The sequence below is a fragment of the Monodelphis domestica genome, chromosome 2 (assembly GCF_027887165.1).
Source record: "Monodelphis domestica isolate mMonDom1 chromosome 2, mMonDom1.pri, whole genome shotgun sequence".
Lineage (NCBI taxonomy): Eukaryota > Metazoa > Chordata > Mammalia > Didelphimorphia > Didelphidae > Monodelphis > Monodelphis domestica.
In genome coordinates this window covers 512,717,810-512,776,837 of record NC_077228.1, presented here as the reverse complement: position 1 = coordinate 512,776,837, position 59,028 = coordinate 512,717,810, and the positions used below count along the sequence as shown (strand labels likewise).

Below are 59,028 nucleotides of genomic sequence, written 5' to 3'. Positions count from 1 at the left end.
CCCTGTTAAATTTCATCTTATTAAATTCAAACAAATTCTCCAGTAGCGAGGAATTGGCAAATACAGCTAGTTGACCAACTGATTCGGGGGTAGGGGAGCAGAGCTAGGGAAACAGTTTTTATTTTTTATTTTTTAAAAGAATGTTTTATGGCATTATAAAATGTAAAAACCAGTCTTGGCTCACCAGTGGTACAAGAACAAGTTATGGACCAGACTTGACCCTTACACCATAGTTTGTCAACCCCTGCTATAGCCTGATCAGATCTTTTTGTATCTAGACAGTCATGATGTGTAGAAATTATCCCTTCCAACTTTGCATTATCTGCAAATTTGGTGAGCATATTTTCTATGTCTTTTTCCAAGTTATTGATAAGAATATCAAACAATACAAAGTCAAGCACAGACCCCCCAGAGGCTTCTTGCCAAGTTGACATTGAATCACTAATAATAATAACACTTAGACACTTTCCCTCTTGAATTCTGACTTCATCTAAGTATATTTTCATCTTGAAATATGTTATCCATCTCCAGATAGAGAAGAGATGACCTCAGATGGCAAAATGAAACCTATTTTCTTTTCTTTCTTTTCTTTTGGACATGTCTATTGAGGGAGAATTTGTTTTGCATGAAAATACACATTTGTAACAGACTGTTTTTCTTGCCTTCTCAATGGATGAGGAGGAGAGGGAAGGAGAGAATTTAGATTGAACCGCAACCAAGAAGTCTAAAAGAGAGGAGGAAGAATACTTGTACTTCTATCGCATTCAACATTCAAAAAATATTTATTAAACTCCCACTACATGCCAAACAAAAGTTGTATCTTTGGTGACTTTTAGATGTCGAGACAACATACACAGATAAGCACAATGTCAATATGAAGTGATTGGTTTTTGAGAGGGGGAATAATAGGAATAATAATAAAAGGGGGAATGTGAGAGAGGACACTGACATCTGGAGGAATTTTTACTCCTCTCATAGAGGAGTAAAACCTTGAGTTCAACCTGGAAGAAGCCAGGGATTCAAAGAGTAGGAAGTGAGGATGGATTTCCCAGGCAGAGAGGAGGGAGGATGAAGTGTCCTGTATAGGAATACAGATAGAAGGACTTGACTGGAACACAGAGTACTTGAGGAGGAGTAGAAATCCTCATCACTTTGGGTGTTTTGAGAAATTCCTCTGATAGAATGTAAGCTTGCTGAGGGCAGCGACTCTTTGGTTTTTGTCTTTGGGCCCCAGTGCCCAGCACAGCACTTGTAGGAGTTTAAGAAATATTTTTTAAATTTTTCCTAACTTCTATCTTAGAACCAATACTGTGTATTGGTTTCAAGACAGAAGAGTAGTAAGGGTTAGGCAATGCGGGCCAAGTGCCTTGCCAGGGTCCTGGTTCTAGGATCCATTGGCTTCATCATCAGGTTTAGGGGCAGAGGAAGTCTTACCTTGCCTTCATGCCAAGTAGCCAGCAGAGGGAGCTCCTGCCAAACCAAACACAGCCACTGGCATCCTCTGATACAGCTAACATGTCCTCTGATGTCGTCCAATCTATTTCAACAATTGAGGTTCCTGAGGTTGCACCTAAAGATGCCTGAAGTCAAAGAATGGATGCAGATAGTTCCAGGGCATAGGATGGCAAGGCAGACTCCTGAATGGAAGTGCCAGGCATAAGGACAATTCCAGTGTCCTACAGAGGGCAGAGAATTCTCCCCTCCTCCAGAGAAGAGAGGTCACCAGCCAAGATCTCATGTTCTAAGGAGTCTCCATTCTTATCATTGGCTGAGAAATTGAAGGCCTCTAGGCAGGGCCTGAAAAGAACCAATAACAAATGTACAGTTCAGAGAAAATGGAACTAATGAGTGTAGCCCTCATGTCACAGAGAACTCTTGATTCAAACTGCCTGTTCCCACTCCCTATACAATCCCTCCACTAAACAGCAACTCCTCTATTTGGAAACACACTAGCCAAGGTGTATCAAAAGGAGCTTTATTAACAACATCTGGACTATTAGACATTCATTATGTAAACAGGAAAATATATCTCACTGTTACCACAATCAGAGAAACTCAGCAATTTGGACTGTGGGGGCAGGAAAGCAACAATTCAGTCAATAGGACTATTGAGGAAGGGGCACCAGCACCCCTCTCATCCTGAGAGTGACGAGGGACAGCATAAAAAATCCAGGAGCGCTAGAAGAACATCTGGGATACTCCATAGTCTGGCCAATCATGAGTGGCATCTTTAGAGTTGGTTATTCTCCAGAGAATAAGGGATTAAGGAAAAGAATGGGAAGAGGAGAAGAATTGAGAGAGAATGGAAAGAAGAGAAAGAAGAGGGAGAGAGAGGGAGCTGGGTCATAGTTTATAGACATAAGAGTTGGAAGGGCTCTAGTTTAACTTCTTCATTTTAGAGACAAGGAACCTGAATCCTGAAAGATTGAGTGACTTGCCCAAGGTCACAGGGTAGTAGTAAATGGTAAAGCTGAAATTGGAGCCTAAATTCATTGACAATGAATCCAGAATCCTCTCCTGAAGTATGGTCTGCATCCCAAAGATCCAGGGGAGGGATGGAGAGAGGGGGAGAAGAGGAGGAGAAGGAGAAGGAGAAAGAGGAGAAAAAGAAAGAGGAGAAGGAGAAGAAGGAGGAGACTGCTCTGGATCTTGGGCATAAAGAACATGGAGGGCTTAGGAATGATCACTCCATGACATGGTGATAGTTGTATTTTTTTTAAGATAACTGACAAACATTTTAATTAGCCACACTTATCTAAGAAGAAAAATACAACTTTTATTTCTTTTTCCCCAAGGTTACATGATTCTTATTTCCCTCCTTCTTCCCTCCCCCAACCTGGAGTTGACAAGCAATTCCACTGTGTTATACATATATTGTCCTCAAAATCCATTTCCACAAAAATACAATTTTTAAACAGCAACAATGTTCTTATGGTCATTTTCCCCTACACTATGCGGCATCACAGGGTACATTTGCAATTTTTCGCTTCTATGGCATTTTAATTGGAACACGGAATTTACCGTTCCCAACTGGCAAAGAGTTCAGGAAAAAGAAAAAAGAAATCAAGGGCAAAAATGTTATGTAGAGACAAAAACAACAACCAGATCATGTAACTCTACAGACTTATTATATTATCTAGTTTTAATTTTATTTTTGCAAATAGCAAATGCTCACTCTTTTTATATCACGAGATAGCTGTATTTTTGAGAACACCTCCTGAGTTTCCCCCATTTCCTGTCATTATTAAGTCAGTGGTCTTGGGAGCCTGGAACCCAACATGCTCATTGGTCTTTGCCCCAGGGTCTGGAGGAGAATCTGTTTGCCCAGGTGTCTTTAATGCGCATGCCCAGTCTAATAGTGTTGTTGTACCTCTGCCCTCTGCTGACAAAAGCTCTGTCCTGGGTCCTGAGTCCAGTGGAGAGTGGTACAATGAACAACTGTCTATTCCTTGACTGCTTTTGCTTAAGTTGGAACCCAGCTCTTCCATCATAGACCCTGAATTCTTCCACTAAGACTTCCAGGTCTGGAGAGCTCCTTAATTTAAACTGTTCTACAAAGAAATGAGTTTATATCCTCAGGGATCATTGATCCTACCCAGAGGGCATCCTACTAGATACACTGAGGATAACAGATTCACTCTTCCCATTGACCCCAACCTATTTTTTTTAGTTTTATTAAATATTGTTCTCCTTCACTGTCCAATCTAACTGACCTTCTAACTCATTCTTCATACATGATGCTCCATTTCCCATCTCCATGCCTTTGCCCAGGTCATCCCCCAAGCTTGGAATGCTTCCCACCTCCACTGCTTAGATTCCCTACTCCCCTTCAGTTCAAGCATGAGCTTCCATAGGATGCCTTTTTTGATCCCCCTAAATATTAGGGCTCCTCAGAAATGTCCTACTGTTTATTTCATATATACCCATAGGTGTACCTGTTTTCTCCTCCAACAGAGTATAAGCTCCCCAATGGCAGGGACTGTTTCATTTTTGCCTTTGGGTCGCCCCAGAGGCTCACCCAGTCAGTACCAGATACAATTGTAGGCAGTGCTTGTTGACTAAAAATCAGAGAGATGTTTGTCCTTTCAATGTGTATTCCAAATCTTGGAATATTAGAGCTGGAAGGGACAGTATAGACCATCTGGTTTGACTCCTTCATTTTGAAGCAGAGGAAACTCAGTCTCCAAGAGGGGAAGTGATTGCCCTGAGGTCACATAATGAATAATTTGTGAAGCTCAGGCTCGAACCCAGGTTCCAAGTCTTCCTAACTCCTCACTGAGTCACCTAGTTGCTTCCAAGGCAGAGATTAAGTAACTTGCCTGAGCTAGTAAACTGAATTTGAGCTCAAGTCTTCCTGGCTCCAAACCCAACCCTTTCTCCTCTATACTATCTAGCTACTTCTGTCTTTTGCCCTACTCTGTGTCCTCCCTCCCCAGAGGCGATATCAGATCCTTGAGAGAAGGCACTGTCATTTTCTATCTCTGTATGCCTGTCACCTAGACAATGCTGTGTACATAGGAGATACTTAATAAACAATGAATAATTCATTGAAATCAAATCACAAACTTGTCTACACTCCAAATGAAAGAATGTAATAGACTTCTCTTGAGGTCTCAGGTCTTTATTGTGATTATCAGTGGCAAGGGCTGTTGAGGCAGGTGGGGAAGGGCTGAGGATGCCTGGGAAGTCAGAGTAGAGTCTAAACTAAGAATGAATGAGCTCTGAATGAGAAGCTCAAGTACCCATCCAAGAAGAAGTGCTCAATAGCCTCATCTGGCTTCTTCCTAGTTTGGGGCTCTCTTCTAGATGATAGGAGCTGGGTTCACTGTTATCCCATTCCCTCTTTGGATGGCCAGACCTTACTCTCCTTAATCATTTATCTTTCTGTGTGTAGGTGGGGGAGGTCATGGGTGATGAGGAAGGAGACCTATCAGTGTGTGGTTTGGGAAGGCTCAGCTTTGAGGAAATCTGGCATTTGACTACTGTGGGTAAAGACCTGAATGTTTTCCTACTTCTTCCTGGTTTTCAGTGGGTTCTCCTAATTGGCATATTACAACTGAGCCCTCCTCACCCATCTGGATCAAAGGAGAACCCAGGGGCCAACCAGTCCACCCCTGTCGTTTTACAGATAAGGAAACTGAGACCTAGGGAAGTGAGGTTATTTATCCATGGCATCACAGAAAGTAAGCTTTGAGGCCTCATGGGATCACAGCTCCAGAGATGGAAGGGACTTCAGAGGCCATCCATGTCAATCCCTTCAGATTTCAGATGAGAAAACAGGCTGAGACAAGTTAGGGAAATTGTTCAGCACCAGACAGCACCTTTTTATAGGAAAATGATGTTTTTTGGCATCAAACCTATCCGGACTATATTTTTAAGGTTGTCTCAAAACCAAATAGGGTGTGCATATTCATCATTTTAGAAGAAGGTTAATTATCTAGAATATCAGACTTTGTACTGAATTTTTGGCTTGCATTTCAGAAATCATTTCTATTTCTGAATGACACTATATTCAGGGTGAAATTTTCATCTTAAATTGTAAGCAAGCAAATAAAATTATATGCCCTACAAAAAAAATTCTGACTCCAAAGTAGTATCTGCTGAATTCAGCTGTCTCCAATCAGACCCTTACTTGGAAGGAGATCGAAGAGATGCTGTTGCTGTGCCTAGTCTCCCTGTTTGACCTAATTGGTGAAACTCTTCCAAAAGGTGGTGTGCTTTCCCTCTAAACCAAGCAGGTACCGCTTCCTTTAAATCAATCACAGAGAGGGGGTTGGAGACAGGGGTGAAGGGCTTCCCTGGGACTTGGACTAGATACTTTCTGAGATCTCCTCCTGCTCTATGGATCTATAAAACTCTGCTTACTGGCTGTGTGGTTTTGGGTAAGTCATGTCACTTCCTTGATCTTAGTTTTACCCCCTGTAAAATGAAGTGCATGTCTCTCTAAGGTCTTAAATAATCTCTAAGGTCCCTTTCAGCTCCAGTCCAAATCCCAGGGGTTCCCATATCATTATCTAGGTGGCCATGAAGAAGTCATAGCCTATTCCTGGGCCTCAGTTTCCCCTTTTATAAAATTAAAGGCTTGGACTAGATGGTTTCTGAGATCTCTTCTAGTTTTAACCTTCCTAAAACTTGATGCAACCAATGCTTCTTTCTCATCTCTGTTCCTCTCCCCCAGAGGAAGGTCTCAACTGACCAAAGAGCCAGTGGGGTCCCAGTGATGAGGAGTCCTTAGAAGGGGGACATCCAATAGATAATTCTAAGCAGTAACAGTAAAGATGAATGTGTTCTGGCTACCAGCCCACCCCAGGCTGTTGACCCTTACAGGGGTGCCTATTGGGTGCAGCAGGGCCCAACAAGACCAGGATTGTTCAGTATAGTTTATTTTAGAGCAGGGAAGGCAGGCTGGGGTGGGGGTGGAGCAGGGGAGGAGGGGAGCCAGAGAATTGCACAATCCCCCTAGCCTGGATAAATAAAACCAGACATTTTCCACTGTCTCCTACCCCAGAGTCCAGGGCCAGGAGCTAGCCAGGGAGGGAGCATGCAGATGGGCAGATTGCTGGAGGGGCCGGGCTGTTTACTGGGCTGCCTTACAAAGCAGCTTGTTGCAGACCTTGAAGCCCTTTATGATCCAGCTGGTTTCCTGCTTCTTCCCAGAACTCTGGGCAGGGTCCAGTCACTCTGGAACTCAGCAGCTGGAGGAGGCTGCAGAGAAGACCATTCAGGACCCCCAGCCCTGGATTTCTCCCTCACTGCTTGGCCCACAGAACAGTGGTCTAGTCATAACAACAATCTGAAAGGATTCAGAAAGGCCTCTAAGCTTTACAAAAAAGCTCTGCTGACAAATAGGTAGTAGAGAGTCTATTGACCTAGGGCAAGTCACTTAACTTTCTGTGCCCTAGTTTTCTCATCTGTAAAATGGGGATAATAAACAGTAAATAATAGCAAATAAAAGAATTTATGTAAAGTGCTCTGCAAACCTTGGAGTGCTATATAAATGCTAACTATCATCATCATCATTATTATTAATTGTTCATCTACATAACAGATGAGAAAACTGAGGTGGGGTTCAGAGAATAAGAACTATTCATTTAAAGTTTATACATCACTCAAAAAGCATTTATTATGGGGGCAGCAGGGTGGTTCAGTGGATTGAGAGCCAGGTCTAGAGACTGGGAGGTCCTGGGTTCAGATTTGATCTCAGACACTTGCTAGCTGTGAGATCCTGGGCAAGTCATTTAACCCCCATTGCCTAGGTCATTGGAACCAATATACAATATTGATTTTAAGATGGTTCAAATCTATTCTCATTTACTTCCTACCTGTGAAAGTCACTTAACCCCCATTGCCTAGCCCTTAGCACTCTTCTGTCTTGAAACCAATACACAGTATTGATTCTAAGATAGGAGTTAAGAATTTTTTTAAAAAATATTTCTTAAACTCCTACAAGGTACCAGGTGCTGTGCTGGGCACTATGGCCCAAAGACAAAAACCAAAGAGTCGCTGCCCTCAGCGAGCTTACATTCTATCAGAGGAATTTCTCAAAACACCCAAAGTGATGAGGATTTCTACTCCTCCTCAAGTATTCTGTGTTCCAGTCAAATCCTCCTATCTGTTTTCCTATACAGGATATTTCATCCTGTGGTGGAGGCATGGAGAGAGAGAGGACTTGCAAGCCAAGCATGCAAGAAACAAGCTGGGGACCTGATCTGCAAAAATCAAGGAGAAGGTTCCAAATGGAATGTTCCCAGGAGGAGAAGGCAGTTGATGCTGGCTGAAGGACCCTTGGGGGGCTGGCTTGGCTTTGGGGCTCTGACCAAAGGAGGAATTGATTCTGTCGCTCTCCCTGGGGGTTGGACTGACCAAGAAAGAAGGCAAGCCTAGCTGTAAAGAGAAGAAGCTGAACTGATCTTGTTAGCTTTTGTCTCGGGCTGAAGGACCCTTGGGGGGGGGGGGGCTTCTGAAATTAGGCTGAGAGACTGGTGGCTTTGTAAAAAAGAAAGAAGATTTTAAACAGTTGTCCCCCCTCCATCTCTCTAACTGTCCCTCTGTCACAGTTTTGACTGGAATACTTTCCCAAACCCTCAAATTCTCCCTCATTATAGATTAGGGAAACCCTCATCCCTCTTACCTCAGTTTCCCATCCTGTTTCCCAATAAACCCCCTGACTTGAAAAAGGGAAAGAAGAGAGTGTCTTTATAATCCACTCAAGGGGGGATGGAAGAAGCCAAAGGTTTCAAGAAGAAACTGGGAGGGAGAAACTGGAAGAAGGGAGAGGGGGTGAGGGAGTGTGTAGGATCTGGGAGTGAAGGGAGGAAGGGAGGACAGTTAGGAATATATATTGATCTACTAATCATCAGTAGGGATCAGTAGGCAAACCCCAGAGCATTCCCCCTGTGGCAGCATCCCTCTACCTGTAGCAGTATCTCTCAGTATCTATCAAAGTACTTCTATCTCTATTGCAAATAGGCAGCCCTCAGGTGTGTCCTCATACCACCAGTAGCTCTCTCTAGTCTCAAGCCAGAGTACATCAGTCAGCTGCAATAAGAAATAGTGTCACACAGATTAACATTCTATTTCATTTGGCACCTCAAGTCTGACTGTACCCACTTTCCTTCAGGCAGGATAGTAAAGGAAGAAAAACAAAAATGTTCAGACAAATTGTTTTTGGATTGGTGGTCATTGCAGCCATTACCTGCTTTGGGGTTTACCACTTACTATATAGCAAACTAACCCATATGGTAGTAGATACTATAGATTACGTTGGCAATGTTACAATGTCTGTTTTGCAGTTGCCATTTCAATATGAACTGGTACTCTGGCAAGTCCTGGCACAAGTATATGTACTCTTTATGGCTGTGTTGCAGACTCTAACCCAAGTGAAGAAAATATTTAGATTTGTAGTACCCCTTACGGCAGAGAAGATTATGGCTGTTGATAACAACTTAGAGGGCATGATTAAGGCTGTGTTTGAACAACTGATTCAGGAAAAAGGACTAGATCTAGTTATGGGCAAGGACAATGGGCAACTGAGAATGTACCTCAGGAAACTGAAGGTGGCAGTGGAAATGAGAACCAGGCTGCTAGTGATCCTGAGAAAATATCTCCTTTGAAAGAGGCCACTAAGCTAACTACTAATGCTGGTGTGATACACTCAAAAGCCCATAGACAATTCTCCACCCAGGAACTTGAATCCATAAAGCGCCATTTCCCAAAATTTGTGGACAATCCTTTTAAATCCCAAAGGAGCTGAAACGGGCATTCAGGATCTTTGATCCAGATTTCGAAGATGTCAAGTTCCTATTGTCAGAACTGTTCAGCCCCCATGAACAGAGACAATTTTTGGAGAAAACTAGATCTGACAGCAATTTGACTAGCTGGCCAACTGTAGAGCAAAGGGTGGATGTGGACTTTGCAAATCCCACCTGCATGTCATACCTGAAAAGGTGCAGGGAGGGTTTGCTACAGACAATTAAGCAATGCTGTTCTAAACCAAATGCATGGGCTAAGTTTGACAAGATCAGGGAGGATAAAGGGGAACATCCTGCCACATACATAGACTGTCAGAGATGGCAGAGTCAATATTAGGTCTCGAAGCTGATACTGAAGAGACAGCGAGTCACATCCGTAGGCAATTTCTAAGGGGATGCACACCCAATTTGAAAGTATTTTTCAAAAACTACTTCCCTAAGTATGACTCAGTTTCCCTGATTGAATTGAGAGACACAGCAAGTTACCTGTTTGAAAATAATTCAGATCAAAGTAAGCAAGTACAAGATCTGGAAAATAAGTTAGAGAGGACAGAAAAATGATTTGAAATGAAAGGAAATTGAAGAAATTAAAAATCTGAACACAGGACTTCTAAAACTTCTACTTATCAGAAACCTAGTTACAAGGGAACACCAGTGCAAAGGGAAACTAAGGTCTGTTTCTTTTGCCACAGGAAAGGTCACTTGATTAGAAACTGCTTTTTAAAGAAGAAACATGAAAGTAATAACAAAGATAAGCAAAATGCACAAACTAGGTATAAGAAATCCACTTGTTCACATTGCAAGTTAAAGTCCTCACAGCAAGCTCCGGACTTGAATGAAATGCAACTGGCTATAAAAACTGGAGCAAAGTCAAAGTATTCCGATATGGTTAGAAAAGAGTTATGAAGCCAGGCCCAAAATTTATATAGTGTGACACTTGGAGATAAAAGAAATTGTGAAAATGAGGCTGCAGTTGAAAATAATAGAAAAAAAACTTGGGAAATAGTGTAAAATTGGTGCAAGACAATGAATCTGTGAATGATAGCCATTGCAATAAAGCAAGTATAAGTTTGTGACTAATAGAGAGACACATCATTTCAGTTCCCTAAAGGTTACTGTTGATAAAGATGACAATGCTTTAAAAATGTTCGCAGATGATGTCTCACCAAACTTAGTTAGTTCTGTAAATAGCTTTATGGCAGAGGTACCCTTATAAATGACATCTAGTTTGAATCTAGAAGCTGACACCTTCCATCCAGCAAGGAGTGATTTAGATAGGGAAAAACTAACTGAAAATGGAGCTGACATTACTTTTGAACACAATAATCATATTCAAAGTAGTGGAGGTGACATTTCAATTAAATTTGAATCTGGGGATGGAATGGCAGGCTTAGTAACAACCGAGGATTCAGATAGTGCCAATGTTCTGTTCTCTCTCCTACAGTTCTCACATCTACCAATCACTGTCCCTGTCTTCTCTGTGCCAATGGTGGCTCTAGCTTAACCCAGGACTGCCCAGAGGTCTCTGGCTTTGCACATGTCTGTTGAAGGTTATATTCTCAATAATTAAATCTTGATCCTTTGCTACAGCCCTTCCTAAATCCTGTTACCCTGAGTAGGGTAGAGATTGGAATAATTAAATTTTGATCTATGCTGCAGCCCTTCCTAAATCCTGTTAGGACTGAGTAGGGTGGAGATTGTAATTTCCAAGACCTGGTTCTGTCATTCCAAGTATCTCTATTGTATCAATTCTAAAATCAATCATGACTCAAAGAGATTCCTGTTCTATGCTTAAGCATAGGTCAAAGCCCTTTCCATTGTTCAGCAAAAGGTTTCTGTCCTAAAGTAATCTTAAGAAGGGAGGAGGAACCTCCCATGCCAATGGGGTTCACATTCCAATAGAGTTCCCACTATCAATAGGAAATTTTTCAAGTATGAAATTTCCCAATGGTGAAATTTCCAACATTTATAAGTCTAAGAAATTTTAAGGTTTACAGTTCTAAGGGGCACAGGGGTTTCTAGGCAAAGCAACTGCTGTGCTTTAGGTTCATGTTCCATTGTAGTTGAGAATACAACCTATAATGTAGACTTCATTGGGAATGGATCAAATCAAGAAGAATTAACTGAGACACATTTGCACCTGGACATAGACACTGAGTCTGTAGTTATGAACACCTTAGCTACTAAGCCAGACACAGATATATGTTGTAGTGGGAGACAACATGTTTGTGTTGTGGGACAACATGAAGACACAGTTCTATTACTGACACAGGGGGGAAATGTAGAGGTGCCAAAATTATTCCCAGAAGAAAATAACAACTTAGAGGGAAAGATTCCTATCTCTATACGGTCAAAAGACGAGGGAAATGAACATAAACCTCAGACTAGTGTTAGAGGAGGATCTGTGATTATTAACAGTGGAGAAGATCTGCATAACCCCATACCATCAAGTTTACCAATTCTAAATGAAAATCTAAAGCTTAGTAGTGAAAAACAACCTGACACTGATTTGAGTAACACAGAAGCTGGCCACATAGACTTAGATCAAAATGCAAAGCCAGAGTTACCAACATCTGACAAGAGTTTACGTGGCATTGAGCAAAATCCAAAGAACATGGTGATTGGATTTAGTGGTTCAGATTCAGATGCTGAAGCTGAAGGAATACCAGAAGGTGTGATTATAATGACTGACGATGATGTAGAACAAACGCCTTGTCAGTTTTATAAGCTTTATGAAGAGGTAGACGAAGAAGGGGATGTTTGGGACACGAGTGAGAAGACAGAATACCCGGAACCAGTGCAAGCAAACTCTTACCAAGGCAATGATGAGGAACTATTCTTTGGGCACAGAACAAGTTGCATACCATTGGAAGAAATTTATGCAGGCTTAGGGGTTGATAATGAAGATGATTTTATAGAGAAGTTGAATTACATGGCTTGTGCAGATACAGATTCTGAATGGGAAGGAGAATATCAAGAAACATATTGAGAAATGGAGGAGGAGAGATAGATACACAATTTCATTTCTATTCTCTAACTTCCAAAACATGACTAGCACCATTCAAGCTGTAACGGTGAAGCCAAGATTGCTTGGCGTTCCATAGGGTAACATTCTACACTAAACCTTATGTGAATGAAGACTAGTCTTGGGGAGCATAGAAAATAAGTTATTCCAGCAAGAGAAGAACAAGTAATTCAACAACAAGAACACTCCTAAACTTGTAGCAAAATTCCAAATTCAGAACTAGGACAGACACAAACATCTAGAATGCTTATGGTAGCATGGATTCACATTGGTTGAATCTGTGATAACAAAGACTTTAACATCAAGTTGTAGTTGAGAACTGAAAAAGGTTATCCATATCTCTCAACCTTCATCCTATAAGAGTCTCTACCAGGGGAAGAGAGAGAGAGAAGGTATGCCATGAGGATATTATCTCATAGGTTCAGATACCTCACATGTCATCAGTGACAATACATACACAGATGACTTCTGGGAAAAAAAAGTCATGAACTGTAACATGAATGGCCCAAGCAGAAGAGATCAAAACAAAAGCCTTGTGAATGAAAGCCTACTGAAAACACATAAGAATACTTGCCACCAGAATACAGTAAAGAGAGCTCTGCACGAGTTAAAATAATGAAAGGATAGCACCCCTGAAGATATGCAGCCAGTTACTGCCAAAAGGGAAACATAAAAGCCTCAATATAAATATACAATAATCTCTGCCTGTCACAGTAACAAAACCGAAAGAATGTTCTTATATATGAATATACAATTCTCCAGATTCTATCTCCAAGATAAAGATCTAAAGCAAACATTCAATAAATCTTTTAGTGAAAGGTGATACAAGATTTAGCACACTTGAAATCATTATTCTTACCAACGTCTTGAAAACCTATGCATAATGCTCACACCCATCCATATAAAACACTTGGACACCTTACTTGCAAGCACGAAGATGAACAAATGCAAAAGCTTACCCCCATACATGAAGAAATCACATTATCCTAACTTGCAGACATGAAGAAAAATTGATAAAGTCTGACATGCATGCACAAAGATTTCAACTCACTTCCAAGCAAATGTACTTTTCACTCTTACTTGCACACATGCGTAAAAACTCATTTGCACACAATTGTGCGTGGTTTGTTCATGTGTTCCAGGTTCCTGATTATTGCAGTGGATCCTGATTTGAAGAACACAAGTCTTCAATCAAGTGACAGAAGACAGAAGAGTGATATGCTGACCAGAAAGGATGGAAGAGTTTCTACAAGCAACATGACTGGACATGGAAGGACTTTGGAACTTTGAAATCTTGGAACTTTTGATCATGGAGATACGTAAGGATGCGTCATACATGTGAACATCACATATATATGCATGCACATCCTACATAGCAAAGTAAGATATCTCATGGATTGGGTAAGTATACAATGTGCATAGTTGCATAACAAAGACACTGATGAAATTTTCTGTGGGAAATTCAAACAGTTAAAGATATTTCTTTACTGCATGAGTTTGCACAGAAATCTAGATGGATGTGCATATGTAAATTTGTACAGATCCTATGCACAAATGTACTTACTAATTAACTAACATGATAACTATATTAGAGTGATTTATTAATATATTCTAATGACTAACAATAGTGACAGTCTAGTGTATTTGTTTAAGGCTTAAGAAAGTAGACACATAGGGGGCAGCTGGGTGGCTCAGTGGATTGAGAGTCAGAACTAGAGATGGGAGGTCCTAGGTTCAAATCTGGCCTTAGATACTTCCCAGGTGTGTGACCCTGGGCAAGTCACTTGACCCCCATTGCCTAGCCTTTACCACTGTTCTGCCTTGGAGCCAATACACAGTATTGACTCCAAGATGGAAGGTGAGGGCTTTTAAAATAAATAATAAAGAAAAAAGAAAAAGAAAGTAGACACATAGAAGTTCTGAAGTATAGAAGTTATATTGCAGTATGATTGTAGGTTAGCATTTGTTAGTGATAGGAAATTTTTCTTACTTAGTGAATTTATAGACTTTAGGAAATAGGACAATTGCATAGTCTTAATGTTAGTTGAATTGTTGAGATGATTTGAAGGTTGTTAATTGATGTTGTCATGTGAAACTATGTTCATGTAAATTCCTTACCTAAATCATTTTCCTATCACACTCTTAGCTTAGCATTTAGGCAGTTAGAATAGCTAAGATGAGTTAGGATTTTGTTATTTGGGGGGGTAAGGGTATATTTATAACAGAGCAGAGTTAAGATAGATAAAATTATTATTAAGGTAAGTATCATTGAAAAATGCAAGTTGCATTTTTTTTTAATAAAAGGGGGGATTGTGGTCGAGACATGAAGAGAGAGAGGTTTTGCAGGACAAGCCAAGATGCAAGAACCAAGGCTGGGGACCTGGCTGTCAGTCAAGGAGAAGGTTCCAAATGGAATGTTCCCAGGAGGAGAGGCAATTGAAGCTGGCTGAAGGACCCTTGGGGGGCTGGCTTGGCTTTGGAGCTCTGACCAAAGGAGGAACTGATTCTGTCTCTCTCTGGGAGTTGAAGCTGACCAGGGGAGAAACTGGGACTTTGGGTCTGTCTCTCTCTCTGAGATTTGACTGATCAAGACTTGCTTACTAGCAGCTCTCTAGTCTATCAGAGTACCATTGCAACAACAAGAAATAACTCACAACAGATTTACAATTTTATTTCATCCTCCCTCCTCTCTGCCTGGGAAATGCATCCTCACTTCCTACTCTTTGAATCCTTGGCTTCTTCCAGGTTGAACTCAAGGTTTTACTCCTCTATGAGAGGAGTAAAAATTCCTCCAGATGTCAGTGTCCTCTCTCATATTCCCCCTTTTATTATTATCAGTCCCATTATTCCCCCTCTTAAAAACCAATCACTTCATATTGACATTGTGCTTATCTGTGTATGTTGTCTCCACATCTAAAAGTCAACAAAGATACAACTGTTGTTTGGCATGGAGTGGGAATTTAATAAGTATTTGCTGAATGTTGAATGCTGTAAAAAGTACAAGTATTCCTCCTCTCTTTTAGATTTTATGGGGAAATAGTCACTATAATTATCACGATTTCTTGGTTGTGGTTCAGTCCTAAGTTCTCTCCTTCCGTATCCTCCTCATCCATTGAGAAGACAAGAAAAACAGTCTGTTACAAATGTGTATTTTCATGCAAAACAAATTCTCCCTCAATAGCCATGTCCAAAAGGAAAGAAAGAAAAGAAAATGTGTTTCATTTTGCCATCTGAGGTCATCTCTTCTCTATCTGGAGATGGATAGCATGTTTCAAGATGATAATATACTTAGATGAAGTCAGAATTCAAGAGGGAAAGTGTCAAAGTGTTATTATTATTAGTGATTCAATGTCAACTTGGCAAGAAGCCTCTGGGGGAGTCTGTGCTTGACTTTGTATTGTTTGATATTCTTATCAGTAACTTGTAAAAGACATAGAAAATGTGCTCACCAAATTTGCAGATAATGCAAAGTTGGAAGGGATAATTTCTACACATCATGACTGTCTAGATACAAAAAGATCTGATCAGGCTATAGCAGAGGTTGACAAACTACAGTGTAAGGGTCAAGTCTGGTCCATAACTTGTTCTTGTACCACTGGTGAGCCAAGACTGGCTTTTACATTTTATAATGCCATAAAACATTCTTTTAAAAAATAAAAACCATTTCCCTAGCTCTGCCCCCCTACCCCCCAATCAGTTGGTCAACTAGCTGTATTTGCCAATTCCTCGCTACTGGAGAATTTGTTTGAATTTAATAAGATGAAATTTAACAAGGATAAATGTCAAGTCTCACACTTGGGTAAAAACAATCAATTTTCCAAGTATATTTTGGGAAAGGTTTGGTTAGAGAACAAATTTTCTGAAAAAGATGTAGGAATAGGTTCCAAGACTAATATGAGTCAAGAATGGGCTGTAGCCTTTATAAAATAAACAAAATTATTGTGGACATTGGTTGAATTTAGAGAGAGACAAGGCTTCCAGAAATAAAGAGTTGACTATCCCTCATATTCTGGCCTCTTCACCTTCATCTGAAGTAATGTTTCCATCTCTAGATTTCATAATTTATAAAGGACGCTAATTAAATAGAAGAGAGTCTAGAGGAGGACAGCTGAAATGGTGAAGAATCTTAAATCTGTCTCATATAAAGATCACTGGAAGGATCAAAGAATATTTAGCTTAAAGAAGAAACCATGCAGGGTAAAAATGAAAGCTGACTTCAAGTATTTGAAGAGCTGTCCAAAGGAGGAAGGAATTACTTTTGTTCTGCATGGCCCTGGAATCTGAAACAGAGAGCAAAAGGGGTAACGAGGTAGACCTTTATGTACAAAAACACCTCTAGCAGTCTTTTTATGGTGGCAAAAACTGAAAATTGAGGGGATGCCCACCATTTGGGAAGCAGCTGAACAAGTTGTTGTGTGATTTTGATAGAATGCTATTGTGCTCTAAGAAATGATGAGCAGGCAGAAGTTAGGTGGCTTAATAGATAGAAAGCCAGGTCAGGAGATGTGAAGTCCTGGGTTCAAATCTGTCTTCAGGCACTTCCCAGCTATGTAACCTTGGGCAAGTCACTTAAACTCAACTGTCTAGTCCTTACAGTGCTTCTGTCTTGAAATTGAAATTTAATTGGTTGTAAGACAGATAATAAGGGTTTTTTTAAAAAAAGAAATGATGAACTGCTTGACTACAGGGTTGGAGGAGATAAGACTGAGGAGAGACTCTAAATGAACACTATAATGCAAACTCCAACAACAGGGAAATGGGTTCGAGTCAAGAACACATGTGACAACCAGTGGAATCATGCGTCGGCTATGGGAGAGGGAAAGGCGGGGGGGAGGGGGGGGGAGGGGAGGGGAGGAAAAGAAAACAATCTTTGTTTCCAGTGAATAATGTATGAAAACGACCAAATAAAATAATATTAAAATTAAAAAAAAAGCTGTTAAAAAAAAAGAAATGATGAGCAGGATTTTTTCTGAAAAACTTGGAAAGTTTTACATGAACTGATGCAAAGTAAAGTGAGCAGAACCATGAAAATGGTGTACAGTAACAGATATTGTAAGAAGATCAAGTGTGAAGGACTTAGCCATTCTCCACAATATAATGATCCAAGACAGTTCTAAGGGATTTGCCCATCTCCAGAGAAAGAATGATGAGTTTGGAATGCAGATTAAAATATATTTTCTTTGGCTTTTTTATTTTTCTTTGGGTTTTTCTTGGTTTTGCTTTTGGTCTGTGTTTTCTTTGACAGCATGGCTAATGTGGAAATGATTTTAGCATGACTGTATACGTATAACCTGGATCAAATTGTTTGCCTTCTTAATCAGGGATGAGGACAGAGGGAGAGAATTTGGAATTCAAATTATGTAAAATGAATATTAAATGTTGTTTTTACATGTAATTGAATTTTTTTTTTTTACGAAAGACTACACCCTCTCAAGCACCCTATCTGAGAGCCCCAGACAAATACCTGTGATCTCAGATTCCTTTTCCCTATTCTCCTCTTCTCTTTTCTGGCCCTCAAAGGATGGGAATGTCAAGAGTCTAAGACTCTCCAGCTCAGAGAAATTCTCAATGTATGAAAAATAGCTAAGATGGCCTAGAGGATTTGCCACAAAGACTTTTTCTGGGAGCTGTTTCTCAAAGGGGTCACCAGGGCTATTTGTGTACATTGTGGATGGTGATGGGCATCTCAGGGTGAACTAATCTCCCACCAGCTGCTCCAGCACATTAGGGTGGAGAGCTGGGAAAGATTTCTGCCCAGACTGGCCCAGCCCAGATCTGGAGAGAAGGTTCAGCTCCAGGGCCCATGCTTGTTGCTATCTTTCCCTCTCGTCGTCTTCTGTAAAAATGAAAATGAATGTACAATAACTTGAAATATGATCTTTTGTTAATCCCATCCACACACTTGCCCTAGCTTTCCCTCTCCCTATTTCTGGTTACTTCTTGTCTTCAACCAAGCTGACCAATTCTGATTCCCCAACCCCTTGGTTGCTAAGCATCCTGGGAAGAAGGAGCAATGAAGGCTGTGACAATACATTCAAGGGAAGATAGCAGAAAACACTCCCCTTGCCATGAATGTAAACGAGCTGGCTCAGCTTCAAGAAGAAAGACTAGAAGACTGTCCCACCCCATTCCTTTGCAGAGGGGGAAGTCCACAAGGGTGCACATTGAATGGATTTGGGAGTCCTTCCAATGGAGTGCTGAATTATGGTGGTTCTTCCTCTTTCTGATTTAAAAAAATACTACTTGTCACATGGGATGGTGCTCAGGAAGAGGGAGGGAAGAGAAAATGTGCTCTTGTAAAAAACTAAAGCCATCCAGGAAAATGTATTTTGGAAAGGTTCATGGGGCTATTGGAGAGTGTCAAGAAGGATCTTTGAGCCTGGCTCAGGAACACTGGAAGGAGATCAAAGATTGCAAGTTGGAAGGGAGCTCAGAGTCCATTTAACCCCCCTTCCTCATTTTACAGATGAGGAAACTAAGGCCCAGGGAAGTTAATGGCTTTCCCAAAGTCACACAGGTAGGAAGTATCAGAGTTGAGATTTGAACTCAAGTCCCCAGACATCAAGGTCAGCCTCTTTCCACTCTACCACATGGCTAGCAATGGCAGCAACAGTTTTGGTTGTGTGGAGTAAAGCCTGGGCCTTTAGACTAAGAATCCAGAAGACCTGGGTTTGAATCTCACCACAGACTCTTAGTAGTTGTGTTACATGGAAAAGTCACTGTGTCGGTGTCATACCTGGCAGACAGGGGTCCAGTCTGAGGCAAATGAGACAGAGAGAGTGAGTAATGCAGCAGAGCTTTATTTGAGGAAGGGAAGGGGTTGAGGGGGGAAAGAGGCTGATGGCAGTAGAAGTGGCAGTGGAGGAGGCAGAGGAAGAAGGGAGAGCAAGGGAGGAGTCCCAAGGCCCATCTGTGGATGGCTAAGGGTCCCCACCTGGGTGGAGAAGGGGCAATCTTTTATAGAGTGGTGGTCTGGGATGAGGTAACCTGGATTGTCTCTCTTGGGCAAAGGTGGGGTACTTGTGTCCAGATGATTGGCTATCCCTAGGGGGGCTGGCTTTGGGGGTGGGGGCCTTTGCTTCCCAGGCTTGTATAGCCCTAGTATGGAACAGACAGTGCAAGTCCAGAACATCAACCCACCATGATGGATTTGTCAGGTCACAGCCTGGTGAGTAACAGTGCCCTGTGAAGTAGAACTACTAGCTTTGTTCTGGAATTCCAGCAGGTGCAGGGATTGGGGCGAGGGGGCTTTGGGCCCAGGGTCTCTCAATCACTTGGGAACTTAGTTGGCTCAAGGCTTAGACTCAATGACCCCTAAGGAGTCTTCTAGCTCTAACACTAGAGGCAGCCTGGAGGCTTGAAGTCAGGAAGAGCTAGGTTCAAGTCCCTTCAAACACTTCCTAGCTGTGGGACCTTGGCCAAGCCACTTAACCCTATTTGCCTCAGTTTCTTCATCTGTCAAACAAGCTGGAGAAGAAAACAGGAAACCAACGCAGTATTTGCCAAGTCAATCCCGAATGGAGTCACACAAAGAGTCAGAAATGTCTGAAAAATGATCCAACAACCAAAAAGTGTGCCAGAGTGGCAGATATCTGTGCAAGGAATCTGTGTCGAGGAGAGAGTTCTTTCAGAGGCTGCATGTGTGAGTGTGAGCTAGAATAGACCAAGGGAAGCTCAGAACTTGGGATCCCCACCAGCTTATTGGAACCAGATATGAGAAAGGCCATGCTTAGGGTTAGGGCAACTTCCTCAGTGACCGCTGCCCCCCTCCACTTCCCCATATAGTGCCTGGCAGAAGTAGCTGATTAGAGATTAAAGGCTTCCAATCTGATTCTACCTCCAACAGCTCTCAGAACTACAGGCTTCCCATCACTTCCCAGATTCTATGCAGGTAGAAAATGACTAGATGGCTTGGGACTTGGCTCACTTCAGAACCAAAGCTTGTACTGATAATGACAACCAGCAAATGTTTAACATCAGGTCTCAATGAGGCTTGTTGCCCATAATGACATTGGTTTCCTTTGCATCCAAAGCGACTTCAGCAAGGCTGAAGTCAGGAAGAGCTGAATTCAAATCTTGCTCTAAACACTTACTAGCTGTGTGATCATGGCAAGTCACTTAAGTCTATTTGCCTCAGTTTCTTCATCTGTCAGATAAGCTGGAGTGGGAAATAAATGCAAAGACATCCTAGGATCATAGATGTAGAACTAAAAAGGAACCGAGAGGGTAACTAACCCAAGCTCTTCATTTTACACATGAGGTTTATTAAATATAAATTGTGGTTGGACTCTGAATATATATATTAGGTAGTCACCAGGGATTTAATTTCTAAATCCCAAAATGAATTACTAAAGTAAGTGGAATTTATGGTAGTTTATTTACAATAGAAGGAAGTTATTAAGGAGAGAGAGAGAGAAAAAAAAACTCTAGCTTTTTCTTATACCAGTTAGAATTTCTAAGTCCCAGCCAGGGGAAGAGAGTTCAAGAAGATGGACCTTACCTGGAGGCTTCATGACTCCAGAAAGGTGGAGTCACTAAATCAGCTTTTCACTCACTAACTGTAACAGTCTAAAAGAAGTCTGGGTGTTGGTCTTCCAGTCACTCCTCCAAGTCAGTGCCCCAATGTCCCAATTAATGAATCTCTGAATCTCTGAATGTCCCTCTTCCCTTCAGCTCCGACTGACTGATCCTTCACTCCAAGCCCAGGTGATTGACTGTCTTCCAAACTCATCTGAATGTCTGAATCTTCAGTCTTTTTTCCCTCTATTGAAAGACTTTTTTCTCTTGTGTCACCTCCTCTAAATTTTCACATCTACCAATCACAGTACACGCTTTCCTCTAGGACTGTCCATTCTTTACTTCTTACCTTCTTTGTTTAGGCTATATCTTTTGGGGTTACCTGACACCTCTTTTGTTAAGTTCACCTTTTGTAAGTCACGTAACACCTTTTTGTGATTAATTCAACTTTTGTAGTTACTTAACATTTTTTGTAGTTAAGATCTAAAAATAGATTGTAGCTTAAAATTCTAGCATCACTATAAAGGAAAAGCTAAGTACCTTCATTGTTACAATCAGGAGATTGCAATTTTATCTTCACAATGAAGAAAGAGCTAAATATCTTCATTGTTATTATCAGGGGAGAGCTTAAATACAGTCTTCACAGGTTCATGTGGATAAAGTGATTAACCCAAGGTCATATAATATAGTAAGAGTCAAACTTGAACCCTGGTCATCTGACTCCTGAGGCAATGTTTTCTCCTCTATATCATCTGTCTTCCCATTGTCTCTATATTCTAAGATGATGGGCAGGTCTCAGGTTCTGGTGGAAAAGGAGAATTCATGATTTTTCTCACAAAGGAGAAGATTCATTTATTTGTTCATTTGGCAAGTCTTTATTGAATAAATGTTCTTGCTCAACACTATACTGGGTGGGGGGATTGATCCAAAAGAAACATAAGACTTGATTCCTGCCCTCAAGGAGCTTCCAGTCTAATGGGGAAGATAAAGACACAGGAACCCAGAACAACTAATTAACAACCCAAAGGAGTTTGTGATAAGGCAAGATAGGGACAGCAAATGCTGCAGGAGTCCAGAAGAAGGTGTCCCAGCTGTTGGCTAGGGGTGGTCTAGGAAAACTTCTCAGAGCAGGTGACCATCAAGCTGCTAATTGAGGAAGGAGAGAATTACTAGAGGCAAGTAGAAAAGAGGGGAGAGGCTGGGGGCAGCAGGGATGAAGGTTCAGAGGTTCAGTGAAATCTTAGACTTCCAAACAACAATTTGTCCCAGTGGACAAAGGACTGATACCATCTCATTTGTGTGTGACCTGTGGGAAAAAGGAGAAGAGGTGAGATTAGAGATGAGAGAAAGAATTCAGAGTCCTTCTCTAGCTCCCCATTTCTATCAGGGAAAGCCATAGGCTCATAGAAGCAGAGCTGGAAGAGACCTTCCAAGTCATCCAATCTAAACTTCTCTCCTCTCCAAACTGCATCCCAATTTCTGACTTCCTTTGCCTCCCAGATGCCACTGTGGGATTCTTCCTGTTAGAGGCAGCCCTTCCATGATCTCACAGTGTAACCTCATTCAGGTCTCAACCTCCCCAGGCTTCAGGTTCATTCTCTTTAAATGAAAGAATTAAACTAGAGAATCTTTCCCAGGTCCCTTCCAACCCTTCTAGGCTTTCAGTCCTTCTCTGAGGTTTTCACCAAGACAAGCTTCACCTTTGGAGATCAGACTTTTCTCTCTCATCTTTTTAATTAACTTTAGCTAAAAGTTTAGTGATTTTTGTTCAGCTGATTTAGTTTTTATCTTCTGTTTTATCTATCCCTCCTCTAATTTTCAAGATTTCCTCTTTTACTTTGGGTTTATTTGTTCATCTAATTTTAAAAATTCTACATTCAACTCCTTAGTGCTTTTTAGAAAGAGAATTTTTCCTTAAAGGTACATTTTCTTCTGCATTCTGACTCCAGCAGTTCTTTCTCTGGGGGTGGAGAGCATTCTTTGTCCCAAATCCCTCGGAATTGTCCTGGATCATTGCGCTGCTGTTAGTAGCAAAGTCATCACATCTGATCATTCTGCAATGTTGCAGTTACTGCCTATAATGTTGTCCTGCTTCTGCTGCACAGTTTGTTTTTGTACCACCTACATTTCCCACAGTATCTCCCCTTCCCCCTCCCACAGAACCCACCCTAATGATGCATAATAAAAAAGAGAGCCAAAAGGCCAGCAAAACTAATCAATATGTGGAGAAGTCTCATACTTAATTCCATTTTGAAGACCTTCTTCTTTAACTATTGCCCTGCTTTCTTCTTGATCTACACATAATTGAGAATGTCAGCACTAAGTCTTTACTTTTATTCTCAGTATTCTATTGTATTATGGTCTGTTAAAGAAATATTTAGCGCCGCGGCAATAGTTAAGCTCATGTCATCCTGAGAAAGAGAACCAGAACCTCTGAAAAAAATGGTGTTTCCAAATGAAAACATGATTTATCACTTGCTCATTTGGGTATATGATTTGGTTTTAAAAGATTATTGAGAAGTGAAAAATATGGAAATAGGTTTGGAGGGATAATAAATGTGTAACCCAGAGGAATTGCCTGTCAACTCTGGGAGGGACGTGAATCATAGAACGTTGGACAACTTATGTGGAAATTTCTTATTGGAATAAAGTAAAGATAGTTTTTCTTAAAAATCGCATTTCATTTTCTTGGTAATTCTTCAGTCTTGGTCATTTCCTGTTTTGTCTTTTTCTTTTCTGCTTTTAAAAATGTCCCCTTTGGAGTTTACCACTCAGCCTCAGGATGGCATCCAGACTCCCTGCCTATCCTAGCTGTTTGCTGAATACAGTCAGAAGGCCTGAGTTCTAATCCTCCTAGACCACTACCCCACCATGGGACTTCACATCACACACTTCACTTCATTTTCTATAGGTCTCCCTTTTCTCCTCTGAAAATGAAGGGGTTGGAGCAGATGGCCTCTAAGAAACCTTCCCCTTCTAAACTTCTGGCCCCACGACTAGGTCCCTCCAAGCTTCGACCTTCCAGGGATCCAGCTCACCTTAGCAGGGAAAGGGGGGAATCGAATTTTGTCAGTTTCCTCCTTCTTCAGAGGCCTGATCAAGCAGGATCGGCGGTGAGAGCAGGTCCTAAAGCTGTCCTTGCCATGGTAGGAGCCCATGCCGCTGTCCCCTGCAAGAACACCACAACGTCCACGTGAGTGTGTAAGAGGGAGCCTTGGACCAGGACGGGAGACTCCTAGGTCAGGGGGATGCTTGCTCTTCCCTCAGCCTCCCATCAACCACTTCTCCCAGCCTTTATTTCCACCTCCCATCCTCTCTCTTTCCCTTTTGATCCCATATCCCAGGCTCTTCCCCTTTTCATCGCTCATCCCATTGAGGAGGGTCCCGGTGAAACTATGGTAACACACAGTAGGACCTCATGTTACACGACCAGGATGTTCCAAGACCCTCCTGGAGGGTGAAAGTCATGCCTGATGGCCAACTCCATTATTTAGTCAGCGTTTCTTATGTGAACTTATGGAGGCATTTTATGGCTTTTCTTAGGCTTATCAGAAGCCACCAACGTCATTCCTCGGGGCTTGAGGGAGATTATTGCTAGCTGAAGAGCATTAATGCCATCAGGAGAAGCCCCGCTCTGCCTGGTCCAGGCCAGAGCTCCAGACAAGGGCTGATGCAGGGGCTAAAGTCAGGCACAAAATGACGTGAAGACGCACATTGCTGCTTCTCAGAGTGAGAGTACGTGTGAGCGGGAGAACCACTGCAAGACGTTGTGCTGTGGACGGAGCACGTCAGCACAACATTTTATTGGACATATTTTTCTGATGACTTTTTCTATTGCCAACCACGTCTATCAAAGTTCGCATAAAACGAGGCCCTACTGTGTGCGGCAATATTAACAATGAAAGCAATAACACGAAGCATTTCTTGTTTAAGCTATGTAGTGGCTTCTTCCCCCGTGATGTCATTCTGATTTGATTCTCACCATCACCGTGAGAGGAACGTGCCGTCCTCCTGATTTTACAGATGAGGAAACTGAGGCCCAAAGAGAAGTCTTGCCCAGCATCATGTAACTAAGTGCATGTCTGGAGCCTCAGTTTCCCAAAATGTAAAATGGGGCAATGGAGGACGAGGGCTTTGCAAAGACCCCATAGAAACGCCAGCTTGCATTCCTGGGGAAGGAACTGAAGGCAGCTGCAGTGTCTTCCCTCAAGGGGAACTTGGCTCCTTGGCCAGCTTTGGCAGGGTCAGCCTGGCCCAGCGGGGGTAGGAGGAAGGGCTAGAGAGCGCCAGGACTCACCTACACCCCCAAAGGGGAGAGAGTGGAGACCCAGATGGGCAATGACGTCATTGGCACAAAAGCCTCCGCTGGAAGTCTCTGCAACGATCTTCTTAATGACCTGGAAGACAGCAGCCAAATGCCCCGATCAAATGGACCTGAGAGCCTCCAAGGTTCTCTCCGGGGACACAGGGATGACCTCAGCTCACCAGGAGGGGGCCCGGGGCTGTGGCCTCACAGGAGGCAGAGGCAGAGGCTCATGGGAAGACCCCTCCCTTGGAGTCTGAGGACCGGAACTTCCATCCTGCTTGGTCTCCATGAGGGAACAGACCTTTCCATGGCGCCTACTATGTGCCCTGAGCTGGGGAAGAGCTCACTCAGTATTCACAATGACCCTGGGGGGAGCTGCTGCTACTCTCCCATTTTTCAGCTGGAACCTCACAGAAGAGAAATGACTTCTCCAGGGTCTCAGCGCTACTCCATGTCTCAAGCTGGACTTGAACTCAGTTAGACGGGTCTTCCTGACTCTAAAATGAGCTGAAGAAGGCAGTGGCAAACCATGGCAGCATCTTTGCCAAGAAAAGCCCAAATGGAGTCAAAAAGAGTCAGAGGAGGCTAAGACAGTTGGAGGGGGGACAAGAGAAGCCCCTCGAAGGCCAAGAAGTCCTGAGAAATGGGTTTTGCTATTTGAGGCAAAGATGAGGGCCTGAGTGGGGCTTGGGGCTAGAAGTGGGAGAAGAGAGAGAGCAAAGGAGGACTGGGTGTTCCATCCTGGGTGGCAGCACTTGGCCAAGGCCCCTCCCTCGCATTCCCCCATCTCCCAGGCTCTGGGTGCAGCCACTCTGCAGAACATCTGAAGAAGCACCTGGGGAAGCTTGGGGTTACTCTGTCCCACCCAGAGACTGGGGGAGGGAGTGGGGGGGCAGGCAGAGGGCGCCACTGCTGGCCCGGACAAAACCTCTGGGTGCAGATGGCACTGACAGGCCAAGTGGCACTCCCTGCCCTCCACCCGCCTCGGTGTCTTTGTTTTATTTTTTATGGAAAGAATTCAGGCAAAGATGGGGATGTTTTTGTTTTCTTTTGAGGGGAAGTGGGGTTGGGAAAGGGGGAGCCAGAGGAGCGAGGAGGTTCAACCCAGATCCTAATTCAGAGTAGCAAAAAATCCTAGTGCTGTTAAAGCTGAAAACTGCATTAAAGGGAGAAGCTGGGTGGCTCAGTGGATGGAGAGCCAGGCCTAGAGATGGGAAGTCCTGGGTTTAATCTGGCCTCAGACACTTCCCAGCTGTATGACCCTGGGCAGGTCACTGAAGCCTGTTTGCCTCAGTTTGTTCATCTCTAAAATGAGCTGGGGAAGGAGATGACAACCCACTGCAGGATCTCTACCAAGAAAACCAGAGTTGGCCAGCACTGAAGGATAACAACAACACTGAGCTTGGATGAGGTGATCCATGAGGTTTCCTCCAGCCCTCAGTCTCTCAGCCTTTCCACCTGGGTGACTCTGAAGGAATCACCTCTCCTCTCTGCAGCTCAGATGCCACCCATCCATGAACGGAAAGGGTTAGAGGAGAAACAGCTCTTCAAAGCTTGAATCTCTGAGGAAATCAAGGTTGTCCCAGCCCGTAGCCTGGCCTTCGGGGCCCCCCAAGCTGGAGGGTCCCAGGAGCTCTAGGCAGAGCCTTTGGCTTCGCTTTGAGGGAAGGGAGCCCTGGCGGACCTGTGAGGGCATGGTGGGGGGAGATGAGCAGGCAGAGCTCAGGGCAGCGTCCCTGCTGTTCTCACCTGCTCGTTGTTGGAGAAGGCGTAGAGAGCCAGGGGCTTTGGTCGCTGGTTAATGAACTGGATGGCTTCCTCCAGGCTCTTCATGCAGACGATGGGCAGGAGGGGCCCAAAGATTTCTTCTTGCATCACGTTAGACCTCGGGTCAACATCGATGAGAATGGTCGGGGCTGAAAAGATGGAGCAACCAAGCAGGTGCAAGGAAGAAACCCTTCGGCTCCCCTAATTCTTCACTCACACACAGCCCCGAGTCTGTGACTAATGCCAAGACTACATGGCAGAGTGTGACTGGGAAGCAGAAAAGCTCCCTCCTCCTGGCTTTGTGACCTTAGGCAGGTCACTTCACCTCCCTGTCAGCCAGTCAGCCAGCCCTCTAGGACTGATCAGGCATCCCCCTCGTGCCAGGCACTGGACTTAGCACTGGATATACAAAGAAAGGCCAAACAGGGCTGACCTCCAGGAGGGAGCTCAGCACCCAGTGCAGGAGACACCCACAGCTGACAATTTCATCAGATCCCAGGTTCCTGGAAGGCGAGGACTGTCCTTTGGGATCCTCAGCACAGTCGGAGGGGTGAGAAACGTGTATTTTTTTGTGGTTCAGATTTGTACAAAGAAGGTAAAGACGGGAGAAAGGGGGGCAATGGCAGAAGAAAGGCGCTCCGATGGCAGAAATCTTCTTGGAGAGGGCAGGACTTTAGCAGAGGTCTGGAGGAGTCCAGGAGGAAGAGCACTGCAGGCAGAGGTGACAGAGTTGGGGAATGGAGTCCTGGGGGAGAGCTGTAAGGAGCCCAGTGTTCCTGAGCCGAAGGCTACGTGGAAGGAGTGGGGTGCAAGGCAGGGTGGCCCAGGCAGCTCTCTGACACGATGTCACAGAGACCGACGCTGTCCCTCCCAGCCCTCCAACATTCCCCAACATCTCTCATTGGGGGATTCTGAGAGGAGCCCGTGTAACCAGGCAGATCTCCAATGGTACTTTGCAGGACCCTTCATCTTCCCCCATCTCCCTGCCTCAGTTGGCTGGATGAGCCCACAGGGAATGCCCTAGGGACCTCAAGCCAATGGGACCACATTAAAAAAAGAAAAAAGCCACCCCAAAGGACAGGGTTTAGAAAGAAAAGAAACAGAGCCCTGGATTTCTTGTGGCCTGAGTTGAGGATCAGAGCTGAGTCACTTGGCAACACCCTTCTGCCCACACAAACAAAAACAAACTGGTGAAAACAAGTCCTGCCCCTTCCCCAGCCCATCCCAAATCAACAAGACCAACTCCCAGGCAGCAGGGATTGAGGGCCTCTACTGGGGTGCAGAGGGCGATGCTAGAGGGAAATCTGGGTGTAGAAAATCAGGAAGAGGGTTGCTCTAGCTCTGAAACGTGCCACTTTTATGACCTCAGGGAAGACACTTCCTCTCTCTGGACCTCAGTTTCCTCTATAAAATGAGAGAGTGGGGGGGGGGGCAGAAGAGTAGGATGAAGTCCAGCTCTAGATTCAGAACCACAAGCCCCATGGGATCCCTCTTCTAGAAGAAATCCATGAGGGAGGGGGAAGTGAGCCAGTGGGGAGCTAGCTCCAAGGTGGGGGCTTAGTGGACAATACCTTGGTCCTCTACCCCGTCATGGCCTCAGTGATCAGCCTCAAGATCTCCTGGCCTATTTTTTGTGCCTTCTGTCTCATTACTAGGGTAGGGACAGGAAGGCATTGCAGCTGAAAGAGGCTGGAGGGATTTCTGTTTATGCGACCCAACCTTCTTTCCTTTTCCTCCTGTCTACTTCTCACTCCTAAACCCCATCTTGGGCCAACTGATGGGAACCTTAAGGGAAATAGTTCACTCAAGAATGCCCTCATAAGGAAGCATTAACAAGGACACAGGTTGTCTTCACCCATAGAACGGGAGCTTTTCGAAGGCAGAACTTGGCTTTCTTTTGTCTTTGTATCCTTGGTGCTTGCCACATGGGCAACGAATGGATCTGGGATTCCATTGGTATTGGGAACTCCCAGGGGAGGAAACACCTACCACCTCTGCAGATCTCTTAGTTTCTCCACAATTATAACCTTGGGGAGTGTCTGGGAGCACTAAGAGGTTAAGTGAGTTGCCCCAGCTTACACCTCCAATGGGCATCAGAGGTGGAACTTGAATTCGTGTCTTCTTGGTTCTAATGGCAGCTCTCCATCCATAATGTCATGATGGGTAAAGTAGGTTAATAAATGATTGACTGATGAGATGTTGAGTTGGAGTATGGGAACACTGACCAGGTTGGACAAGCATCAGGGTAGAAGGCAAAACAGAGAGAACCATTCTGGGTGCCTTTAGTCACCCCAGCTCCAGTTCTCACACTACATAGATCATTTCTCAGACTATTTAATAGCACCACACCCAGTTTCTAGGCCATCTAAGGTAGCAGGGAAATCCACCTCGTACCAACTTGTCCTGGCACTTCCAGAAGACCTGCCTTGGCATTCAGAAAATGGAGATTTTAAACAATGGGAAAATGAAACAACAAAAACAAAGCCCCAGGACTCAAAGGGCTCAACTGAATGCTGGATCCTTAATCCTTCAGCTCTCCTTTGCTGGCATTCATCCTTTGTTTTTTGAAGGCCAATGACAACATGATGACAGATGTCTTGGCTTACATATGAACTGGATTTTAGTGAGGCAGAGTTGCAGTCATTAGCCTCACTCTTCTCCAGAGTCATTAGGCAGGACAAAAATCAGGATGACTGGTGAGAGGAGAACACTAGGAGGGAAACAGAGCTGTGCCTTCTTAGCCCCACTCAACTCAATCAACCAATCAATATTTGTTAAGCACTGTGCCTAAATACTATTGGTTGAAAAACATGAATTGGCCTTTTTCATAGGGGAAAAAAAGGGATGGACACAATCAACCCACCTATATAGCAGGAGGCTTCATCTCCATTCCCTCCATAGGCAACCTTCTGTCCCTCAATTAAGCCCATCACCCTTTTGAAATGACGTTTATTGATGATTCTTCCATAGTCAGGAGAAGTTTTGGCATCATCTCCATAGAATTCCTTTGGGGAAGAGAGGCACGGTATTAAAAGAGTTTATGATACATTGCATAGAGAATAGTTTTTAAATATATCTGCTACAAAGACTCTCATGTGTAGAGGGGGCACTGACCTCAATTGATAGAGAATGTTTCATTGCCTGGAATTTCCCTATATTAATGACCTCCCAGGCCCTATCCCCAATTTCTTGAAAACAGGAATTAATTGGAACTATTTGGCTTTTTCAGTTTGTATCCATAGTATTTACCACAATGCTTGGCACATTGTAAGGACTTGATAAGAGTTTTTACATCATTCATTCACAGAATAGTTATGAAGCTTTAGACCAAATTCAGAGAATGTCTGTAACTGCTAAGAACAACTGATTAAGAGAACTTAGAACACAAAGAGATGTTATTTACCATGTAGTCTAACCCCTGCATCCTACAGGTAAGGAAACTGAGGCCTAGGGGCACAACTAAAATCATATGGGTAGTAAGACTCTGAGGCAGAATAGGAACTCAGATCCCCTGAGTCCAGAGCTAATGGTCTTTCCCCTGGGCTCCCTGCCTCTCATGGGGAGAATGCATTTTTCCATTACTTTTTGTTTATAATTTGGCTGCCAGGACACTATTTCTTCTTATTTGCTAGTCTTTGTTAAATTGTGTGATGTGTTGGATGTGCGATGTTTATTTCTCTGGGCAGCTATCTGCCTGTCTATCCGTCTATTTATCTACTACAGTCTATCCTTCCATCTACAGATCTGTTTAATCATCTCTCTAGACCTGTCTTGCTTCCCATTTATTCTTCTAGCTAATATCCTATCATCTACCTACATTTCCAGCTGTCTGTCGGTTTCTCTATCCATCTGCCTACCTTTCTCACTCACTCTAAGTCTCAGTTTTCCCACTTGTAAAATGATGATGATGGTGATGCCTTCTTCCTGGGTTGTCCTGAGGCTCAAGTCATATAATATACCTAAAATGCCTTGGAAAGTGTCCAGGGTGTGATCTGACATTATTATCTTTGAAGGCAGCTTTCTTCAGGATGAGCATCTCTAGGGCCTTCCATTAGGTCTGAGTCACCTCATTATCCTGCTCTCTGGCCTCTGGCCTCACTTCAGCTTATCAGCATCCTTTCTATAGGTGACCCCACCTTAGAGGAATTTAACATTCAAACCAACATTCCAGTTGTGGATTGGCTAAGGCAAAGTACAGTGAGACAATGACCTGCCCCTTGAAATTAGACTTTGTTCTTCTAATATTATCTAACATCACATTAGTGCTAATGATGCCACACGCCAGGACTGATTCACACTGGGCTTGCAGCTAGCTAAAAATCCTGGGTCTTTTTCACATATTCAAATGCCTCTATTTATTTGTGCAGGACTTTATCTTCATCTCTATTAAATGTCCTCTTTTATGGACAAAATGTCCATGTTGGAGGGTCTGTGGAAAGATGGGCACATTGAGATGACAAGAGGTGGACCTGTTAATTGATCTAACAAAAAGGTACTACAAAGATAATCAAATTTTCTGTGTCTCAGAGACCCCACGACTGGCATTAAATATGAGGAGGTCGGACACCAGAAGGAAGGTCCTCTAAGGGACAGCTTATTCATGGCAGCACTTTCTGTGGCAGGAAAGGGCTTGGAAACAATGTGGGTACCCATTGATTAGGAAATGGCCAAATGTGCCACCTTATCCATGAAGCCTTTCTTGGTTCCTTTGGGTGATGGTGTCTTCCCCTTCCTCAAAGTTACTTTGAGAGTTTTTTTAACATAAATATATATATATATATATATATGTACATATATATGTGGGTATGTGTATATACATATATATCTTTTGTATTTACATATTTGAATATACTTGATCTCCCATTAGAATGTAAACTCCTTGAGGTAGGGCTGTTCTGCTTTTGTCTTGGTAGACACAGCAAGGAACATAGTAGGTACACAAATGACACACAGTAGGTCCTTCATAAATGCTTGCCCAGTGGTTGATTATAAGAATTCACAGGTGTGAAGAATTCATAGAAGCATGCAAAAACTTAAAAGAAGTGACAAAAACAAGAACCAGGAAAATGGCACAAAAATGATCATGACAAAGGGGTGAAACTGGGGGATGGGCAGCGGGTGGTAGTACAGTGGGTAGAGCAGCAGGCCTGGAGTCAGGAACACTTGAGTTCACATCTGGCCTCAGAAATTTAACAGTTACGTGGCCCTGGGGCAAGTCACAGACTGTTTGCTTCAGTTTCACCAGCTAGAAAATGAGGATAATAATAGCATCTGCCTCCCAGGGTTGTTGTGAGATTCAAATGAGATTATATTTGTTGAGTGTTTGTCACATAATAGATGTTTAACAAATGTTTCCTGTATGTTTTGCATGACTTCATATGTAGAATGGGTGCCATATTGGTTGTCTTCCCAATGGGTAGGGCAGGCACCTCAGGGAGGGGGAGAATCTGGGGCTCAAAATGTTAAAAAACAAATGTTACAAAATGCCTCTGTTTACTCTTCTGTGTAGAGCTTGACTCTGGGTTCTACCCAACCAGAAGAGGAGCTCACTGAAGGCATGGGATGGTTTTGGCTGTCAGCACAGTCAGTGATGGGGCCAGGGTTTGTCTAGTCTGGTCTCTTATTCTCTCCTTTCCCGTTATGTCAAGAAGTCTCTTGATTTTGAGACTCAGTTGGTAAAGATGGTTACCTTTATTGGGAGTCAATCAGATCTAATGGGGAACTGTATCAAGGCAGATGGTCAAGATCTCTGTCAGGATTGGGGTCCCCCTCTTACCTTCAGGTTTTTTTTAACCTTCTCCACTATTTGGCCTTGTAGAGAAGGGTCACAGAGGATGTAGTCTGGAGCCACACAAGTCTGACCGCTGTTCAAGTACTTCCCCCAAGTGATACGTCTGGAGAAAAAAAAATTCCAAGAAAATCAATAACATTCCTACCATGAATAATGAATAAGAATGCTGTGTGCTTTTCATTTGCTGGGAATGCTGGAGGAAGTCACAACATGGATTTCTGGAGGACATGATCCAGCCCTGCTTATTGAAAAATAATCTTCCATATCCTAATTGATTTTCCATTCCCAAGGGTGGGGACACTCTGTCCCATCAGCAGCTGTAGGATGCAGTGCCTGGCACCCCTGCCTTCCCTCAGTTCTTTAAGCTGGGACAGAAGCCCCAGAAGCATCTTCCAGGTGGGGTAGGATTGGAACCAAAGACAACAGGATCATGGAAGAGGAGTGAGATGGTCATTTACGTGGAATGTTTGGTGTGCACCCCCCACCCACATCAAAACAACTGTCTAAAAAGGGAAACATTCAGAAAGTCAGTTCTTCAATGGTCATTTCTGCCCCCCAGGAAAAATGGTAGAACTTAGCAGTTGGTTTCATGTTATGTTAGCACAACCAGAAGCTGTGGGCTTTGCCCACTGTTTTCTCGTGTATGTTGGTTCTTTTGTCTGTCTAATGGACTGATTAGATTCATCTGTGCCCAGGCTGTGCACTTGAAGCAAGAGCAAAACGCCACCTTATGGATGTCTCTGGAGTGATAACTCCATCATTGCACAGAGGAGGAAACAAGGCTCAGAGGGGCTAAAGTGATTTAGATCTCACAGATAACAAGTAGCAATATCAGACTTTCTGGTGCCAAAACCAACAGATTTTCTGCTATCCCACAGTTGCCTCAATCTACAACTCCACTTACCACTCTCATCATTTTCCAATCCTAAATACTTTTTCCTGGCCACCCCTCCCTACATATGTTTTCCTTCCTCTTAGAAGAATTAAAGGTAAGGATTGTCTTCATTTTCATCCCATTTGGGGTTTTCGTGGCAAAGACACATTTCCTTCTCCAGCTCATTTGACAGATATGGAAAGTGAGGTCAATAGGATTAAGTGACTTGCCCAGGGTAACACATCTAGGAAGTGTCTGAGGACAAATTTGAACTCAGAAAGTGCATCTTCCTGACTTCAGACCTTGTGCTCTATCCACTGAGTCATCTAGCTTCCCACTGGACACATAGTATATACTGCTTTTTATTCATTCATTCTGTGATTCTGTGACTCAATAACCTCCTTGGGACCCTTCCAGCTCTCTTACTTGCTACTAGTCTGGGATTCTTGGACACTGAGTCTCACCTGCAGGCAATATCCAGGTCACAGTCCTTGTCGATATAACAGGGACTCTTCCCTCCCAGTTCCAGGGTCACTGGAGTCAGGTGCTTGGCTGCCGCTGTCATGACAATCTTGCCCACTCCAGTGCTCCCAGTGTAGATGATGTGGTCAAATTTCTCCTTCAGCAGTTCTGTGGTCTCAGGAATACCACCATTGATAACTGGATACAAGTCCTACCATGAAGGCAATATTGAGATCAGTCAGAAAACAGGACCAGTTTTGAGTCAGGTTGGTGAAGGGGGAAAAGCATGAGAGTGAGCATCAGCTGGGGGTTGGGGGGCAGAGAATAGCCTCTAAGGTCCCTGCCAGCTCTGAATCTGGGCTCCTAGGATCCCTGGGCTAGAATGGCGGCACCACTTTATTCTCCAGCTCTCCTTCATGGCCCCACCAACCTCATCATCCTGCCAGGGTACTCACGTCTCATCTGTGATTGGGGGGCAGAAGGATGAACTCCTCCCCAAACCTCCATTTAAGGAGGGCGCCCAGGCCAACCAGCTTTTCATTTCCCACCCAGCTCTACACCTGGCATTTCCCCTTTATGCTCCAGTCCTGGATACCTTCTTTTCTTTTCCTTTTTTCTTCTCTGTTCTTAAAAAAAATCCTCAGCTTCTGTCTTGAAATTAATACTAAGTATCAGCGAGGCAATGGGGGTTAAGGGACTTGTCCAGGGTCACACACAGCTAGGAAGTATCTGAGACAAGATTTGTAAGCCAGGACTTCCTGTTTCCAAGTTTGGCACTCAAACCACTGAGTCACCCAGCTGCCCCTAGATAACTTCATCTGCCCCTCCCCTTCCAACTCATGCAGATAATAAGTTTCTGAGACCAGATTTGAATCCAGTTTTCCTGAATCCAGACTTGACTCTACCCACCGTACCAGTAGCTGCCTCTGTGCTAGCATAGTGCCTGGCACATAATGCAAGATGAATAAGTACCTGTTTATTGGTTGATATAGTATATTGCAGTTATTCAAGTTCGTGTTTTAGCCTCCTAGTCTGCAAACTAATCGAAGGTGGGAGCTCTGTCTTCTCTAAATGCATCTCCCTTACTTGCTTGTTAGCTCCAGGAGCGGGAGGGAAGTGGGGAGGGAGAGAACATGAATCATGAAGCCATGAAAAAGTACTTTTATGTTAATTAACTGATTAATCAGTAAATTAATTTAAAGAAGAAAATGCATCTCCCTTGCAGGTCCCTTTGTTGAAATCAATGGGATCTAGCTGAATGAGTGTGGATCATTGTACAGGGGTATTGTGGATGGTGAGTTGGGGGCCAGGGTGGACCACTGCTCCGGAGATCCAGAGCCCCCATTGTTCTTTCTATGAGTTGGGGAGTGTGGCCAATTGAAGGAGTCTGGGGAGGCAGGAGTCTCCTCCTTCTCCCCAGCCCTCTTTTGCTAATAAATGCAAGTATGGGAGGATGTGGTTTGGTGTGGGGGAAAGACAGGGATCTGGGAATCAGGAGCAGCTGGGTTCTAGGCCTGGCTCTGCCACTTACCCCCTGAACTAGGTGATCTCAGACAGATCACGGTCTCTGGGCCTCAGCTCCCTTCTGTCTAAAATGACTGGGGGAGAGATTGATAGCTGAAGGGGCTTTACAGCTCATTCTAGCTAACCCCTCACTTTACTGGGAGGAGGAAACGCACTCCCGAATCTTTGCCAAGAAAACCTCAGATGGGGCCCCAAAGAGCCAGCCACCCTGAAATGACTCAACAACAACAACTAGCAGAGCCCAGAGGAGTTACGGGACTTTCCTAAGATCCCAAAGGGGGGATCTGCCAATCAGCAAATGACCACTGAGCCCCAGAAATAAACATCATTGATCTGGGAGGCATGAAGTTTAGGTAAGATCCCTTTAGAGAGATCTCCTCCCTAGGAGGGGCACCAGAACCCCAAAGAGCAGTCCTGGGGCCCCTCAGCCCAGAAGGAGCTCCTTGGCCTGCCCACCTCCAGCTCTGCTCATTCTTTCCCCTACAGAGATCCTTTGGGGCTGTGACTCACCTTGTCCAGGTACTTAGGGATCAGTGTGGCCAACATGATGGCTGTCTGCTCGCTCAACTCAGAAGGCTTGATGACTACAGCGTTGCCTGTGAGACACAGGAAAACACTCCTGTACCCAAAGTATCTCCCCAGACTCCTGGACCCCAAGAATACAAGATTCATAGTATTCCCTTAGTTCCTCCACATCAAGCTGGAACCAGCATAGGGCAAGTCAAGATTTTGATCTCCCTGACAATGAGAAGGCGGGGAGGGGTGGAAGAGAGGGGGGTTGGGGGGAGAGAAGGGGGTTAGGGGGAGAGGGAGAGAGAGACAGAGAGACGGAGACAGAGAGAGAGGGGGGAGAAAGAGAGAGAGACAGAGGAGAGAGAGAGAGACAGAAAGAGACAGAGAGACAGAGAGACATAGACAGAGAGGGAGAGACAGAGAGACAGAGAGAGAGAGACAGACAGAAAGAGACAGAGAGACAGAGACAGAGAGGGAGAGAGGGAGAGACAGAGAGACAGAGAGAGAGACAAAGAGAGAGAAAGAGAAAGAGAGACAGAGACAGAGACAGAGAGAGAGACAGAGAGACAGAGAGAGAGAGAGAGAGAGAGAGAGAGAGAGAGAGACAGAGAGAGAGAGACAGAGAGACAGAGACAGAGAGACAGAGGGAGAGAGGGAGAGGGAGAGGGAGACTGCCTTCTTTCACATGGTGACCCATCATCCCATTCCCCAAACTCCTTGTCCTCTCCTAATTGGAGCCCCCTGAGGTACTGTTTGGATCAGAAAACACACACAAAGCTAAATAGACAGGCACAGTCACATGAATATTCCTGCATGCAAACACACATAAACACACTCACAGGCTTGCACTATTAGGATCTATTGCTCTACCGTGTCTGCTTGTCCCTCAACTTGCTCCAGATCTGATCTAACCCCTTATCCTGAACACAGAATCACAACTCAGACCATGAACCCCAATCTTACCCCTGTATCTCTTTTTTAGAAAGATGAAGGGAGAGATAATTATTATTATAGTGAGTATTTATACAGTATTTACAATTATTATCTCATTTGATAATATATCCCTTTTGTAGATGAGAAAGCCAAGGCTACAGGGGTTGTGACTTGGCCAAGGTCATATAGCTAGTAAATTACTGCAGCCACATTTGAACTCAAGTCTTCTTGGCACCACTGAACCATCTAGACAGTTGAAAAGGAAGGCCACAATCTGTTTGAGAGAGTAACAATCTAATAGTTTGTCATCATTTGTCCTTTGTTTTTGAAGAGGACCAATGATGTCATGGGTGATGACTTGACTTGCTTGTCAATTGGATTTAAGTGAGGTAGAGTTGTACAGGTCAGATTCACTATCTCTTCCATAGTCCTAGAAGCCTAGTGTTAAGACCAAAGTCAAGACAACAGATGCAGTAGAGCGCCTACTGTAAAATGGGAAACTTAGAAAGAATGGAGAGGTGTAGAACATCCTCCTTTTATGGCTGAGTAAACAATCAAACTTTTCTAAACAACTTTTCTAAGACAATTGCTAATAAGTAGATTTGGAGTCAGAGAGTGGAGGTTCAAATTCTGGCTCTGTGATTGAGTTGCCTCATCTGCAAAATAAGAGGGTGGCTGGGCTAGGTGACTGAGGGCCCTTCCAACTTTAGATCTATGATCTTATGGAATTGCTAGGTAGTTCAGCCAAGTCACCAGTGATTCAACCAAAAACCAAGCTAGATGGTTCATAAAACATTTAGTAGACTAGATGAGACCATGGATGAATTCTAACTGTTGACATGAGTCTCACACAAAATTTGATCATGAATCTTCTGGCAGTTTGACCAATCTGACCAGTCCTCTTAGGGAAAGGTTCCAGTGGGCTAGCTTGAAGCTAATTCTGGAGAATTTTACTATGATCCACAATGAACCCTCCTTCCTCCCAGGACAAAACCTAAGATCTGGAGTCAGAGGCCATGGGTTCAAATCACCTAGCTTTTCTAGGTTTTAATTTCCTCATCTACAAAATGGGAAGGTTCAGTTAGATAGACTCTAATGTCCCTTCCAGTGATAAATCTATAAGCCTATCATCCAGAAGAATGGAGTTTTCCCCACCTGCAGCAATGGCGCCCACCAATGGCTGAATGGTCAGATTGAAGGGGTAGTTCCAAGCTCCCATGATCAGAACCACACCCAGTGGTTCTGAGTGGATGTAAGGCTGGTCATCCTTCCTTTGAGGGTGCTTCTCCACAGGCTCATCAAGCATCCACTGGGGAAGATTTTCGATTGCATGCTCAGTTTCTTCCAAGGCATAAATGATCTCTTCATAATATGCAGGCCATTCACCCTGTGAAGACAATGGTATTCAGGGTGAGATCATGGGCTCTAGACCTCAAACCTCATCTATTCCTACCTAATTTTACAGAATGATAGAACTGAGACCAAGAGAGATGAAGGTACTTGCCCACAGTCACACAGGTAGCAATCAGCAGTGGCTGGATTCAAAGCCAACTCCTGACTCTAGAGTCACTTCTTTTTCCCATCCTGCCAAAAGGTACCAGAATAGCCTCCACCAAATTAAAGACAAAGGGCCAAGACAAACATCCCTGGGAAGATGGCCAATGGAAGATAGCCTATATAGGAAGATAGCTCCTCACCTAGGAAGTCACAGTTTACTATTTAGGTAGTTTATAAAGAGAGAATGTGAAGGAAATGGGCTATTACTGCATAGTAAGAAATGATGAATATGGCCATTTGGATGAGTCCCTTCCATCATCTTCCATATCCTAAGGGGGGTCAGAGTAGGGGAGCTCTAAGGTTTCTTCTAGACCTACTCTTAGCTTGGCTTGGTTTGTTGGATTTGAGGATGAAAAACCTCCAAAGCATCTATGATCTCTAAGTTCCCTTCTTGATTTCAGTGCCCTCCACTCTGTGATATATGGTCGTCTTTCTCACCCAAACCTTCCATTCTGGTCCAGTCTAGCTCTTTGCCCCAATATGTAGTGGGCTCATTCTGGCCTCCCATCTTTGCTCTAATTCCTACTCATGTGTAATCTCCTTCTCACTCCTGCTCCTCTGCCCCATTCTTTTCTATGCTGTGTCCCCCTCAGTGTCATCCCAACTTACTTCTCTTTACATTCTCCCCTCCATTCTGAATTCACTCTGAACGTTTATAACCCTACAATTGGACACTTTTGGCCCACGGCCTTGTAATTACACGGTCATAGGATTTCGAGCTGATGGAGCTTCTATCCTAAGCCCTTTGAGGGCACCTATGATTTGCCCACATTCTTCTAGCATGTTCCACAGTCCCTCAGTTCCTGAACTGAATCAATACCTTGTGGAGATCAGCTTTCAGGGCTGCAGCAATGTCCTTTTCTCCCTCCTTCATCATCCTTCGCAGGTTTTCCAGCTGCTGTAACCGGAACTTCAAGGGCCGAGTTTTGCCAGAGTTGAAGGCAGCCCTGGCCCTGTTCACCGTCTCGCTGATCTTACTCATGGTGTCTGAGAAAACAGGACCACAAGAGACAGGTGGCTTTTTAGAGACTGAAGCTGAAAAGGATCATCTTTTGAATTCAGTTCCATCCAACAAATGCTTATGAGAGCTATTATGCACCCAGTCCTTGATGAAGTATCAGAGCTATATAGACAAAAACAAAACCAGTTCCTGACCTCAAGAAGCTGACATTATCCTGAGACCAGAAAGTCACTTTTAACTTTGATGGGTCTCAGTTTTCTTCCCTGTAAAAGAAGGGGACTGACTAGATGACTTCTGAATCTCTTCTTGCTCTAGTCTTATGATGCTATGAACTCCACTCAATTTATCTGCTACAATCTTGACCACAGAGGAAGGACTGCTAGGGACACAATGTCTTCTTCCCCTTGGCAGAGAGGTGGTAGAACGAGGCCAGTGTTGTCAGAAATGGCCACTGTGTTGATTTGTTATGTTTAACTCTACTTTAAGTATACTTAGTCATTATAGGAGAGCATTCTATTGGGTTATTAGCATCAGTGAGAGAGGAAAAAAGGAAGAAGGAAGGAAGGAAGGAAAGAAGGAAGGAAGGAAGGAAGGAAGGAAGGAAGGAAGGAAGGAAGGAAGGAAGGAAGGAAGGAAGGAAGGAAGGAAGGAAGGAAGGAAGGAAGGAAGGAAGGGAGGGAGGGAGGGAGGGAGGAAAGGAGGAAGGGAAAGAGGGAGGGAGGAAAGGAGGAAGGAAGCTAGAAACAAAGTGGATTCCCCAATGAGAGGCATATGGCCATTGATGACTGGGGCTTGGTCCTTTGGACTTAGTGCCTGAGGATGGGGGACTACCTATGGTGTCTTCTGCCCCATGTATGTGAGTCTGGGTTAATAATCACTGGAAGGTACAACCACACAGGGCCTGCCCAAGATTTGAGTTCTCACTGGGTAACCACAGGGGAGGGATGCTGGTCTCCGGGGCAGTTCTTCCCCTTCTCCCTCTTGCACTTCTACTGCACCCCCATTGTTGAAGACTGTCTGGGGCAGCAGGACCCATGAAGCAACTGTCTTTCTTGCCTCTCCTCTCCTTTCCTTTGGGGTTCCCTCAGTTTCTTCTCTCAGGGACAAAAGGGGTTGCTGGATTTAAAGCTGCACAGATGTCTTAGAGAGATCTTGCTCAGAGGAGGAAACTGAGCCCTAGTTGGAATGGATAAGTGATTTGCCCAAAGGCACACCTGTTTAGGGCAATGAAAACAATAATCATAATTGATGGTTATAATGTGCCTTATGTACATCCTCTCATCTGAGCCTCATCACAGCCCTGAGAAGTAGCTTACACACATCTTATTCTCCCCATTTCATAGACATGGAAACTAAGGGTTCCCATTAGATTGAGCTCCTAGAAAGCAGGGACTGACTGTTGCCTTACTTTGTACACCTAGAGCTAGTACAGTGCCTGGCACACAGTAGGTGTTTAATAAATGTTTCATGACTAACTAACAAGGTTAAGTGACTTGCCTCTAGTCCCTCCCTCAAGTTCTTTTCTTCCTTCTCTTTCTGCCTGAGAATCCACATGCACAACCCTATGGTCACAATACAGTTAGAAAGTGAAGAAGGCAGGATCTGAACCCAGGTTTCCCTGACATCCAGTGCTTCATCTCTTATTCCAAGGAATCTCCCAGAAGAGGAAGATGAGTCGAGATCTGAACCCAGATCTTCCAGTTCCCAAACCAGGGCACACTATTATGCCCAACTGGGAAGTGGGAGGCCAATCCACTTCTTGTCTGGAATGGAAGACTGAAGACCAGAGAGATAAAGCAATTGTCCCAGACCACACAGCAAGTCGGTGACAGGGCTTGTCTCCTGACTCTCAATCTCAGGCACTTTCCAACAGCACATTGAACCTCTCACCAAGGCATAAAGGCAAGCACTCATACCTCCCCCAACACATGCATCCCTACCATCTGCATTTTAAGAGAGACTTCTCAGGGAGAGGGCATTACTGAACTGAAGAGAGTGCATAATGGTGGGCATCCAGGCAATGTGATGGGTGAGTAGGAAAGAACTTTGGGATGGAGAGATCTTTCTTTACTTCAGCCTACTCTGACTCTTACTAGCTGTAGGACCTTGGACAAGTCACTTTATTTCTCTGAGTCTCTGTTTTCCCACCTCTAAAATGGGAACATTTGTAACATCTGTAACAGTTATTGGGAGAACTTTTCTTAGTAGAGAAATGAGGCTTAATCCAAGGGCTCAAGGGCAGTGCTGCTAAAAAGGGGGGAGAGCTTGCCTTTGAACCCGGGGCCTCTGATGCTGAGCCTGGTTCTGTCTCTGGTCGGCACTCCCAACTCCCAGAAAACAAACTGGTCAGCCTGAAGCTACCCCCAACACCCAGGCTGTTCCTCTCAGAACAATAGATTATTTGTGGCCAAACCTGGGTTTGGTTTTCAAAACCAGTTTGTGCCTGTAGAGATAAAAGCTACCTGAACACAGAAGATTAAAGAGCAAACAAATGAGGAAACCATACAGTTTCTATGGACATCTGAAGCTCAAAAACTCTTGATTGGCTTAAAGCAGAGATGTCTGTTGGACTGCTTTAAGTGGGCGTAGCATCGCCTTTTTTTTTTTGAACCCTCACCTTCCATCTTGGAGTCAATACTTTGTATCAGTTCCAAGGCAGAAGAGGGGTAAGGGCTAGGCAATGGGGGTTAAGGGACTTGCCCAGGGTCACCCAGCTAGGAAGGGTCTGAGGCCAGATTTGAACCCAGGACCTCCTATCTCTAGACTGGGCTCTTTATCTACTAAACTACTTAGCTGCCCTCATTTATTAGACTCTTTTCAAAAACTCTTTCCTTCAGCCTTAGAATCAATCCTGTGTGTTGGTTCTAAGGCAGAAGGGTGTTGAGGGCTGGGAAAAGGGGACTAAGTGACTTCCCCAGAACTACCCTGATAAGAAGTGTCTGGGGCCTGATTTGAACCCAAGACCTCCCATCTCTAAGCCTGGCTCTCTATCCACTGAGCCACCTAGCTGCTACAACTCCATGCATTTCCATTGGTGTTCTCCATGCCTGGAATTTTCTCCTTCCTTATATTTCTTTGTCTCTCTTGGTTTCCCTGACTTCCTCCATTTGACATTTTAGTTAGAAGTTAGTTGAGTAGAGATATTTTTCCCATCCAAGCTTGAGACTCCCTTCAGAACTATTCACAAACCATTTGGGGACCCATGGACCCAGGTTGAGAAGCCTTGGACTAGCTGGTCCCGAAGGTCCTTCCCGGTTCTGAGATTCAGTGGCTCCTAAAACATCTGATTTTAAAAAAATTCTCTTCCATGGCCTGAGTTTTACTGAGTTCTGTGTCCCTCTCCAGTGGACTGTCTTTCCATTCTTTATTCCTTCGAGGTTTTGGTCTCAGAAAATTAGAGAGTGTCTAATAAACAATTTGGAATGGTAACTAACACCAAGTTACTGTCAAAGACTGTAACTGAGCAGTTCTCTGTCTGTCCTCTCTATTGTTCTGTCTCTCTAGTTCTGTCTATCTCTGCATGTTTGTGTGTAAATCTGTCTCTTCCCCCTTCTCTCTCTTTATTCCCCCCCTCTTTCTCTCTCAGTCTCTTTCTGTGTCTCTCTCTTTCTCTGTCTGTCTTTTCCCCTCCTCTTCTCTCCCTCCCTCCCTCTTTCTCTCTGTCTCTCTGTCTCTCTCTGTCTCACTCTGTCTCTCTCTCTGTCTCTCTGTCTCTGTGTGTGTCTCTTTGTCTCTCTCTCTGTCTTTCTCTGTCTCTCTGTCTCTGTCTGTCTGCCTCTCTCTCTCTCTGTGTCTCCCTCTCACACCTCCCTCTCTCCTTTCCCAAGGTTACTTTGTTTGAGTTTCTCTAATCCCTTTAGGCAATGTGTATAACTGTATGTTTATTTTTTAAATGGTCTTCCTACTGGGAAACCCTGGATTACTCCTTCTTCCCAGAAATGCTTTCTTTGGGATCTCTCACTATCGGAAGGGAGGTGTCTCTCCCCAGGAAAGCTTAGCTTCTCCCTAAAATTTAGGACCCTTTCAGGATCCTTCTGAGATTCTCCCTCTCAGAGTCCAAGAGTCTCCCTTTGGCCTTGTAAGACTCTCCTTTTGGCAAATAGAGAGGTTCTAAAAGTGGCCAGGGGCCATGTAGGGAAGAGATCCAGGTCTTCCTTGTTCAGGCACTACCCGCCAGTGGGCAGCGCCATCTCCCTGCTTCTCCTGCTGAGTGGCACTCAGGGAGGGCCTGAAGCTTTCAATTCTTCACTCCTCGGGCACCAGACACATATGCCTCATGGCCAGCTGACAAGCTTCCTCTGCCTCGGCCCCTTGTACTCTCCTATCCTCTACTCTCACCATCCCCAGTAGAGAACCCAGGTGAAGTGAGTGGAGAGATCTCCTGGGTAGAGGGTTAGAGTAGATGGAGAACTTCCTTCTGCCCATGCCTGGTCTCAGGCCACCTGAGAAGAGGGATGAGTCCTCTTGGACTCCCCCATAGGTCTCCCACATGCTTTCTGAAGAGCAAATGGACTTCCTCAAGCTTGGGGGCATTTCAATAGAGTTGTGATGGGCACAATACTCTCTGGAGAAGGACATCCCTCAGAAGGCTGGCATTTTTAGAGGTGAGGAATTTAAGTGAGATCCTGAGATGAAGGAGGAGGTTAGAAGAGGCCATAAGAAGAAAACCAGGAGCCTATTCTTGGCTTTTTCTGGCTTCTAATGGCCTTTCTACAGAGGCACCCAAATCCCATTCCAAGAGAAAGTAACAGCTTCCCTGAGAAGCTTCAGCTTCCCAGGCTGCTGAAAGCCACAGTACTCCTTACAACACTTCCAATTCCTGGGCTAATACTCTACCATGGAAGACTGGATAGATGAGAAACAAGAAACGTGGAGCAGGGAGGTCAGGGCAGAGCAAGTTAATTCTTTTTTCCTTCGTTGACCTTATTATGGTCTTAATGAAATACTCTTAGTGATGGTTTCATCTGTGCCTCAGATTAGTTTGTGAGAGTACCCGCCGATGGGGGCTTTGAGTATTTGCAAATCCAAAACATTTCCTTGAACCCAAGACAAATCAGGGTAACCCAGGGTTAGTAGGTGGTAGCTTGAGGCAGTTTGACTCTGCTACATCAGAGTCCTAGCAGTCCTTGACATTTTCATGGAACTTTATGCTTTTCAAAACCTTTTCACATCCTGGATCTCATTTGATATGCATAAAACTCCAAGATATAGGCAGGTCGGAAATAATTGTCCCCGTTTTACACTTGAGGAAACTGAGTCCAAGTAGCTTGTAGGATGATAGGATCATGGAATTAAAACTGAAGGAGAGGGGCAGTTGTGTGGTTCAGTGAGCTGAGAACCAGGCCTGGAGATAGGAGGTCCTAGGTTCAAATCTGGCCTCAAACACATCCTAGCTGTGTGACCCTGGGCAAGTCACTTGACCCCCATTGGCTAGCCCTTATCATTCTTCCACCTTGGAACCAATATACAGTGTTGATTCTAAGACAGAAGGTAAGGATTAAAAAATAAAAATAAAGAGCAAGTTGTATAGAATGGAAATCCATGATTTCATATCCATTTTTGTTTTCTGTGTCTTGCCGTGTATGTTGAAATGCTTTGTGTATATGTGTATGTGTGTGTGTGTGTAGGTTCATAATTTAGGGTGACCTATCTTAGAACCAAGGAGGTGCTAGGTTCAAATCTGCCCTCAGACAGTTCCCAGCTGTGTGACCCTTGGCAAGTCACTTAACCCTCACTGCCTAACCCTTGCCACTCTTCTGCCTTGGAACCAATACACAGTAGTGACTCCAAGATGGAAGGTGGGGTTTAGGGGAAGGAAAAAAAAACAACTGAAGGAGCACTAGATAATTCTAAAGAACTCATGATGATGATGGGGCTGCTGGGTGGCTCAATGAATTGAGAGCCAGGCCTGGAGACAGGAGGTCCTGTGTTCAAATCTGCCCTCAGACACTTCCTAGCTGTGTGACCCTGGGCAAGTCACTTGACCCCCATTGCCTAGCCCTTACCACTCTTCTGCCTTGGAACCAATACACAGTACTGACTCCAAGACGGAAGGTAAGAGTTAAAAAAAGAGCTCATGATGAAAAATACTATCCACCTCCAGAGAAAGAACCAATGGAACCTGGATGCAGATTGAAGCATACTGTTTTCCATTTTATTCTTTTCATGGTTTCTTCCGGGGGGGGGGGGGGGTATGAAAGAATCTGCTTTCTTTCACAACGTGTCCAATAAAGGAATATTGCCTTCTTGATTGCACATATATAACCTATATCAAATTGCTTGTTGCCTCAGGGAGGTTAAAAGGGAGAGAATTTGGAACTCAAAATATTTTGAAATGAATGTCAAAAATTGGATGTAAAGTAATTGGGATAATATTTAATATTAACTACTAATTGATCACTTATTATTCATATTATTATTTTTAAAATATTATTTTAAAATAACCATGTTGAAAGCTTAAAAACTCTGATCAATTCACTGACCAACCATGTCTGCCAAGGATATGTGATGACGCCCAGTATCCATCCTATGGAAGAGAAATTATGAATTCAAAGAGCAGAAAGAGACAGACAGTTTTTGCATGGTTCGGTGTATACTCTGTTTTACGTGGCTGTGATTATAAACACACACAGAGAAGGTTTTATTTTGTTTTTTCCTTAACAAGGACTTGAGAAAAAGGATGGGTGAGTACTAGTGAAGTCCCCCAAAATGAGGGCCTTTGAAATAGTTTTTAAAAGGCGTAGAAGCAAACTTAATCAAGTTCAGAAGGAAGAATTGGCAAGCGGGTCAGTTTTGAAAGTAATGTGTGGAATTAATTATATCCCTTAAAAAACAAGTTGTAGGGGGCAGCTGGGTAGCTCACTAAGAGCCAGGCCTAGAGATGGGAAGTCCTGGGTTCAAATTTGACCTCAGACACTTCCTAAATGTGTGACCCTGGGCAAGTCACTTGACCCCCATTGCCTAGCCCTTACCGCTCTTCTGCCTTGGAACCAATACACAGTATTGACTCCAAGACAGAAGGTAAGAGTTAAAAATAAAATAAAAAGCAAATTATATGGAATGGAGATTCATGGTTTCATATCTAGTTTTGTTTTCTGTGTCATGCCGTGTATGTAGAAATGCTCTGTTTTGGTGTATAGGTTCAGTTTTTTTAAAAAAAGGACATTGTCTAGATTACAGAAAGGAAAAGAAAGAGCATTAGGAAATTAGTCAAAACTCGTCTCTCATTTTAGAAAGGAAGATGCTAAGATCCAGAGAGGAAAAGGTCACACAATGATGGGACTAGAACTCAGGGCTCCAGGACTCTTTTGACTAAAACAAATTCCTGTCTAGGGTTAGAGCGTGGCCTGTCAAGGAACAGGAGAGCAACCACAACCACAACCACATCCAGAGCAAACTGAAAAAGGGAAACTTTTGTCCTCATCATTGTCATCTGCTCAATGACTATTTCAAAGAGGAAATGAACCGGCTTCCAAACCAGCCCCCTCTTCAATGCTTTCCACCTTGGCCAGTGAGAACCGTAGAACTTTGGCACTAAAATGGACTTAGAAGCCATATAGTCCAGCCTTTCATTTCACAGAGAAGGAATCAGACATACAGAAAAGAGAAGCCCACCCAGAGTCCCACCACTAGTCAGTGGCAGGACTGGAAAGAAAACCCAGAAGGAGTCTTGCTTGACCCCTGGTGCAGGCTGACTTTCCATTAGAGCTCTAACCATCATGTCTCCCAGGGCTACCTGAAATATATACTTTTTAAACCCTCACCTTCTGTCTTGGAGTCAATACTGTGTTTTGGCTCCAAGGCAAAAGAGCAGTAAGGGCTAGGCAATGGGGGTTAAGTGACTTGTCCAAGGTCGCATAGCTGGGAAGTATCTGAGGTCATATTTGAACCCAGGACCTCCCATCTCTAGGCCTGATTCTCAATCCACTGAGCCACCCAGCTGACCTCTCTACCTGAAATCTTAAGAACTGTCAAAATGGTGACAGGGAGAAGGGGGTTGCTAATTGCCCACAGAAGTCTTGCCAAGAGGTATGGAGCTAGCACAGGACAAAAGGGAAGAACTATACCTTCTCCCAATCCACATCATCATAAATGGAAGCAACAATCCTTTCCAGCCCTACAATTCATCAATATGCATTTCTAAAGCTCCTAGGAGCTGCTTAGAGTCAGGAAGACCTAGATTCAAATCCAACCACAGACACTAGTTGTGTGACCCTGGACAATTTATTTAACTGTCTTTGCCTCAGTTTCCTCATCTATAAAATGAGTTGGAGAAGGAAATGGCAAGCCATTCCATAATAATTGCCAAGAAAATTCTAAATGGGGTCACAAAATGTTGAACACGATGAAAATTAATGAACACAAAGAACCTACTGTGTGCCAGGCTCTAGAAATGAACAAAGACAAAAAGGAAACATCTCCTATCTTCAAGGAGATTACATTCTATTGGGAGAGATAATCTATATTTTGTGAGGATATACAAAATGTATGCAATAGTTATTTGTTTTCATTAGGAGGACACTAGCTGCCCTCTGGTCTTCTTTTCTCAATCAGTGTGATTCCATCCCAGTTGGTAGGACTGCTAGGATATTATCCCAGGAAGTGGACCACACACAGTGCCCATAATCAACTGTGGCTGCCAGCTTTAGTGTATCCTGGGGCCCCATCTGCCAAGCCTCTGAATTCTCCTCCTAGATCAAAATCTCACCTTGGGGTTCTACTTTCCAGCACGCACCAATAAAGGATATTAGAAGGAAAGGGGGATCCATCTACTGCCCATAAACCACCAGGGGTCTAATGGTGCCTTGAACAGATTGTATGCCACAAATCCCAGGATCCTAGACCTTGAGCTGGAAGGGACCTCCCAGCAATCAAGTCTAACTTCTTCATTTTAGAGAGGAAGAAACTGAAGGCCAGGGAGGTTAAGAATCTTCGAAGCAAAGATCCTAGATTCAGAACTGTCGGGGATCTCTGAAGTCATCTAGACTAATTCATTTCATAGATGAAAAACAAAACAAAACTGGAGGACACACAGACGTTTCACCTGGGTCAAATAGGGAATTCAATATTCCAATTCTAGTGACACTTTCCTCTCTTAAAATGTAAAACATGAAATTATCATGAAATCACAGAAACTCAGAGTGGGAGAGGCTGCAGGGTCCATCCAGCCCAACCATCTAAAGCAAGAATCCTCTGGATAACGTGCCAGACGAATGGGCATCTCCCCTTTACTTGGTGATCGATTTCCTTTGAGGGGAAATTCACTCCCTTTCCACTTTTGGACAGCTCCCAGTGCTTGGGACATTGGATACTTCTCACAAATAGTAGCAACTTAAAGCAATCTTCCAGCATGACATCACACAGAAAGTGTTAGAGAAAACTTCAGCAACCATCTAGGCTTGACACTTAATTTTGCTACAAAGTCTCTCCAAACTCCTTTTATCTCAATGGGATTTCATAGCCTGCAGACTGACATTTGTGGATTTGGTAAACATAGTTTAAACCATCCCCAAAGTATCTTGCAGTCAAATCAGTTGGGGAAGTATCATCTAAGGAATATTGGCAAAGAGAAATCCACTTTGGAAACCAAGCACCCAGGGGACTCCAAGTTCAGAGCAATCTCACTTGAGGAGACAGCAAGTTGCAGAGCAGTCTAGGAGGACAGCAAAGAATACACCTGCACACACCCAGGAATCAAGGGAGTTTTGTCCTAAAGATACTCTTTCTCTGTAGTCTCAAACATCGACTGGTTCCAGCCCCGTGAATTCAGTCATTCTTGAAAAACTCAATCATTTTAATGATTAGTGCATTGTTGAAAATATTTGTAAAAAATGTTTTTTTCTAGAAATATACAGAACTAGAAAAACTAGGAAAATACAGTCAAAGTGCATAAAGAAATTACCTTCTTCAGCTTCTCTCAGGAATTGGTTCTCCTTGCAATGGCTAGCAACTGAAGATGAATCACTAACCCTCACACACCCCTATTTAAAGTCTTTTCTTCCCTCCTTCCACAGAAAAACTTGGCTCTGTGCCCAGAACGTTTGCGTGACAGAAGGAAATTGGTATTTAAATGAGAGGGTGAAACTTAATCCTTAGCTCTACACTTTCTAACAAGTCTTGGGTTTGAGGATTAGCTTTTGGATTGTCTCATCTGCTTTATTCTGAAATGTGATCATGTGTCTTTAAAGGGATGGGCAGGGCAAAGATGCTGGGTTTGAAAAGGGAACTCTTGTTTGCCCATGGTGTGGGACCCACTGCTGATTGATGCAGCCTGGTGTGGAGCATTTCCAGTTTTCCAAGGTACAACTTGCCAGAGCAATGACTCTGCTTGTTTCAAATCAGTTACATAAAGTCTGAAAAATGCAACTCATGATGACTTCAAATTCAAATCATTGAACAGAGAGAGCTCTGCTCAAAGGATGAATCGTCATCCCTAGCCAATTTGTGGCTAACCAACATGGCTACATTTGTGTATGGGCAGCCTTTCAAGGCTAGGATGGACCCTGGGTTTAATGCCCTGAAAATCCCAGAAAATAGTCTTCTCCCCGACCTCAATGCTCAATCCCTCTTCAGGACTTATGTGGTGACTGGACCTCCAGCCCCTGGCATGAGACTAGGTTCCCCTTGGGGGCATCTCTATATTCTATACCATCTATATTCGATGTGGTTTTTGCCAAAACCCTAAAGTTTCCCTGGAAACTTCAGAATTTGGTAGTGACCCTTTAAAATGGATTCTCTTCTCCCCTGCAAGCACAAAGCCTCACAATGGCATCACATATAGGATAGGTTTTTCTTTCCTTCAAAGATGCAGGAGTCTCTTAATTTCATGATTGCCATCTACACTGATCTTTGAACCTAAGATTATAAAATCTGACACTGCTTCCACTTCTTCTCCATCTATTTTTCAGGAAACAATAGGACCACTTGTCAAGATCTTAGTCTTTTTGTTCAGGTTCAAGTCAACTTGTACACTCTCCTCTTTCACCCTCATCAAGAAGCTTCTTAATTCTTCTTTGCTTTCTGAAAATATTAATAACTAGCATTTACATAACACTTTCAGATTTGCAAAGCACCTTAAAAATGTTACCTCAATTGATCCTCACAATAATTCTGAGAGGTAGGTGCTGCTACTATCCTCATTTTATAAATGAGGAAACTGAGGCATGTAGAGGTTAAGTCAACAAGCTAGTAAATGTCAGAGCTAGATTTGAACTTAGGTCTTCCTGATTCCAGATCTAGGACTCTGCCCATTGCAACACCTAGTGCTGGAAGAGACCTTTAAAAACAATCTATTCTAATCCCCTTATTTTATAGATGAGGAAACTGAGGTCCAGATTCAAACTGATTGAGTTGAGATTTGAGCCCAAGTCCTCTGACTCCAGATCTTCCATTTTTTCCCTTTGTATCATTTTCTAAACATTTACTAAACAAATGTTTGTTGCTCTAATAATGGCCCACATTATTATAGAATATACAATATGTTCATATAGAGCAGCGGTTCTCAACCTCTCAATTTGTAGCAATGAGAATACATAATGCATATCATGTATTTACATTCTGAATCATAACTGTAGCAAAATTACAGTTTTGAAGTAGCCACCAAAATAATTTTTTGGTTTGGGGTCACCGCAACATGAGGAACTGTATTGCGGGGTCCCGGCATTAGAAAGGTTGAGAACCACTAATATAGAGGCTCACAACATATATATAAATATAGACCTTTAAGGTTTCCAGAATGATTTCTATTCATTAGTTCAGTCAGTTTTCACAACTCTGCAAGATAGATATTATTATTATGCTCATTTTAGATATGTGGAAACAGAGGCTCAACAAGGTTAAGTAATTTGTCCAGGGTTCATGTGTTCAGTTAATGTCTGAGGAAGGACTTGAACCCAGGACCCTCCTGATGCCAAGTCCAAATGATACTGTTAGTTGTGTGGGCCTGTGAAAGATCATGGCAAATTTTCATTGCCCAGTGAAGTTCATCATGACAGCTCTGAATGCTAATTCACCCTGCCTCATTAGTACTGAATGAGGTCAAGACCAACCCAGATTTCCCAGAAATTATCCTTCTCTTAGTCATTCAGGAACCTGGGATGACTGGAAAGGAAGGAATTTGGGGAAAGAGTTTAAATTCTGTTTTTGAAGTTTCTGCCAAATAACTCCCTTGGTCCCTTTCTCTTTGGTGGGCAGCCTCCCTTTTCTCCTCTCTCTTGCTCTTTGTGAGGCACTTAGCACAGGATCTGGCACATAGTAGGCATTTAATCAATGCTTCTTTCTTTCTCTTTACAGTTCTCCTAATATTCCTTTTCTTCTTTAGCCCCTCTTGGGCTTTCCCCACTTTCTAAAGTCTATTCTTTGACTCATTCTCACTTTGGTTCTCTTGGTTCCACTTTGATCAATCTGCATCAATTCATTAAAATCTTCCAAGTTTCTTTAAGTTCCCCACGTTTGTTTTTTCTTGTGGTTCAACAAAAATTAGAACACTTATATACCATAATGTGTTCAGTCACTTCCTAATCAATGGACATTTTTGTTTTCAGTTTTTGGCTACAAATATTTTGATTCATCTGGGACTCTTTTTTTCATCTTTGACTTCCATGAGGCATATGTGTACATGAGACATCTACAGATCAGGGAGCATGGACTAGTTAGTGATCTTTCTTGCATGATTCCAAATTGCATCTCAGAGTGGCTGTACCAATTCACTAAGCGGGATATTGGTATATCCTGTTTCCAGTGTCTTCTCCAATATTGACTATATTCATGTTTTATGAAGTTAATGAGTGAGTTGAATCTTCCAAGTTGTTTTCATTGTATTCTGAAGATTTGGAATATTTCATATATTTGTGGATAGTTAACTTTTCTACAGATACATTATTGACACACGGTTCATGGTTTTGAGAATGGTTCAGCCATTCTGGAAAACAATTTGGAATTTTGCCCAGAGAGCTATTAAATTGTGCATACTTTGACCTAGCAGTACCACTACTTTAAGTAGTCTTTGATGGCAAGACTCTTACAAGAGTCCTCCTTGATAGCTGATCCTTCACCTGGGCAATGGTCACCTATCCAAGAGTCAGTGCCACTTCAGAAAAGGATAAGGAACAATCAATATGGAGCAATGTTTCTGCCCAACAACTCCAGGAGAAATACCAGGAGCAGAACAGAGGTCTACATACAATGCTCAACAATCTGCCCAAGGTCTTTGATTCTGTCAGTTGTGAGGACTTGTGGAAGATTATGGCAAAATTTCATTGTCCAGGGAAGTTAATCAGTATTGTACAGCAACTCCATGACACCATACTTGTATAGGTTCTAGATAATGGAGGATGCTCTCATATTTTCCCAGTCACCAGTGGAATAAAGCAGGGTTGGGAGCTTGCTTCCATGCTTCTTAGTATGATATTTTCAGTGATGTTGCTGGTTGCCTTCAATGAAGATGAAAACAGCCTGAGTCAGCTATTGTACTTTAGCAAATTATTTAACTTGAAAAGGCTACAAACCAAGAATAAGTGGAGAGAGAATTGGTATGCAACTTTCTGTTCACAGATGACTATGCATTCAGTGCATCCTATGAGGCTGAGATGCACCAAAGAATGAATTGATTCTCTGCCATTTGTGCTAATCTTGACCTGACAAATTTTGGTGAGCCAGCACTACAGCATCTGTAAATGGAACCCTCAGTTACAGTAAATGGAGAAATTTTGAATTTTGTGGATAATTTCACTTACTTTGGCAGTATGCTTTCCAGGGATGTCCACATAGATGATGAGATTAATGATCACACATTGCCAGAACTAGGTCAATATTTGGGAGGCTATGAAAAAAAGTGTGGAAGGAAAGAGGCATTAGGCTGATTTCCAAAGTGAAGGTCTATAGAGCCATTGTGCTCATTGTTGGGTGCTTGTGGAACCTGAACAGTCTATCAGTTCTAGGCCAGGAAACTGAATCACATGTTGATTTTCTTAGGAAGATTCTGAAGTTCACCTGACAAGAGAAGGTGACAGAGAGTGAGGTTCCTTCTCAATCTGAACTGCCAAGATTTACTGTAGAGACTTTGACTCTGATGGACTGGCCATGTTGTTTGTATGCCAAATATTAATTAGTGGTAGTCTCTCGGTGACCAAGAATGACGATTGTCTTTGTGCATTATCATCTATTGATATACCCTCATGTGGCTTTGGAGTCCAAAGGCTGAGGCACAGAGTTTGTGGCACACGGGGCCTGGGACACCAGCTGTTACGGGAGGTGCGGTTGTGGCCTGGTGTCAGCGTTCACGCGCAGCGGCAAGACGTCGACGTCGCTCATCTTCAAAGGTGGTGGCAGCATGGTTAATGTGGGTTCGCCAGCTGCTTCTGACAGAGGCAGCGAGTTCTAGTTGCTTTGGTGTAATGCCAGCCCACTTCAAGTTGGACTTTAGCTGATCCTTGAATCTTTTCTTTGGTCGGCCTTGTTTCCTGAGTCCAGCTGACAGTTCACCATAGAATGCCTGTCTTGGTATTCGCGGTGGGTCCATGCGGATGACGTGTCCAGACCATCGTAGCTGGGTTTGGAGGGCCATGACTTCGATGCTGGTGGAGTTGGCTCTGTCGAGGACTTCCTGATTGGTGATTCGGTCCTGCCATCGGATCCTCATGACTGACCAGAGAGAGCGTTGGTAGAATTGCTCCAGCTGTTTCATGTGCTTCCGGTACAGTGTCCATGTCTCACAACTGTACAGGAGCGAGCTGAGGACCACTGCGTTATACACTTTGAGCTTCGTCACAGTGCTTACACCTCTGTGTTGGAGGACTTTGCAGCGCAGCCGCCCAAGTGCCTGGCTGGCCTTTTGGATCCTGGCATTAATCTCGTGGTTTAGGGACCCATCGTTGGCGATGGTGCTGCCCAGGTATTTGAAAGTGTTGATGGTAGAAAGCTGCGTGCCGTCAATTGTAATGCATGGCTGGTTAGTTGGCCTCCCTGGTGCAGGTTGGAACAGCACCTCTGTTTTGCTGAGGCTGATAGTCAGGCCAAACAGTTTTGTTGCGGTGGAGAATCTGTCCACAATGGTTTGAAGATGATTTTCTTGGTGGGCCATGAGAGCACAGTCATCTGCGAAGAGAGCTTCCAGGATGAGTCTCTCTGTTGTCTTTGTTTTTGCAGTCAGGTGGCGAAGGTCGAATAGTGAACCATCCAGTTGGTATTTAATGTAGATGCCCAGGTCTAGATCCATCACAGCATGTCGTAATACTTGGGTGAAGGATAGGTTGAATAGTACCATAGCGAGGACACAGCCTTATTTCATGCCATTGGAGATGTTGAAGCGATTGGAAGTCTCTCCACCAGATAAGACTTCCCCTGTCATTTCGACATGAAAGAGCTGGATCAGTTTGATGAATTTTTCTGGGCAACCGAGCTTGCTAAGGATCACCCACAATGCGTCCCTGTTTACTGTGTCGAACACCTTTGTCAGGTCTATGAAGACAATGTAGAGACTCAGGTTCTGCTCAAGGCATTTTTCCTGCATTTGCCTCACCGTGAAGACCATGCCAATGGTGCTGCAATCTGGTCAGAAGCCACATTTTGATTCAGGCAGGTTCTGCTCTGAAATAGATGACAGGAGTCTGTTGAGTATAACACAGGCGAGGATCTTTCCAGCAGTGGAGAGTAGTGAGATGCCTTTGTTCTTGTATAGGACTACGATGGAGGCATCTCTGAGTTCTGGGGGCATGTCTTCCTCTTCCCATATACTGGTCAGCACTATGTGGAATGCCTGAAGCACCTTTCCATGTAAGACCTTGTATACCTCATTTGGGATCCCATCTTTACCGGATGCCTTGCCTGCACTCATTTCTTTAATGGCTTTTTGGACTTCCTCTATTGAAGGAGGGACGTCAAGTTGTTCAATGGTGAGGTTTTGGGGGATCTGGTCAAGGGCTCTTTGGTCGACTGAAGAGGGTCGGTTGATAAGCTGACTGAAGGGTTCTTTCCACCTGTTGCTGATGCCTTTTTTATCTTTTATGAGAGTGTCACCATCAGAGGATAGCAAGGGAGTGGTGGTGGTTTTTAATGGCCCATAGACAGGCTTGAGGGCACTGAAAAATTGTTTGTAGTTTTTCGTATCAGCAAAGCGCTGGATTTCTTCTGCCTTTTTTTCCCACCATCGGTCTTGCATCTTCCTGATCTCACACTGCACCGTGGTTGGAGAGACTTGAATCTGTCCTTTTTAGGAGCAGAGTTTGGGTTATTTTGCCACTCCATAAAGGCTTTGTTCTTTTTGCTCAATAGGTCTTCAATAGCAGTGTTGTTCTCATTGAACCAGTCCTGGTGGTTGCGTTGTTTGGGGCCTAGGACTGCCTTTGATGTTTCCTTCACTGCATCTCTGAACTGGTTCCATTTCTCGGTTGAGCTTCCAGTGAGTGGTCCCTTGACAGACAGCTTGTCGTCCAGGCAGGACTGGAATGTTTGCAAATAAGATGGATCTCTAAGACGATTCACGTTGTAAAATGCGCGAACTGTCTGGGCACATTTTGGATGGCGAAACTCAATGCACATTTGAAGAGTCACTCTAACCAATTGGTGGTCTGTCCAGCATTCAGCTCCTCTCATGGCTCTGGTGATCTGTACATCCTGGATGTCTCACCGGCATACAATGATGTAGTCAATGAGATGCCACTGTTTTGATTGTGAATGTGATGCCATATATTTGATGCCAAATATATGTTTACCTAAAAGACTATTTTATAGAGAACTGATACAAGGCAAGTGCTCACACAAAGGTCAGAAGAAGTGATACAAGGACCTGCTCAAGGTCTCCCTCTGAGCAATTGTGGCATCAATTATGAGACAGGGGAAATACTGGCCCAGGACCATCCAGCATGGTTTGCTCAGATCAAAGAAGGTGCTATGCTCTAGAGCAAAGCAGGAGTGCAGAAGCTCACAAGAAAAGTGAAATGCACAGATTTTGAGATATCTCCATCCCGAATGCTCATATAGACTATTTGTGTCCAACCTTGGGTAGAACTTTCTGGGCTTAAATTGGTCTGACCAGCCACAGTTGAACACATGTACTTGACCCCAACAGAATCATATAATTTTGGTTGGTCTTCTTCAAGTATTAACCAACCCCTCCTACACCTATACTACAATGGGATCAGAAAAGGAGGGAAAGGACTCATAGGCTGAAAATTATTTGTAGCTGCTCTTTTCATGGTATCACAAATAGGAAATGGAGGGAATGCCCATCAATTGAGAAATGGCTGGATATAGTACAGGAAATAATTGTGATAGAATTCTGTTTTAATGGAAGAAATGTTCAAAGGTCTCCATTTTTGCTGAGAAGGAAGGAAAGGTGAGGAGGGAGAAAACATAGATTTGACAATTTGAGATCTCTGGTAACTTTGTCGAGTGCCATTTCAGTTGAGCAATAAAGTCAGTGACCAGATTGCAAAGGTTTAAGAAGTGCCTACCTTCTCTCTCCTTCAGACACCGTGTTTATACTTATCAGTTTATTCATCTCCCAGGAAAGTTAAACACCTACCTCCTAGTAGGTGCTTTATAAAGGTTCTTTTCTTCCTTAAGTAACTTGCCTGAAAGTCACATAGATCGTTAAGTATCAGAGGTAGGAGTTGGATCTAACTCTAGAAGTTCTAGAATTATAAGAGAGAGGAAGGAAAGTGATCAGAAAAAGAGAGAGGGAGAGAGAAGGTAGTATTTGAACCAAGGGTCAACAGGTCTGGCTCTCTTATCTACTGAGCCACTAAGCTGCCCCCTGACCTTTCTAACCTTGTCATACATTGGTTCTTTCTACAGGTCCTGCCTATGTGGCTATAGTTTAGTTAAGCTAGATAGTCCTGGAGACAGGAGATCCTGGGTTCAAATTTTACCTCAAATACTTCCTAGCTTTGTGACTGTGGGCAAGACACATAACCCCCATTGTCTAAAGCTTGTGGCTCGTCTGCCTTGGAAACAATACTTAGTATTAATTTTAAGAGAGAAAGTAGGTGTTTACAAATTATAGTAACCTTGTGTTTGACAGAAGTAAAGATCTAAGTTTCTGGGGAAAAAAATTCTCAATTTGATGAAAATTATTGGGAAAACTGGAAAGCAGTCTGGCAGAAAGTAGATGTAGACCAATATCTTAAACCATTTATCAAGAGAAGGTCAAAACAGATACATGACTCGGGCATAAAGGGAGATTTCATGAGCAAATTAAAACAGAGAATATATTACCTATCTGGTTTATGAGTGGGAGAAGAATTTATGAATGAATAAGTGATAGAGAACATTTTGAAGTATAAAATGGATGATTTTGGATACATTAAATTGAAACTGTTCTGAGCAAATAAAACTAGTGTAGCCAAGACTAGAAGGAAAGTAGTATGATAGGGAAAAATTTTATAGACAATTTCTTGTCTAGAGGTCTTGTATCTAAAATATATAGAGAACTTTGTCAAATGTATTAAAATATGAGCCATTCCCCAGTTCGTAAATTACCAAAGATATGAACATCCAGGTTTCAGATGTAGAAATCAAAGTTATATATGATAATATGAAAAATGTTGTAAATCATTATTGACTAGAGAAATGCAAATCAAAACAACTCTGAGCTATCATCTCACATCTATCAGATTGACTAAAATGATAAAAGCAAAATGACAAAATTGGAGAGGATGTGGAACAATTGAAATACTGATACTTTGTTGGTGGAACTGTGAACCAATCCACCCATTTTAGAGAACAATCTAGAATGATGCTTAAAGAGTCATAAAACTGTATATACCTTTTGACCCAGCAATACCACTATAAGGTTTCTTTCCTAAGGTGACCAAGGAAAAAGGAAAAGATCTTCTATTTTCTAAATATTTGTAGCAAAAAACTAGAAATTGAGGGGTCACCCATTAACTGGGGAATGGCTAAATAAGTTGTGGAATATGATCATGATGGAATATTAATGTTTGGTAAGAAATGAAACAAACATTTTAATTTTGGGAAAAACATGGAAAGATCTACATGAAATTATGAAGGATGAAACTAGCAGAACTGAGAGAACATTATATACAGCAACAGAAATAGTATTTAAAGAATGGCTTGTGTATGTCCACCTCCAGAGAAAGCAGTAATAAATAGAAATTAAGAGGACATAGATTTATATTTACATATATCATTTTGTCAAGGGATGCCTTCTCTATTGGAGGAGGGGAGGGACAAAGGGAGAGCTAACTAGGTAGTTTAATGTAACAAATAAATAAAATTTTTAGAGTGATTTTATTTTATTTTATTTTTGGTTACAAGAATCATATTCTTTCCCTCCTTCCCCTAAACAATGTGCAATTACACTTGGTTTTATATGTGTCCTTGATCAGAACCCATTTCCATGTTGTTGATGTTTGCACTAGGATGATCAAAATAAATAAAATTGTAAAAGGAGTATCTGGAATAGCTGAGTGGCTCAGTGCATTGAGAGCCAGGCCTAGAGATGGGAGGTCCTGGGTTCAAATCTGTCCTCAGACACTTCCTAGCTGGGTGACCCTGGTCAAGTCACTTAAGCCGCATCACCTAGCTCT

The 59,028-nt window shown here is 43.3% G+C and overlaps 1 protein-coding gene across 1 annotated transcript; it reads right to left on the bottom strand.

Annotated features, from left to right (window-relative positions):
* Window positions 1-21,648: 21,648 nt before the first annotated feature.
* Window positions 21,649-49,611, bottom strand: LOC100020100 (aldehyde dehydrogenase, dimeric NADP-preferring-like). Its single transcript, XM_056819657.1, has 11 exons — window positions 49,383-49,611; window positions 39,341-39,507; window positions 38,119-38,350; window positions 36,028-36,113; window positions 33,996-34,204; window positions 32,643-32,760; window positions 29,730-29,871; window positions 26,849-27,015; window positions 25,091-25,190; window positions 23,832-23,962; window positions 21,649-22,099 (listed from the first exon to the last, which is right to left on the bottom strand). Exons 2-11 carry the CDS (start codon window positions 39,500-39,502, stop codon window positions 22,085-22,087), a joined length of 1,362 nt encoding a protein of 453 aa, XP_056675635.1. The 5' UTR covers window positions 39,503-39,507; window positions 49,383-49,611; the 3' UTR covers window positions 21,649-22,084.
* Window positions 49,612-59,028: the final 9,417 nt, after the last annotated feature.

Bases quoted from the DNA above. Each gene is read 5' to 3' on its own strand.
- LOC100020100 (XM_056819657.1), bottom strand. From the start codon at position 39,502: ATGAGTAAGATCAGCGAGACGGTGAACAGGGCCAGGGCTGCCTTCAAC. The intron at 34,205-36,027 runs GTGAGTCACAGC...CCTTCATGGTAG, and splicing joins TCCCTAAGTACCTGGACAAG to GACTTGTATCCAGTTATCAA. The intron at 23,963-25,090 runs GTGAGTCCTGGC...GTGTTCTTGCAG, and splicing joins TCTCCCCTTTGGGGGTGTAG to GGGACAGCGGCATGGGCTCC.